The sequence below is a fragment of the Bombina bombina genome, chromosome 5 (genome assembly GCF_027579735.1).
Source record: "Bombina bombina isolate aBomBom1 chromosome 5, aBomBom1.pri, whole genome shotgun sequence".
NCBI lineage: Eukaryota > Metazoa > Chordata > Amphibia > Anura > Bombinatoridae > Bombina > Bombina bombina.
Genome location: NC_069503.1, coordinates 109,783,630 through 109,851,874, shown reverse-complemented (window position 1 = coordinate 109,851,874; position 68,245 = coordinate 109,783,630). Strand labels below are relative to the sequence as shown.

The window sequence follows — 68,245 nt, the reverse complement described above, 5'->3', positions numbered from 1 at the left end:
TTGTTCAGCAAGGGCATTATATGTCCACAATAGATTTACAGGATGCTTATCTGCATATTCCGATTCATCCAGATCATTATCAGTTCCTGAGATTCTCTTTTCTGGACAAGCATTACCAGTTTGTGGCTCTGCCGTTTGGCCTAGCTACAGCTCCAAGAATTTTTACAAAAGTTCTCGGTGCCCTTCTGTCTGTAATCAGAGAACAGGGTATTGTGGTATTTCCTTATTTGGACGATATCTTGGTACTTGCTCAGTCTTTACATTTAGCAGAATCTCATACGAATCGACTTGTGTTGTTTCTTCAAGATCATGGTTGGAGGATCAATTTACCAAAAAGTTCATTGATTCCTCAGACAAGGGTAACTTTTCTGGGTTTCCAGATAGATTCAGTGTCCATGACTCTGTCTTTAATAGACAAGAGACGTCTAAAATTGATTTCAGCTTGTCGAAACCTTCAGTCACAATCATTCCCTTCGGTAGCCTTATGCATGGAAATTCTAGGTCTTATGACTGCTGCATCGGACGCGATCCCCTTTGCTCGTTTTCACATGCGACCTCTTCAGCTCTGTATGCTGAATCAATGGTGCAGGGATTACACAAAGATATCTCAATTAATATCTTTAAAACCGATTGTACGACACTCTCTAACGTGGTGGACAGATCACCATCGTTTGATTCAGGGGGCTTCTTTTGTGCTTCCGACCTGGACTGTAATTTCAACAGATGCAAGTCTCACAGGTTGGGGAGCTGTGTGGGGATCTCTGACGGCACAAGGAGTTTGGGAATCTCAGGAGGTGAGATTACCGATCAATATTTTGGAACTCCGTGCAATTTTCAGAGCTCTTCAGTCTTGGCCTCTTCTGAAGAGAGAATCGTTCATTTGTTTTCAGACAGACAATGTCACAACTGTGGCATACATCAATCATCAAGGAGGGACTCACAGTCCTCTGGCTATGAAAGAAGTATCTCGAATTCTGGTTTGGGCGGAATCCAGCTCCTGTCTAATCTCTGCGGTTCATATCCCAGGTATAGACAATTGGGAAGCGGATTATCTCAGTCGCCAAATGTTACATCCGGGCGAATGGTCTCTTCACCCAGAGGTATTTCTTCAGATTGTTCAAATGTGGGGACTTCCAGAAATAGATCTGATGGCCTCTCATCTAAACAAGAAACTTCCCAGGTATCTGTCCAGATCCAGGGATCCTCAAGCGGAAGCAGTGGATGCATTGTCACTTCCTTGGAAGTATCATCCTGCCTATATCTTTCCGCCTCTAGTTCTTCTTCCAAGAGTAATCTCCAAGATTCTGAAGGAATGCTCGTTTGTTCTGTTGGTAGCTCCGGCATGGCCTCACAGGTTTTGGTATGCGGATCTTGTCCGGATGGCCTCTTGCCATCCGTGGACTCTTCCGCTACGACCAGACCTTCTGTCGCAAGGTCCTTTTTTCCATCAGGATCTCAAATCCTTAAATTTAAAGGTATGGAGATTGAACGCTTGATTCTTAGTCAAAGAGGTTTCTCTGACTCTGTGATTAATACTATGTTACAGGCTCGTAAATCTGTATCCAGAGAGATATATTATAGAGTCTGGAAGACTTATATTTCTTGGTGTCTTTCTCATCATTTTTCTTGGCATTCTTTTAGAATTCCAAGAATTTTACAGTTTCTTCAGGATGGTTTAGATAAAGGTTTGTCCGCAAGTTCCTTGAAAGGACAAATCTCTGCTCTTTCTGTTCTTTTTCACAGAAAGATTGCTAATCTTCCTGATATTCATTGATTTGTACAAGCTTTGGTTCGTATAAAACCTTTCATTAAGTCAATTTTTCCTCCTTGGTGTTTGAATTTGGTTCTAGGGGCTCTTCAAGCTCCTCCGTTTGAACCTATGCATTCATTGGACATTAAATTACTTTCTTGGAAAGTTTTGTTCCTTTTGGCAATCTCTTCTGCCAGAAGAGTTTCTGAATTATCTGCTCTTTCTTGTGAGTCTCCTTTTCTGATTTTTCATCAGGATAAGGCAGTGTTGCGAACTTCTTTTGAATTTTTACCTAAAGTTGTGAATTTCAACAACATTAGTAGAGAAATTGTGGTTCCTTCATTATGTCCTAATCCTAAGAATTCTAAGGAGAAATCGTTACATTCTTTGGATGTTGTTAGAGCTTTGAAATATTATGTTGAAGCTTCTAAGTCTTTCCGAAAGACTTCTAGTTTATTTGTTATCTTTTCCGGTTCTAGAAAAGGCCAGAAAGCTTCTGCCATTTCTTTGGCATCTTGGTTGAAATCTTTAATTCATCTTGCCTATGTTGAGTCGGGTGAAACTCCGCCTCAAAGGATTACAGCTCATTCTACTAGGTCAGTTTCTACTTCCTGGGCGTTTAGGAATGAAGCTTCGATTGATCAGATTTGCAAAGCAGCAACTTGGTCCTCTTTGCATACTTTTACTAAATTCTACCATTTTGATGTATTTTCTTCTTCTGAAGCAGTTTTTGGTAGAAAAGTACTTCAGGCAGCGGTTTCAGTTTGAATCTTCTGCTTATGTTTTTCATTAAACTTTATTTTGGGTGTGGATTATTTTCAGCAGGAATTGGCTGTCTTTATTTTATCCCTCCCTCTCTAGTGATTCTTGCGTGGAAAGATCCACATCTTGGGTAATCATTATCCCATACGTCACTAGCTCATGGACTCTTGCTAATTACATGAAAGAAAACATAATTTATGTAAGAACTTACCTGATAAATTCATTTCTTTCATATTAGCAAGAGTCCATGAGGCCCACCCTTTTTTGTGGTGGTTATGATTTTTGTATAAAGCACAATTATTCCAATTCCTTATTTTATATGCTTTCACACTTTTTTATCACCCCACTTCTTGGCTATTCGTTAAACTGAATTGTGGGTGTGGTGAGGGGTGTATTTATAGGCATTTTGAGGTTTGGGAAACTTTGCCCCTCCTGGTAGGAATGTATATCCCATACGTCACTAGCTCATGGACTCTTGCTAATATGAAAGAAATGAATTTATCAGGTAAGTTCTTACATAAATTATGTTTTTTCGTTAGATCTATCACGCAAGCGGCGGTATTAACAATCCTATTTTGTGTGCGGGGGAGGAGTGATCACTGGACTGGCCCCCCCTCAAATGAAATCTGGACCAAATTTGATTGTTTTTGATAGATATACGTTAGATCAGGTTAGATCAAATGTCTTTTTCTTTAGATCTATCATGCAAGCGGCGGTATTCACAATCCTAGTTTGTGTGCGGGGGAGGGTTGATCCCCCCTCAACTGAAATCCGGACCAAATTTTATTGAATTTGATAGATATATGTTAGATCAGGTTAAATCAAATGTTTTTTTTGTTAGATCTATCACGCAAGCAGCGGTATTCATAATCTTATTTTGTGTGCTGGGGAGGGGTAATCCCTGGGTTAGCCCCCCTCAACTGAAATCTGGACCAAATTGTATTGATTTTGATAGATATAAGTTAGATCAGCTATTTTTTTCGTTAGATCTTTCACGCAAGCGGCGGTATTCACAATCTTATTTTGTGTGCGGGGGAGGGGTGATCCCTGGGTTAGCCCCCCCCTCAACTGAAATCTGGACCAAATTTTATTGATTTTAATAGATATACGTTAGATCAGGTTAGAGCAACTGTTTTTTTTTTGTTAGATCTATCACGCAAGCGGCGGTATTCACAATCCTAGTTTGTGTGCGGGGGAGGGGTGATCACTGGGCTAGCCCCCCCTTAACTGAAATCTGGACCAAATTTTATTGATTTTGATAGATATGCGTTTGATCATGTTAAATCAGCTATTTTTTTCGTTAGATCTGTCACGCAAGTGGCCGTATTCACATTCCTATTTTGTGTGCGGGGGTGGGGTAATCACTGGACTAAGCCCCCCCCAAAACTAAAATCTGGACCAAATTTTATTGAATTTAATAGATATACGTTAGATCAGGTTAGATCAACAGTTTTTTTTGTTAGAGCTATCATGCAAGAGGCGTTATTCTGTAGCATGTCGAAGCGCATGTCCATGCACAGACCAGTCAGTGCTTTTGCACGCACTGTGCCTATTTGGCCTGTGAGGGGCGTTATTATAACCCCGCCCCAAAGCTCTGCACAAGACCAAGAGACATCCAGCAGTGACAAACTACGCCCCCCACATACCATTACCACCAGGGTGTAGGAAGCAGGGAATGGAAGATTATTCTACACTTTATGGGATTATTTTATAGTATACATTTGACTTATAACGGAAGAAATACATTTTTTAGTATTGTGTTCTATAAAATTACAAGTAATGCATCTCCTATTATCACATTTAATATTGCTGATTTTATTATAATAAGTATTAACTTTCATATCTCTTACATCTTGATGTAAGAGATATGGAAGTTAATACTTTATGAGATTAACCCTTCTTCATCTCCATGGATCACACTGGTGAACCTCTCCCAGGTATGGAACAAAGAAGAAGACTTGTTGAAGATGCTATGCAACACATTTCTTATGATAGGGTGACCAGACGTCCCCGATTTTAGAGGACAGTCCCCGGATTGAGGAGACTGTCCCTGGAAAATTTAGTCCCGGAAATGTCCCCGGCTCCTGTAATTTTGCACAAGAGGATTCTTGCGTAACGCCATCCCCTGCTGTGGTGCAAACAGTTGTACTATAGCACAGCATTTCAATCATCCTGGACAAGCGAGTGTTAAAGGGACAGTCAAGCCCCAAAAAACTTTTATGTTTCAAATAGGGCATGCAATTTTAAAAAACTTTCCAATTTACTTTTAGCACCAATTTTGCTTTGTTCTCTTGGTATTCTTAGTTAAAGCAAAACCTAGGAAGGCTCATATGATAATTTCTAAGCCCTTAAAGTCCGCCTCTTATCACATGCTTTTTTATTTGCTTTTCACAACAGGGGAGAGCTAGTTCATGTGAGCCATATAAATAACATTGTGATCACGCCCGTGGCTTGTGGCAGACACTGCACTAATTGGCTAAAATGAAAGTCAACACATAATAAATAAAATATCATGTGATCAGGGGGCTGTTAGAAGATGCTTAGATACAAGGTAATCACAGAGGTAAAAAGTATATTAATATAACTGAGATAAGGGGCAGTCTGCAGAGGCTTAGATACAGGGTAATCACAGAGGTAAAAAGTATATTAATATAACTGAGATAAGGGGGCAGTCTGCAGAGGCTTAGATACAAGGTTATCACAGAGGTAAAAAGTGTATTAATATAACTGAGATAAGGAGCAGTCTACAGAGGCTTAGATACAGGCTAATCACAGAGGTAAAAAGTATATTAATATAACTGAGATAAGGGGGCAGTCTGCAGAGGCTTAGATACAAGGTTATCACAGAGGTAAAAGGTATATTAATATAACTGAGATAAGGAACAGTCTGCAGAGGCTTAGATACAGGCTAATCACAGAGGTAAAAAGTATATTAATATAACTGAGATAAGGGGGCAGTCTGCAGAGGCTTAGATACAAGGTAATCACAGAGGTAAAAAAGTATATTAATATAACTGAGATAAGGGGGCAGTCTACAGAGGCTTAGATACAAGGTAATCACAGAGGTAAAAAGTATATTAATATAACTGAGATAAGGAGCAGTCTGCAGAGGCTTAGATACAAGGTAATCACAGAGGTAAAAAGTATATTAATATAACATTGTTGGTTGTGCAAAACTGGGGAATGGGTAATAAAGGGATTATCTATCTTTTTAAACAACAAAAATTCTGGTGTTGACAAGAAATTGGGATGGACTGCTTTGCCTTAAAATGTTTGGGCCTATTTTTGGTTCCACCCGACCCTGTCTATCACTTTGTCATACACACCCCCTTCACCCTGCCACACTCATCTGATCACATTAACCCACTAATCCTGTCACACTCACCTTCTTTCGCACTGTCACACTCACCCCCCAACCCTGTTACACTCCCCAGCACACAAACTAGGATTGTGAATACTGCCTCTTGCGTGATAGATATAACAAAAAAAACAACAGTTGATCTAACCTGATCTAACGTATATCTATCAAAATCAATCACATTTGGTCCAGATTTCAGTGTGGGGGGGGCTAACCTGCAGATCACCCCTCCCCCGCACACAAAATAGGATTGTTAATACTGCCACTTGCGTGATAGATCTAACAAAAAAACAGTTGATCTAACCTGATCTAACGTATATCTATCAAAATCAATAAAATTTGGTCCAGATTTCAGTAAAGGGGGGGGGGCTAACCCAGGGATCACCCCTCCCCCGCACACAAAATAGGATTGTTAATACCGTCGCTTGCGTGATAGATCTAATGAAAAAAAACAGTTGATCTAACCTGATCTAACGTATATCTATCAAAATCAATAACATTTGGTCCAGATTTCAGTTGTGGGGCTAGCCCCCCCTCATTAAAAATGCAATATCTCAGTAATTAGACTAGATCTAACAAAACTTTTGGCTGATCAAACCTGATCTAACGTGGAGCTATCATAATCAATAACATTTTGTCAACATTTTTGTTGAGGGGGGCTGGCTACGGGTTAGCCCCCCTGAAAAAGATTGTTAATATTTCATATTTTAGAGTAGATCTAACGAAAAAACAGTTGATCTAACTAACCTGATCTAACAAAGATCTAACAAATGGAATGATAATTTGTTAAAATTTTGAATATTGGGGGGCTAACCCGGGTGAGGTGCTGCTCTGTGTTAGTGAAGGGTTCATACACACTGTGCTACTTTCTGTGCTAGTGGAGGTTTAATACACACTGTGCTGATCTCTGTGCTAGTGGAGGGTTAATACACACTGTGCTGCTCTCTGTGCTAGTGAAGGGTTAATACACACTGTGCTGCTCTCTGTGCTACTGAAGGGTTAATACACACTGTGTAGCTCTCTGTGCTAGTGAAGGGTTAATACACACTGTGCTGATCTTTGTCTTAGTGGAGGCTTAATACACACTGTGCTGATATCTGTGCTAGTGAAGGGTTAATACACACTGTGCAGCTCTTTGTCTTAGTGGAGGCTTAATACACACTGTGCTGATATCTGTGCTATTGAAGGGTTAGTACACACTGTGCTGCTCTCTGTGCTAGTAAAGGGTTAATACACACTGTGCAGCTCTTTCTTAGGCTGCGTTCGGGCAGCGCTCAGGAACTAGTGGGGTGCTTCACTCCCAGCGATGACGTTGCGCTAGGTGACGTCACAAGCAAGGGAGCTTAGAAAAAACGTTTGCATGCGCAAAGGGATCTGCTGCACAATAATGGACTGCGCATGCGAACGTTTTCACTAGCTCCCTTGTAGCTGTTACACAACACCGGTGTTATGCCGATAATGATTTCCCCAGTCTCTTCGCAAACATCGGAACTCTGACCCACCTCCATTCAGCTGCTCTCAGCTCAGCCCCTGTAGCTTATCCTGCACTGAATAAAGGTGGGTCAGAGTTGCGATGTTTGCCAAGAGACTGGGGAAATCATTATCGGCATAAAACTGGTGTTCTCCCAACGTAGCTGTGTGGGATTTTGGAGGACTGGGGATGTATCTTGGGTGTAGTTTAGTAGAAGTGGGAGGTAGCCTGGGCGGACGTTAGACTAGTGTGTTAAGAAACCATTCTCGGCATAACACCGGATAAGTCTGACAACAGCATTTTGTACAGGGCAAAGTGGGGATAGGTTAAGTAGCCTATCTCCACTTTGCCCTGTTCTAAATGCTGCTGTCAGACTTATCCACCTCACCTGTCCATCCTCTGCAGCTTATAAAAACATGGTAGCCTCCACAGCAACACGTGTGTGGAGGCTGCCATGTTGCCAAGCATCGGAGCTTGCTCTGAAAAGTCCCAGCTTTTCCAGCACGCTGGAAGCGCTGGGACTTACGTCATCAGAGCACTCAAAAAACGCCAGGCATCTCACTTGCAAGTGTGAGAAAAACGCTCCAAGCGAGTCCCAGTTCGCTTGGAGCGCTGCCCGAAGCGCCCTTAGTGAAGGGTTAATACACACTGTGCAGATTTCTGTGCTGTTGAAGGGTTAATACAAAGTGCAGCTCTTCTCAGTGCTAGTGAAAGTGCTAATATATATTGTGTAGCTTTATGTATATAGTGTAGCTGTAATGCACCAGTAGAGGATATGACAGTGACAATCTGCTCAGTTACTAATTTTATGAATTTGCAACATTTAAACATGTTAAAGCATCCAATTTGTCTTTGAAATGGTTGCATATTTTCTTTTGTCTGATTGGCTGCTGCTTAACATGTGACTTCTCAGCGTGTATTGTGTATTCTGGGAGATTTAGTTCAGTATTCAACTGGCCTTTTTTCCCCTCCCATTTACTTCCTGTGCAGCTCTTGCTGGGAGAAGGGTGAGGGTCTAGCTGCAGACTGGAGCTCCACTGTAGACAGGAAACATGTGACCTCCACTCAAAACTTTTTTTTTTAAATCAACTTTAATGGAACAAACAACCTCTAGACAATCATTCTGAAAACGAAACATTTTGCAGCTTTCTTGTTCTTCTTAATGTGCACTCACAGTGGCTACCTTATAAATGACAATAAGCATAAAACACTGTGAGTGCACATTAAGAAGAACAAGAAAGCTGCAAAATGTTTCGTTCTCAGAATGATTGTCTAGGTTGTTTGTTACATTAAAGTTGATTAAAAAAAAAAGCTTTGAGTGTAGGTCACATGTTTCCTGTCTAGAGTCAGTGGAGGTCACATGTTTCCTGTCTAGAGTGGAGCTCCAGTCTGCAGCTAGACTGCTTGCTGGGTGAGTGAGTCAGGCTGTGTGTATTGTGTGATAAAACTTTTAGTGACTTTCTAGTCTTCTTAAATAGTTTATAATTGTTATAAATGTTGTTCTATTAGTGCATGTTATTCATCTGCTTGTGCCAGGCAATGGGATACTGAGTGCTGTTCAACTCTGTGCTAGTGAAGGGTTAATACACACTGTGTGTAGCTCTCTGTGCTACTGAAGGGTTAATACACACTGGTAGTGAAGGGTTAATACCCACTACAGATTTCTGTGCTGGTGAAGGGGTTAATACACACTGTGCTAGTGAAGGGGTTAATGTAAACTGTGCAGCTCTCTGCTAGTGAAGGGTTAATACATCAGCTCTCTGTGCTAGTGAAGGGTTAATACATCAGCTCTCTGTGCTAGTGAAGGGTTAATGCACACTGTGCAGCTCTTTGTCTTAGTGGAGGGTAAATACACACTGTGCTGCTCTCTGTGCTAGTGAAGGGTTAATACACACTGCGCTGCTCTCTGTGCTAGTGAAGGGTTAATACACAATGTAGCTCTTTGTGCTAGTGAAGGGTAAATACACAATGTAGCTCTTTGTGCTGGCTAAGGGAATTAATACACACTGTGCAGCTCTTTCTTAGTGAAGGGTTAATACACAGTGTGCTGGTGAAGATGTCTGTGCTGGTGAAGGGGTTAATACAAAGTGCAGCTCTATTCTCAATGCTAGTGAAAGTGCTAATATATATTGTATAGCTTTATGTATATAGTGTAGCTGTAATGCACTAGTAGAGGATATGACAGTGACTATTTGCTCAGTTACTAATTTTTTGAATTTGCAGAATTTAAACAAGTTAAAGCATCCAATTTGTCTTTGAAATGGTTGCATATTTTCTTTTGTCTGATTGGCTGCTGCTTAACATGTGACTTCTAAGCGTGTATTCTGGGAGATTTAGTTCAGTATTCAACTGGCCTTTGTTCCCCTCCCATTTACTTCCTGTGCAGCTGCTGCTGGGTGAGTGAGTCAGGCTGTGTGTATTGTGTGATAAAACGTTTTAGTCACTTTCTAGTCTTCTTAAAAAGTTTATAATTGTTATAAATGTTGTTCTTTTAGTGCATGTTATTCATCTGCTTGTGCCAGGCAATGGGATACTGAGTGCTGTTCAACTCTGTGCTAGTGAAGGGTTAATACACACTGTGTGTAGCTCTCTGTGCTAGTGAAGGGTTAATACCCACTACAGATTTCTGTGCTAGTGAAGGGGTTAATACACACTGTGCTAGTGAAGGGGTTAATGTACACTGTGCTGCTCTCTGTGCTAATGAAGGGTTAATACACACTGTTCTGCTTTGTGCTAGTGAAGGGTTAATACACACTGTAGTAGGGAAGGGTTAATACACTCTGTGCTGCTCTCTGTGCTAGTGAAGGGTTAATACACACTGTGCTGCTCTCTGTGCTAGTGAAGGGTTAATACACAATGTGCTGCTCTCTGTGCTAGTGAATGAGTTAATACACACTGTGTAGCTCTTTTTTAGTGAAGGGGTTATACACTGTGCAGCTCTCTGTGCTAGTGAGGGATTAATACACACTGTGCAGCTCTCTGCTAGTGAAGGGTTAATACAGCAGCTCTCTGTGCTAGTGAAGGGTTAATACACACTGTGCAGCTCTTTGTCTTAGTGAAGGGTTAATACACACTGTGCTGCTCTCTGTGCCAGTGAAGGGTTAATACACACTGTGCTGCTCTCTGTGCCAGTGAAGGGTTAATACATACTGTAGTAGGGAAGGGTTAATACACACTGTGCTGCTCTCTGTGCCAGTGAAGGGTTAATACATACTGTAGTAGGGAAGGGTTAATACACACTGTGCTGCTCTCTGTGCCAGTGAAGGGTTAATACACACTGTGCTGCTCTCTGTGCCAGTGAAGGGTTAATACACACTGTGCTGCTCTATGTGCCAGTGAAGGGTTAATACACACTGTGCTGCTCTCTGTGCCAGTGAAGGGTTAATACATACTGTAGTAGGGAAGGGTTAATACACACTGTGCTGCTCTCTGTGCTAGTGAAGGGTTAATACACACTGTGCTGCTCTCAGTGCTAGTGAAGGGTTAATACCCACTGCAGATTTATGTGCTAGTGAAGGAGTTAATACACACTGTGTAGCTCTTTCTTAGTGAAGGGGTTATGCACTGTGCAGCTCTCTGTGCTAGTAAGGGATTAATACACACTGTGCTGCTCTCTGCTAGTGAAGAGTTAATACAGCAGCTCTCTGTGCTAGTGAAGGGTTAATATACACTGTGCAGCTCTTTGTCTTAGTGAAGGATTAATACACACTGTGCTGCTCTCTGTGCCAGTGAAGGGTTAATACACACTGTGCTGCTCTCTGTGCCAGTGAAGGGTTAATACACACTGTGCTGCTCTCTGTGCCAGTGAAGGGTTAATACACACTGTGCTGCTCTCTGTGCCAGTGAAGGGTTAAAACACACTGTGCCCCCAAAGTGCACATTATCAGCCCTGCTTTATCTAGGGGCACACGGTAACTAGTGCCCAGTAACTGGCATAGAAGGGCGCCTGGTAGGTAGCGCAGAGGGGTGCACGGTAGCTAGCACAGAGGGGCGCCCCATAACTAACTTAGACTAACTAGGGACAGATGTGTAGCAGGGTCAGTTTTAATTGAAATAATTTTTTTTGGTTTTCATTATCAACATTTCAAATCATGAAAAGATATACAAAAAAGGCAAACATAAAAAATTTGACGAGGGAACCACAAAGTATATGAACAGTTGATGAGACAAATATTAATAAATCTCTGTACCTCTATCAACCATGTAACCTCTTTCTAAAATAGGCATATTAAATCACCCACTTCCTGTTCACCTATAACATATCCAGGATGAGAATCTCCCTCCCTCGTTAATACTACAACTCAGGAGATTGAAGTTTTCTCCATGACTCTCTTAACCTAGATACAGATTTCAGTTCCCTCCTTCATGCCCCTTATTATATATATATATATATATATATATATATATATATATATATATATATATATATATATATATATATATATACTATTAAACATCATTAACTATGAACCATAACCCCCCCCCCCCTCCCCCATCAGGTGTTTCCATAAACAGGGTCAGTTTTAAAGGGACATTAAACCTAATATATTAATTTCATTATTCAGTGTTACACTAGATTCAGAACTGCACAATGTTACTTATAGTATTATGTATGGGGACTGAGGCTGTGACAGAAATATCTCTGTGTAACATTACACTATAGTGGTTGGGCTGTGTGTGGTCTGACATTGTGCAGTTCTGTATCTAGTACTGCATTTTATTTTCTATTGATGTGCAAGGTGTTTGCATTTGGCGCTACCAGTGTGTGAATTCTGACGTTTGCATTAATTACTGGCAATATTATAAAGCTCCCCCCATGGTGTCTGGCTCATGCCATTTGTATAGCTGCAAGTATTGTGTGTTACGTGACATTGCTGTTTTGTAGGGAGGAACCGTATGGCAGAGTAATTGTGAGGGGGGGGGGGGGGATTATGCAGTGAAAGTCAGGTTAGAAGTCAAGGGAGGATTCAGAGGAGCTTGGATTTAGCTCTGTGAGACTAAACTCAAATACAATGCAAATGCGCAAAAGACGTACACGAGCTTGCTCGACACAGGTTATTTTCAACAGAGCATTCATTTAGGATGACATCAGGGAAAGGAGGGATCTGGTGGCCATTTCAAATCAGCTGGAGGATAAAAAGTAAGTGATTTTGAACAAATAACATATATGCATTAAACATGGGCTGCAGGGGGTTAAATTAACATTAACTACTACATAGGAATAAGTCATTATACATTTTGTGTTGACTGTCACTTTAATGATTCAGATAGGCTGTGTCATTTTAAACAAATTTCCAATTTGGTTTTATCATCAAATTTGCTTTGTTCCTTTGGTATTTATTGAAAGCTAAACCTAGGTAGGCTCATATGCTAATTTTTAAGCCATTGGAAGCAGCTTCTTATCTCAGTGCATTTGACAGTTTCAGACAGCTAGACAGTGCTAGGTCATGCATGCCATATAGATAACATTGTGTTCACTACAAAGAAGATATTTGAGTCAGCACTGATTGGCTAAAATGCAAGTCTGTGAAAAGAGCTGCGATAAGGGGGCCGTCTGCAGAGGCTTAGATACAAGGTAATCACAGAGGTAAAAAGTATATTAATAGATGTATACACAGTGGGAGAATAACTATTTTCAGTAAGATGATCTCTTTAGATAAAATTATCAGAAATGAAGCCCAACTTTGTAACCTAGTTTGTATTTTTTTAAATATCTCTCTGTAAATTAAAGGGACAGCCTAGCCAAAATTATCCTTTCATGATTCAGATAGGACATGCAGTTTTAAACATCTTTCCAATTTACTTTTATCATCAAATTTGCTTTGTTCTCTTGGTATTCTTTTTTCAAAAGCTAAACCTAGGTAGACTAATATGCTAATTTCTAATCTCTTGAAAGCTGCCTCTTAATTTAGTGCATGTTGATAGATTTTAAAAGCTAGACAGCGCTAGTTCATGTGGGCCATATTGATAACGTACTCACTTGCATGGAGTTATTTATGAGTTAGCAATGATTGGCTAAAATAAGTCTGTCAGAAGCACTGAGATAAGGGGACAGTCTGCAGAGGCTTGGATACAAGATACTCACAGAGGTAAAAAGTATATTACTATAACTGTTGGTTATGCAAAACTGGCAATGGGTAATAAAGGGATTATCTATCTTTTTTTTAAAATATAACAATTCTGGAGTAGACTATCCCTTTAAGCATAAATTTGTTCATTTTTTTCTATATGGTTCCAACAGATCATACTTTGGCTGTGTTTTCATTGTGGTGGTTAAGTTTGGAAACTGCTGGTATCATAAAAATTATCCATAGACTTTAATGGCAATAAATGTTTTTATCACTTAGTTTTCACAATTTACCACCTCAATGGAATTTAGGTCTTTGTGTTTTACAGCTGACAAAGCCCTTTATGACAATAACATTAGTTTGTATAAATCTATATAATGCACCATCATTTATATCAGGAAGATATAGAGGAATAAAATATCCACACACATTGAATACTTAAAGGGACAGTCTACACCAGAATTTATATTATTTTAAAAGATAGATAATCCCTTTATTACCTATTCCCCAGTTTTGCATAACCAACACAGTTATAATAATATACTTTTTACCTCTGTGATTATCTTGTATCTAAGCCTCTGCAAACTGCCCCTTTTTTCAGTTCTTTTGACAGACTTGCAGTCTAGCCAATCAGTGCCTGCTCCCAGATAACTTCACGAGCACATTATCTATATGAAATACGTGAACTAACACCCTCTAGTGGTGAACAACTGTTAAAATGCATTCTGAAAAGAGGTGGCCTTCAAGGTCTAAGAAATTAGCATATGAACCTCCTAGGTTAAGCTTTCAACTAAGAATAGAAAGCAAAATTGGTGATAAAAGTAAATTTGAAAATTGTTTAAAATGACATGCTCTATCTGAATCATGAAAGTTTATTTTGGCCTAGACTGTCCCTTTAATGCTAATAATTTATTATGTACAAATGTGTTACTATATTGTGTTTACAGCAGCATTCAGCCTGTTGTGTAGTGCCCTGTATATTGTGCAGCTTTACACCGTCCCTTTATTAGTATAAATGAGACAAGAGAAAGTGATGCTAATTTAGCCCATGCTCAGTATTTAGTGTCATTGGCTGTTATATGTGATCAGGTACAGACAATACATTGTGTCTAATAGCACCTTATGTCATTTACTGCCTCTGTGCTCTATACTCCCCTATACATTATCCTTCCTTATCTCCCTTCTTACCTTATCTACCCCACCTTCCCCAGCACCTATTCCTTCCAGTTACACAACACCTTGTGCTGATTCTCACATTCTCCCTTATCTATTTGTGTATTCTCAGATAATATTGTGTTTTGTTTTATATTCTGTCTGTTATTAATTTTTTTTTTTTTAGTAGATATACACACAGACCCTCACAACACCACACAAACAACACTCTACACACCCACACAAATAAACAGACCCACAAAATAGGGATAGACCGATATATCTGATCGGACGATTTTTAGGGCCAATATTTGGAATTTCTGAAATATCGGTATCGGCTAGAAACTTACAAATATTACCGATATGGAGCAAATCAAAAGAAATTTAGCTCTGTGTACTTCAGGGAAACTATGATTAACACAAATCATCACACAAATAATCTATAACACATATAAGCTGGACATAGCATCTAATAATAAATAGCACTGATAAGAGTCCAACCTCAGTTACCAACTACCATACCACCAATGGCAGCCTGTAGATGGACTTGCATAAACAAACATATGATTTGTGAACTGGAAAATGTGATCTTTAAGTGACACTTAAAGCTACATAGTATCCCTGAAGAACACAGTGCTAAATTACTTTTGATTCACTCATAGGGGTCAGCAATACATAAAATCAATCTGCTTGCTAATTGCTGTCAGAAATATAACATTATTTGTTGCATTCTGATACATTTTACACATTTGCAAAACATTTCACTAAAGCTGCTATATTTGATGATTTTTTTATTTAAATATTTTATTATTATTTTAAAAAAATGATTCGTTCAGGCAAATCAATTAAATGTCCACAACAGCAAACCTTGAGTAGAAAGCTATGCAGTATAGGAGACTAGTATCAATATTCTCTAGCAGTGGATAACAATGCTCTGACCATTAGGTGGCGCTGTCACACATGTATAAAACTACCCATAAGTGACATAATAAAGAAACTTATAGTTCACTCCTCACTACCAGGGAAGTTATTTGCAATCCAGTAAATATATGAGCATATTAAGCAAATAAATAAATAAATCTAGCACTGATAATCTAGCACTGATATTCCAGCATGTCAAGTGGCAGTGTATTTATGTGTGTGTGTATGTATATGTAACGGGGTTTGGCCTAGGCCCACAATTAAGAATGGGTTTCCCAGGCAGGAACATAATGAATAACTACAACACACACAGTAATAACAGTAAAACAGTATGAACATGTATTAAAGGATTATGGCAAATAAAAGTAAGGCAAGTAATACAGTGGCTAACTTAACACACCAACTCTCTCTAACCAGGCCCAACACCCTCCCAAACCACCTGCAAACCCACCCTCAGGCTTCACCCTAATGGCTGATGGGTACCAGTTGGTGCACAGAAATGTTGGGGCCCTTTAAGGTAATCCACATGCATTTAAACAGTTACAGCTCATAGGAAACTGCAATCCACAGGAAGAGCTCTTTATAAGTTTCTGTGATGGACAGAATACCCTGTCAGTATGACAAGGGGAGAGGATACTTCTTACCACTAAACAGGATTCAGCTGCACTGGCTGAAGGGAAACTCCAGGGTCTGCCAGTCATTTACTTTGTCTGCATTCTTCTCTACAGCTCTCTCACAGGGGCAGACTGCAACTGGCAGCATACACTAAATCAGCAGAGGAATGCTGTTACTTTACAAGATGAAGTCTCTATGCTGCTCTTTCACAGCCAGGCCTCACACACTTCTTCACTGCTCTGACATGTCTGCTTCCTCCTGTGTCTTACACTCTTCTCCTAAGTTTCAATTGATCACATGACCAACCAGTCTAATAGTTACCTAGGCAACTACTCCTGCAGACTATATACAGGTGCAAAAGTTCAACAGGAAAATGTTCAACAGGAGGGGCTACATTCTCCCCCTCGTACAATCCTTGCCTTCCACTGGCAAGGTTCCACCAAGAGGTTCATTGAAAAAACAAAACATATAAATAATAATAAATGCACTAACAGTCCTATAAACAAATGTTAACTATCTTACAGTTTACTCTAGTACAGAGGGGTTCCAACATTCATCATTTCCGCAACTGCATACAGAAAATCAACCATTTTAGACTGTTCTTGGGGCATATGTACATAACTAGGTTCTCCGACTTGATCGTAAGTAAGAACCCTGGGAAGCTGTAGTATTCTAGTACCCAATCTCTGTTCTCTCTGAGGAAGTCCAGAATGTGCCTGGGAATCTTCAGCTCTGGCCACTTGGGTGGGGAGGTCACCAGATGCTTGAGGCCCTGGCTTTCCCATGATACAAGAGTCTCTTTTTGGGGTCCCAGGCACAAAGTTGGGACTTTTGGGATTCAATGTAGAGGAGGCTATGGGAGGAGAGGAAGGAAAGTGCTGTGTTTCCTCAGCAGGAGGAGACCACCATTGATCATCAGCACTAAGAGCTTCTGGGGTCTCCACTGCCTCATTTTCAGGACTCTCCGTTGTGCTTTTCTCCCATTCACTACTACTCCCTTCCTCTTCATCGATATTGGCTAATGCTAGTAGATGGTTCCTATGCCAAGCCTTTTTCCGGCCTTCTAGGCCTTTTTATATTGTACACTGGCAGCCCCTTTAGCTTAGACACAACTTCAAATAGGGTATCCTTCCATCTGTCTGCTAATTTGTGTTTCCCAGGTACCACTAGATTCCGGAGGAGAACCTTATCTCCCACTTGGACTTCCCGATGCTTCACTTTGGTATTGTATCTTCTTTTGTTGCGTTCCTCCATTTTTGCCGCAGCTTGAGTGGTCAACTTGTAGGCACTGTGAAGGTTTTGTCTGAGGGTCCTCACATACTGGAAGTGAGAGTCTGACTTTGTCCCATCTGGGGACACCCCCAACCGGACATCTATCGGTAGTCTGGCTTCCCTTCCAAACATTAGGAAGTAGGGTGAGAATCCTGTAGACTCATGCCTTGCGCAATTATATGCGTGGACCATGGCTTCTACATGCTTACTCCAGGACTGCTTCTCCACTTGTTTCAGAGTCCCGAGCATGTCTAGGAGTGTCCTATTAAAACGCTCAGGCTGGGCATCACCCTCAGGGTGGTAGGGTGGTGTTCTGGACTTGTGAACCTGCAACATATCCAACAGTTCTTTGATCGGCTTACTCTCTACCTTGATCAGAATGTATTCGATTGGGCAGACCGTAGTGCACAAAATATTTCTGCCAGAGGACCTTGGCTACAGTCACAGCCTTCTGGTCTTTAGTGGGAAAAGACTGAGCATATCTGGTGAAATGGTCTGTTACTAACAAAACATTCCTGATTCAGGTAGTATCATTCTCAATACATAGTCCATACACACAAGATCCTGGGGTCCTGTACTTCTCAGTTGGCCCATAGGGACAGCTCTCACAGGCAGAGTCTTTCTATGAATACATCTTCTGCAGGTCTTCACATAATGTTCAACATGTTCTCTCATGCGAGGCCAATAGAACCGGTCTTGTACCAGGCCATAGGTCTTGTCTACTCCAAGATGCCCATGTTGATCATGGAGGGTTCTCAAGACCATTCCCCGATATCTATGAGGTAACACTAGCTGCTTTCGACCAGGGTGGTCATGGTATTTTATAATTCTATAAAGGATTCCATCTTCTAAATGTAGTTTACTCCATTCTCTCAAGTACAAATCTTTGTCCAATGGGGAGGGAGCTCAGTAATGTAGGGTTCTTGGCTCTCATTACTTTGAGGACTGTCCCTATATACCAGTCCTGTGACTGGGCTTTCTTCTTGTCTTCATGGGTTATGTGAGACCACTGTTGGAGCATTGCTGGAGCACAGAATACCTCTGGTACGGCTTCTGGGGATTGACATATGGAGTCTATTCCTCTGAGTTCAGAGAATTCATCCTGCCTCTCGACCACTACATATGTTTGGCACTGGGCTCCTACCCCAGGTACAGGGATTTCTTCCCATTCCTCCTTTTCTTCATGAGGAGGAAGTCCAGGTCTGCGGGACAGAGCGTCCGCACTGACATTCTTAGGGCCTGGCTTGTATTTAAGGCTGAAACTATAGTTCGACAGTGCTGCCAGCCACCTATGCCCTGTGGCATCCAGCTTAGCTGTTGTTTGAATATAATTAAGCGGATTGTTATCCATACTTACCTCGAATATTGCTCCATTTAAATAGTCATTTAACTTGTCCACAATTGCCCACTTGAGCACCAAGAATTCTAGCTTATGGACTGGATAGTTTTTCTATGCACCAGTTAGACTTCTACTTATGTAGGTCACTGGTCTTAACCCTTCTGGGTAGCTTTGATGCAGTACGCCCCCCAGGCATTCCATACTGGCATCAACATGGAGCACATATGGTTTCTCAGGATCTGCATACGCCAATACAGGAGCTTCTGTGAGTCTTTTCTTCAAGATTAAGAAGGCTTCTTCGCATCCTGAGGTCCATTTATTTCTAAAGGAGTCTTTAGGACTTGGCGCCTTAACACCCTCCTATATATCGGAGGTAGTCTTTAACAGGTTGTGTAGCTCTCGAGCAATCTTTGAATAATCTTTCACAAACCTCCGGTAGTAACTGCAGAATCCAAGAAATGAGCGCAGCTCACTGATGTTATCTGGCCTGGGCCACTTCATCACCGCTTTGATTTTGGTCGGGTCAGTTGTCACACCTTGTGCAGAAACAATGTGACCTATATATGTAACAGAGTTTTGGGCAAACCAACATTTGTCTATTGATAATTTCAGACCCTCTCCTTGGAGTCGATCCAACACCTTCAGCAATCGCTGTTCGTGCTCTTCTGGTGTCCTTCCGAACACTATGAGATCATCAAGATAGACTAGGCACTCTTTGGGATTCATATACCTCACAGTCTTCTCCATCAGCCTTTGAAAGGTGGCGGGAGCTCCAGTGACCCCTTGGGGCATCCTGGTAAACTCATAGAATCCCAAGGGACTGATGAAAGTTGTCTTTTCCTGATCCTCCTTCTTCATGGGTACCTGATAATACCCAGACCTCAAGTCCAGCACGCTGAACCACTGGCTTCCAGGAAGGGCATCTAGCAGATCTTCTATCCGATGCATGATTAAGGACTAAGTCCGAAACGTTGCTGTTTGTTGGTCTGGCTGTTCATTATGCATACTGCATGAATAAATCTGTTGGAAACTACTGGTTGGTGCTGCTTCTTCTTTGTGACTTTAGATCTTCTATCCGTCTATCCGTGGCAGCGTATATTGATCTGGCCCGGTCCTTTTGTTTAAAGTCCGATAGTCTATGCAGAGCCGGACTGTGCCATTCTTTTTCCTAACTACCACTATGGGTGAGGCATATGGACTTCTGGACTCTTTAATAATGCCAGATTCTTCCATCTGTTTGAGTATATCCCGGACATCTTCCACATCTCGAGGGGGCATTCTCCTTGATCTTTCTCTGAAAGGAGCTGGGTCAGAAAGTCTGATGGCATGTGTGGCACTCTTTGCATATCCCACATCCATTTCTTTCCTGGAGAAAACTTTCTCTCGAGTAGCTAATTTGGATCAGAGGCTATCTCTCCACTTTTGTGGTAGGGAGAATCTTCCAGTTCAAAAACTATAGGTCCTTCAAGATCACCCCCCTGTTCTGCCTTTACAGACATTACTGACGAGACTTGGTCTAACAAGTGAATCACACCAATCTTCTGGTGACGATCAATTCTGATCTCTGTGGGTGTTAAATTTCTTATCATTATGGGAAAATCTTTACACCAGTGATTCCGCCAGTCTTTCACCTCGGGTATGAGAGTCCACCTTTTTTTGCATCCTCCTCAGGCAAAGACTCAATGAGGTATTGCCGGGTTCCTCCTGATATTTCATGGTGCATAGATGCTATGGCTCGTAGAGTCTTAGTCTCTCCAGGCCTTACAAATAAAGGTTCTTTCCCTGAGTAGTGGCATGATCCTGGTCTAGCTTGTAGGGCTAGTCGATGGCACTCTTTCCCTAGAACAGGGCTGTCTTGCATCAGTCGGGTTAGAGATACATCTCCCACTTCAGTTAGGTAGGCCCTGAACATGTCCTGCACCATTCTTGCATTGGTACCCAAAATTCCATAGGGCAGATCATTCCTGTGTTTAACTGTGGGATGGTTATTGTCACTCTTATACATCCCTCTACAGGCTGGGCCTGAGATCCCACTCCCCACAACTGCAACTCTCCTGCTGGCTCCAGGGGAATATGTTTTAGGTGATGGTCATAGAAGTCTCTATTAATGATGGTGACCTGGGATCCAGTATCTAACAAGGCTGAGGCATGAATACCTTCTATTTGTAACTGTATCAGAGATTTGGGCCGATCTTGGCCCCCACAGATAACATGGGTGTGTCTTTTTCTCTCTCCCTTTTTTCCTGAAAAGACTGGTAACTTGGGCCTCCTCCAGCTCAATAGCTAGCACTTCCACCCCTGTCTCTGATGAATTAATAGGACACTCCCACTTGAAATGCCCTGATTTCCCGCACTTAAAACAGTGCCCTCTGGGGGACTGTTCCTCTGGGAATAACCTTCCTTTGATCTCCCTGCGGTGCTGCCTCCTGGTAGGAGAATAATCTATTCTTCTTGGCGATGGCTTAGACAATAATTCTAAATCGGCTACCTTCTTTTTAAGGATGGACAGTTCCATATCCTCTTTCTCTGGGGCTTTAAAATAATTTCAGGGGTAACCGGTAATCTCCTGGCGGGTTTCTCTGACAAAGGGGACAGAATCTGGGAATAACTTGATACATTAAAGTCTCTTAGGCCTATACTGGAAGGTTGCTGCAGTGTAACAGTAAGCAACATCCTTCAGGAGCTGTTTCAAGAAGGTATAGACATGTAGGCCTATGACAGCCTCTCAAATCTGCATGGGAATATACTAACATGTAAGTTTGACCGTATGAATCATGCAGGATATCTCTGAAGGTAGCCATCTCTCGTTTCAGTACAATCTCTACGCACTTGGTGACATGTTTTATCTCACTATAGGGAGGTACCTGGCATATCATCACTGCATGATGCAATGGTACCTTCTGTTGCTGGGCCCAATCTTTTGCAAATGGGAGCGTGGGCTGGGGAATTAACACATCCTTACTGGGTGTACCCCAATTTATCTCAGCAGTACCACCAAATGTAACAAGGTTTGGCCTAGGCCCACAATTACCCCTGTGGGTCTTTACCCCAGCTACCTCCATGTGCTCTGCAGGCTGATCCTGAGTCTCCGCTACCTGGGAGTTGGGGTACATGACTGTGGCAGTGCCTCCACCTGACTGGGCATCCAGGGCAAGAATGGGTTTCCCAGGCAGGAACATAATAAATAACTACAACACACAAAGTAATAACAGTAAAACAGTATGAACATGTATTAAAGGATTATGGCAAATAAAAGTAAGGCAAGAAATACAGTGGCTAACACACCAATTCTCTCTAACCAGGCCCAGCACCCTCCCAAACCACCTGCAAACCCACCTTCAGGCTTCACCCTAATGGCTGATGGGTACCAGTTGGTGCACAGAAATGTTGTGGCCCTTTAAGGTAATCCACATGCATTTAAACAGTTACAACTCATAGGAAGCTGCAATCCACAGGAAGAGCTCTTTATAAGTTTCTGTGATGGACAGAATTCCCTGTCAGTATGACACGGGGAGAGGATACTCCTTACCACTAAACAGGATTCAGCTGCACTGGCTGAAGGGAAACTCCAGGGTCTGCCAGTCATTTACTTTGTCTGCATTCTTCTCCACAGCCCTCTCACAGGGGCAGACTGCAACTGGCAGCATACACTAAATCAGCAGATCAGATGAATGCTGTTACTTTACACAAGATGAAGTCTCTATGCAGCTCCTCTCACAGCCAGGCCTCTCACACACCTTCACTGCTCTGGCATGTCTGCTTCCACATATATATATATATATATATATATATATATATATATATGTGTGTGTATGTATGTGTCTCTCTCTCTCTCTCATCTCTCTCTCTCTCTCTCTATCTATATCTATATCTATATATATATATACATCTATATCTATATCTCTCTCTCTATATCTCTCTTTCTATATCTCTCTCTCTATATCTCTCTCTATATATCTCTCTCTCTCTCTCTCTATATATCTCTCTCTATATATATCTCTCTCTATATATCTCTCTCTCTCTATATATATATCTCTCTCTATATATCTCTAAATCTATCTCAGAAATTCAGTAAACCAGCTCATAGAGCCACCTGATATAATGTTGTATCATGGGAAAGCCTAAGACCACTAATATCTGTGTCTAAGGGTGCAAGGAGGAATCAAGAAAATTAATGAATCTAAAAAGATTGAAATTATAGTAAAGAAAAGATCAAAAAGGATTCTTTAGCCAGCACTTTCCTATTTGTTAACAACATGTCTGTAAGAGATTTAACACCAAGGGAGTACCAAAAGCAAAGCAAGGAATCAAAGTGATCACTTGTAATACCAAAAAGTTATGCTTTATTAACTACTTTAGTCTAAAACACAAACATACTCTGTGTGCCCTAACTCAATTAAAATTGTACAAACCTATGGCCATAGGAGAGAAAAAACCCATATAGGTTTAGGACATCAATCTTATATATCTATATGTCAAAATCTAAAATATATCATAGGTAAAAAACAGACTAGAATCAGCACAAGGTTAACAGATATATATATCTAAAAGACCGATATCACAGCATAGGACAGTCCAACCATATCCAAAGATAAATATACATGCATATGTCACATTAGAAAATAACGTAGCAGTTGAGGTTCAATGTAGCCTGCAAATTAGTAACTTATTATGCAGTTCATGCAGATATAGTCACTTTGTAATAGAAGCAGTTCATGCATTGATTCACAGCAGTAGATGTATAGAATATTATCACATGTAGTAATAGCGTGGTCGTTGGTATTAACTGTAAGCTGCAGGTTAGTAATGCTGTTTAAAAAAGCAGTTCATGCAGATATAGGGGGGTAGTTATCAAGCCGTCAACCTCAAATACGCTGGAATTCCGCAGCGTATTTGTGGCGAGGCTGATTCGCCTTAGTTATCAAAGGCTAGATCCTGGCAAAAGTAGAATTTTGTGACGTAAACTTCGATCCGCCGGACTCAGTCCGACACAGATCGATTCTTACGTCACTCCAGATGTTCCGCACACAAGTGCGGCACAATCTGACTAGCAGGTACACTTGGTACCTGGTTTTCAAACCACCACCCTGGAGGCGGCGGATCCCATAGGAATCAATGGGAGTCTGACCATAGCGAAAGTACAAGTTCGCTGCTGCCAGACATCCCATTGATTCCTATGGGAGCTGTCTGCACCTAACACCCTAACATGTACTCCGAGTCTAAACACCACTAATCTGTCCCCCCTACACCGCCGCAACTAAATAAAGTTATTACCCCCTAAACCGCCACTCCTGGAGCCCACCGCAAGCTACTCTATACATATTAACCCCTAAACCGCCGCTCCCGGAGCCCACCGCAACCTATATTAAATTTATTAACCCCTAATCTGCCCCCCTACACCGTCGACACCTATAATACATTTATTAACCCCTATCCTGCCCCCCACTACACCGCCGCCACTGTAATAAAATTATTAACCCCTAAACCTAAGTCTAAACCTAACACCCCCCTAACTTAAATATTAATTAAATACATCTAAATAATATTTCTATTATGAACTAAATTAATCCTATTTAAAACTAAATACTTACCTGTAAAATAAACCCTAATATAGCTACAATATAAATAATAATTATATTGTAGCTATCTTAGGATTTATTTTTATTTTACAGGTAACTTTCAATTTATTTTAACTAGGTACAATAGCTATTAAATAGTTATTAACTATTTAATAGCTTACCTAGCTAAAATAAAGAGAAATTTACCTGTAAAATTAAAACTAACCTGTTACAATTATACCTAACACTACACTATACTTTAATAAATTATTCCTATTTAAACTAAATACTTACCTGTGAAATAAACCCTAAGATAGCTACAATATAATTAATAATTACATTGTAGCTATTTTAGGAATTATATTTATTTTACAGGTAACTTTGTATTTATTTTAGCTAGTTAGAATAGTTATTAAATAGTTATTAACTATTTAATAACTACCTAGCTAAAAGAAATACAAAATCACCTGTAAAATAAATCCTAACCTAAGTTACAATTAAACCTAACACTACACTATCATTAAATAAATTACCTACAAATAACTACAATTAAATACAATTACATAAACTAACTAAAGTACAAAAAATAAAAAAAGCTAAGTTACAAAAAATAAAAAAATAGGTTACAAACATTTTAAAAATATTACAACAATTTTAAGATACTTACACCTAATCTAAGCCCCCTAATAAAATAACAAACCCCCCCCCCCAAAATAAAAAAATGCCCTACCCTATTCTAAATTAAAAAAGTTCAAAGCTCTTTTACCTTACCAGCCCTTAAAAGGGCCATTTGTGGGGCATGCCCCAAAGAATTCAGCTCTTTTGCCTGTAAAAGAAAAAGACAAACCCCCCTTAAAATAACCTAACACTAATCCCCTGAAGATCATCCTACCTTTAGTCGTCTTCACTCAGCCGAGCCACCGATGGAACTGAAGAGGAGACCCGGACCGGCAGAAGTGATCCTCCAAGCGGCGCTGAAGAAATCTTCCATCCGATGAAGTGATCCTCCAAGCGGCGCTGAAAAAGTCTTCCATCCGGGCGATGTCATCTTCCAAGAGGCGCTGAAGAAGTCTTCTATCCGGGCGATGTCATCTTCCAAGCCGGGTCTTGAATCTTCATCCCGCCGACGCGGAACATCCTTCTTTACCGACGGACTACCGACGAATGAAGGCTCCTTTAAGGGACGTCATCCAAGATGGCGTCCCTTCAATTCCGATTGGCTGATAGGATTCTATCAGCCAATCGGAATTAAGGTAGGAAAAATCTGATTGGCTGATTGAATCAGCCAGATTGAAGTTCAATCCGATTAGCTGATCCAATCAGCCAATCAGATTGAGCTCGCATTCTATTGGCTGTTCCGATCAGCCAATAGAATGCGAGCTCAATCTGATTGGCTGATTGGATCAGCTAATCGGATTGAACTTCAATCTGGCTGATTCAATCAGCCAATCAGATTTTTCCTACCTTAATTCCGATTGGCTGATAGAATCCTATCAGCTAATCGGAATTGAAGGGACGCCATCTTGGATGACGTCCCTTAAAGGAGCCTTCATTCGTCGGTAGTCCGTCGGTAAAGAATGATGTTCCGCGTCGGCGGGATGAAGATTCAAGACCCGGCTTGGAAGATGACATCGCCCGGATAGAAGACTTCTTCAGCGCCTCTTGGAAGATGACATCGCCCGGATGGAAGACTTTTTCAGCGCCGCTTGGAGGATCACTTCATCGGATGGAAGATTTCTTCAGCGCCGCTTGGAGGATCACTTCTGCTGGTCCGGGTCTCCTCTTCAGTTCCATCGGTGGCTCGGCTGAGTGAAGACGCAAGGAGTCCATGTCTGGTTTCCCCCATCACCCATAGGGAGACTTCCCCAGGGACATAATAATTTGCATACAAAGAGAGAAGCGCTCTACCAGGAACGAACAACAGCTCAGTGGCTTGTTCTATGGCGATTTACCACCCGGAAGCAGCCTCTTTTAGACCAGTGTGCTTTTCACAGAAGAAAACTTTCCTGAAGTATATCAGTCTGATCCCGCCAAGTAAGGTCAGTCCAGCCCCGAAATACCAGTTAATTCTCCTCTGAACAAGAAACATGACAACCCCAGACGATCGTTTCGGCCTCCTATGGGCCTCGTCAATGAGGTGCAGCCACATTCCTCTAAGCACACTGGGCAAGGAGTCCACGTCTGGTTTCCCCCATCACCCATAGGGAGACTTCCCCAGGGTCATAATAATTTGCATACAAAGAGAGAAGCGCTCTACATTAACAAATACTTTTACTATAAAAGGCTCACAGTGACCAGTGTCACAATCACACAGCAGATGATCAGCACCACATTACCTACCTTGTCCATACACAGACTGACCCTGTACTCTTCACACTCTAACCTGACCTCCTACAGACTGCAGCTGAATCTCGGCAGTGCAATATTTTATGAGACAAGTCTGATAAGACCACAACATAAATAATTTGTTCATCCACATGTGTTAGACAACAGACACAGTCAACTTTACCGATTATGTTCTTTTATTTTTTTAAACTTTAAGTCCCCCCCACTCCTGTAGGACCTGTACCATAAACCAACTATTTCTCTTGTTAAGTGTGTTCAGTCCACGGGTCATCCATTACTTATGGGATATATTCTCCTTCCCAACAGGAAGTTGCAAGAGGATCACCCAAGCAGAGCTGCTATATAGCTCCTCCCCTCACATGTCATATCCAGTCATTCTCTTGCAAGTCTCAACGAAGGAGGTTGTGAGAGGAGATAGGAGTTTTTTACTTAATTATTCTTCAATCAAAAGTTTATTATTTTAAAATGGCACCGGAGTGTGCTGTTTTTTCTCTCAGGCAGTATTTAGAAGAAGAAAATCTGCCTGCGTTTTCTATGATCTTAGCAGACGTAACTAAGATCCACTGGCTGTTCTCGCACATTCTGAGGAGTGGGGTAACTTCAGAAAAGGGAATAGCATGCGGGGTCCCCCGCAAATGAGGTATGTGCAGTATAATATTTTCTAGGAATGGAATTGACTAAGAAAACACTGCTGTTACCCATATGATGTAAGTACAGCCTTTAATGCAGTAGTAGCGACTGGTATCAGGCTGATAAATGTATGCGCAGTTGAGTTATTTTCTAGGGACTAGAATTTGACTGAGAAAATACTGTTAATACTGAAATAAATGTATGAGCCTTAACTGCAGTAGAAGCGACTGGTAGCAGGCTTAGTGATAACTTTGCATAACACTGGAAAAGTTGTTTTTAAAACGTTTACTGGCATGTTATTCGTTTTGTGAGGTACTTTGGTGATAAATCTTTTTGGGCATGATTTTTTTCCATATGGCTAACGTTTATTTCTGCATAGAAACCGTTGTAACAGGTCTCCCACTTTTGTAATATGAGTGGGAGGGGCCTTTTTTTAGCGCCTTGTTGCGCAGTTAAAATTCTAGCACAGTCTTCCTGCTTCTTCCTCCTTGATCCAGGACGTCTCCAGAGAGCTCAGGGGTCTTCAAAATTCATTTTTGAGGGAGGTAATCAGTCACAGCAGACCTGTGACAGTGTGTTTGACTGTGATAAAAGCGTTAAATCTGAAATTGATTATCCGTTTTTTGGGTATTGAGGGGTTAATCATCCGTTTGCTAGTGGGTGCAATCCTCTGCTAAATTCATACATTTACTGTTAAATTTGTTGGCTATAACTGAATTAGTTCATTGTTATTTCAACTCTGACAGTTTTTTTGTGTTTTTGAAAGCGCTGAAGCGTTTTTTCTATTGCTTGTAAATGTATTGAAAGTTTTTTCCAAGCTTGCTAGCCTTCATTGCTAGTCTGTTTAAACATGTCTGATACAGATGTATCTACTTGTTCAGTATGTTTAAAAGCTAATGTGGAGCCCAATAGAAATATGTGTACCAATTGTATTGATGTTACTTTAAATAAAAGTCAGTCTTTACCGGTAAAGAAATTATCACCAGACAACGAGGGGGAAGTTATGCCGCCTAACTCTCCTCACGTGTCAGTACCTCCGCCTCCCGCTCAGGAGGTGCGTGAGATTGTGGCGCCAAGTACATCAAGGCCCTTACAAATCACTTTGCATGATATGGCTAATGTTATGAAAGAGGTATTATCTAATTTGCCTGAGTTAAGAGGCAAGCGCGATAGCTCTGGGTTAAGGACAGAGCACGCCGATGATACGAGAGCCATGTCCGATACTGCGTCACAATTTGCAGAACATGAGGACGGAGAGCTTCATTCTGTGGGTGACGGATCTGATCCGGGGAGACCGGATTCAGAAATTTCAAATTTTAAATTTAAGCTTGAGAACCTCCGTGTATTGCTAGGGGAGGTGTTAGCGGCTCTGAATGATTGCGACACGGTGGCAATCCCAGAGAAATTATGTAGGCTGGATAAATACTATGCGGTGCCGGTGTGTACTGACGTTTTTCCTATACCTAAAAGGCTTACAGAGATTATTAGCAAGGAGTGGGATAGACCCGGTGTGCCCTTTTCCCCTCCTCCGATATTTAGAAAAATGTTTCCAATAGACGCCACCACACGAGACTTATGGCAGACGGTCCCTAAGGTGGAGGGAGCAGTTTCTACTTTAGCCAAGCGTACCACTATCCCGGTGGAGGATAGCTGTGCTTTCTCAGATCCAATGGATAAAAAATTAGAAGGTTACCTTAAGAAAATGTTTGTTCAACAAGGTTTTATATTACAGCCCCTTGCATGCATTGCGCCCGTCACTGCTGCAGCGGCATTCTGGTTTGAGTCTCTGAGTCTCTGGAAGAGGCTATTCGCACAGCACCATTGGATGAGATTATGAGCAATCTTAGAGCCCTTAAGATAGCTAATGCATTTAACCAAACTAACGGCTAAGAACTCCGGATTCGCCATCCAGGCACGCAGAGCGCTATGGCTTAAATCCTGGTCAGCAGATGTCACTTCTAAATCTAAATTGCTTAATATTCCTTTCAAAGGGCAAACCTTATTCGGGCCCGGCTTGAAAGAAATTATTGCTGACATTACTGGAGGTAAGGGTCACACCCTTCCTCAGGACAGGGCCAAATCAAAGGCCAAACAGTCTAATTTTCGTGCCTTTCGTAATTTCAAGGCAGGAGCAGCATCAACTTCCTCCGCTCCAAAACAGGAAGGGACTGCTAATGGTTACAGACAGGGTTGGAAAGGCAACCAGTCCTGGAACAAGAGCAAGCAGGCCAGAAAACCTACTTCTGCCCCTAAGACAGCATGAAGAAAGGGCCCCCTATCCGGAAACGGATCTAGTGGGGGGCAGACTTTCTCTCTTCGCCCAGGCTTGGGCAAGAGATGTCCAGGATCCCTGGGCGTTGGATATCATATCTCAGGGATACCTTCTGGACTTCAAAACTTCTCCTCCACAAGGGAGATTTCATCTGTCAAGGTTATCAACAAACCTAATAAAGAAAGAGGCATTTCTACGATGTGTACAAGACCTCTTAGTAATGGGAGTGATCCACCCGGTTCCCCGGACGGAACAAGGGCAAGGTTTTTACTCAAATCTGTTTGTGGTTCCCAAAAAAAGAGGGAACCTTCAGGCCAATCTTGGACCTGAAGATCTTAAACAAATTCCTAAGGGTTCCATCGTTCAAAATGGAAACTATGCGAACCATCCTACCCATGATCCAAGAGGGTCAGTATATGACCACAGTGGACTTAAAGGATGCCTACCTTCACATACCGATTCACAAAGATCATTATCGGTACCTAAGGTTTGCCTTTCTAGACAGGCATTACCAGTTTGTAGCTCTTCCCTTCGGGTTGGCTACGGCCCCGAGAATTTTTACAAAGGTTCTGGGCTCGCTTCTGGCAGTACTAAGATCGCGAGGCATAGCGGTGGCTCCGTACCTAGACGACATTCTGATTCAAGCGTCAAGTTTTCAAAATGCAAAGTCTCATACAGAGATAGTTCTAGCATTTCTGAGGTCGCATGGGTGGAAAGTGAACATGGAAAAGAGTTCTCTGTTACCACTCACAAGGGTTCCCTTTCTAGGGACTCTTATAGATTCTGTAGAGATGAAGATTTACCTGACGGAGTCCAGGTTATCAAAAATCCTAAATGCTTGCCGTGTCCTTCATTCCATTCCAAGCCCATCAGTAGCTCAGTGCATGGAAGTAATCGGCTTAATGGTCGCGGCAATGGACATAGTGCCATTTGCGCGCCTGCATCTCAGACCGCTGCAACTATGCATGCTAAGTCAGTGGAATGGGGATTACTCAGATCTGTCCCCTTTACTAAATCTGGACCAGGAGGCCAGAGATTCTCTTCTCTGGTGGTTGTCGCGGGTTCATCTGTCCAAAGGAATGACTTTTCGCAGACCAGATTGGACGATTGTAACAACAGATGCCAGCCTAATAGGCTGGGGTGCAGTCTGGAACTCCCTGAAGGCTCAGGGATCGTGGACTCAGGAGGAGAAACTCCTCCCAATAAACATTCTGGAATTAAGAGCAATATTCAATGCTCTTCTAGCTTGGCCTCAGTTAGCAACACTGAGGTTCATCAGATTTCAGTCGGACAACATCACGACTGTGGCTTACATCAATCATCAAGGGGGAACCAGGAGTTCCCTAGCGATGTTGGAAGTCTCGAAGATAATTCGCTGGGCAGAGTCTCACTCTTGTCACCTGTCAACGATCTACATCCCAGGCGTGGAGAACTGGGAGGCGGACTTTCTAAGTCGCCAGACCTTTCATCCGGGGGAGTGGGAACTTCACCAGGAGGTGTTTGCTCAACTGATTCTTCGTTGGGGCGAACCGGAGCTGGATCTCATGGCATCTCGCCAGAACGCCAAGCTTCCTTGTTACGGATCCAGGTCCAGGGACCCGGGAGCGGTGCTGGTAGATGCACTAGCAGCCCCTTGGGTTTTCAACATGGCTTATGTGTTTCCACCATTTCCGTTGCTACCTCGACTGATTGCCAGGATCAAACAGGAGAGAGCATCGGTGATTCTGATAGCGCCTGCGTGGCCACGCAGGACCTGGTATGCAGACCTAGTGGACATGTCGTCCTGTCCACCATGGTCTCTGCCTCTGAGGCAGGACCTTCTAATTCAGGGTCCTTTCAACCATCCAAGCCTAATTTCTCTGAGGCTGACTGCATGGAGATTGAACGCTTGATTCTATCAAAGCGTGGTTTTTCGGAGTCGGTTATTGATACATTAATACAGGCTCGGAAACCTGTTACCAGAAAAATTTACCATAAGATATGGCGTAAATATTTATATTGGTGTGAATCCAAGAGTTACTCATGGAGTAAGGTTAGGATTCCTAGGATATTGGCTTTTCTACAAGAAGGTTTAGAAAAGGGTTTATCCGCTAGTTCGTTAAAGGGACAGATTTCTGCTCTGTCTATTCTTTTACACAAACGTCTGGCAGAGAATCCAGACGTCCAGGTTTTTTGTCAGGCTTTGGCTAGGATTAAGCCTGTGTTTAAAACTGTTGCTCGTCCGTGGAGCTTAAACTTGGTTCTTAAAGTTCTTCAAGGTATTCTGTTTGAACCCTTTCATTCCATTGATATTAAGCTTTTATCTTGGAAAGTTCTGTTTTTGATGGCTATTTCCTCGGCTCGAAGAGTCTCTGAGTTATCTGCCTTACATTGCGATTCTCCTTATCTGATTTTTCATTCAGACAAGGTAGTTCTGCGTACTAAACTTGGGTTTTTACCTAAGGTTGTTTCTAACAGGAATATCAATCAAGAGATTGTTGTTCCATCATTATGTCCTAATCCTTCTTCAAAGAAGGAACGTCTTTTGCATAATCTGGACGTAGTCCGTGCCCTGAAGTTCTACTTACAGGCAACTAAAGATTTTCTGCAAACTTCTTCTCTGTTTGTCGTTTATTCCGGTCAGAGGAGAGGTCAATAGGCTTCGGCCACCTCTCTCTCTCTTTTTGGCTTCGTAGCATAATACGTTTAGCCTATGAGACTGCTGGACAGCAGCCTCCTGAAAGAATTACAGCTCATTCCACTAGAGCTGTGGCTTCCACCTGGGCCTTTAAGAATGAGGCCTCTGTTGAACAGATTTGCAAGGCTGCAACTTGGTCTTCACTTCATACCTTTTCAAAATTTTACAAATTTGACACTTTTGCTTCTTCGGAGGCTGTTTTGGGGAGAAAGGTTCTACAGGCAGTGGTTCCTTCTGTTTAATGTTCCTGCCTTGTCCCTCCCATCATCCGTGTACTTTAGCTTTGGTATTGGTATCCCATAAGTAATGGATGACCCGTGGACTGAACACACTTAACAAGAGAAAACATAATTTATGCTTACCTGATAAATTTATTTCTCTTGTAGTGTGTTCAGTCCACGGCCCGCCCTGTCTTTTTTTGAGGCAGTTCTAAATTTTAATTAAAGCTCCAGTCACCACTGCACCCTATAGTTTCTCCTTTCTCGTCTTGTTTCGGTCGAATGACTGGATATGACATGTGAGGGGAGGAGCTATATAGCAGCTCTGCTTGGGTGATCCTCTTGCAACTTCCTGTTGGGAAGGAGAATATATCCCATAAGTAATGGATGACCCGTGGACTGAACACACTACAAGAGAAATAAATTTATCAGGTAAGCATAAATTATCTTTTTCCATGCAGTCATAATAGCCACACCCCTGTAACCATTTCTTAAACCTGCACCACCTCCCTCAGATACGGAGCACATCCATATGTGTGCTCACAAAGAGGCTGCCTCTGCTCACATTTGCATGGAGATGATGTACCGTGCAGTAGTCTGTGAGATCAGTAAAATCAAGAGTTTAGTAGCAAGGCACTCTTTGTCTGCCTGAATGCTGCTCCCTCAGATGCAGTCTCTCCCTTGCTCCATTGCCCCTCTCTGGATCCGCCACTACACACCCTTCTCCAATACATTCTCTTTGAGGCTTATTAGTCTGTTCACCATACTCCTACCTGCAGTAGTGGGGGAGCTTGAGTCTTAGTGCAATCCACTACAATATGCGGCACAGCTTATTTTATGGGAAGCAAATGGAGAAATTGAGCGCTTTAATAGGAAATGAGACTGCAGTCCTGCCTGCTTGCTGTCAGACTGTTTAATAAAATACATCCCTGTGTATATATATTTTATTATATGTATATTAAATACACAGGGATGTATTTTATTAAACAGCCTGGTAACATGTAATACCCTAAGCAAAGGGACTCAGCTGATCTGTATTACATGAATTGTTATGCGTGCCTTTATTGTAACATAAGTACACTTTGGGGCATATTTATCAAATCTTCAACTGACAATACGATTGAATCCGTTAGAATTTTGCATAATTTCCGGCACAAATTGAATGCGTCATAATTATCAAAGTGTCAAGATTGGCAAATGTTGAAATTTGTGACATAATATATGATCCCACAATCTCAATCCAACGCAGATCGATGCTTCCGTCATTACAGATGTTCCGAATACACATTCGACTCTATTTGACCCTTTTCCAAATTTATCAAACATTTGACAGGTATGCTCGTGTCTATTCCGACAAAACGTACCTAGTTTTCAATCCGCCACCCTTGAGGAGTCTGAAAGCACAGAAAGTTTATGTTTGATGCTGCATATTGCATTGATTTCTATGGTAGAAAAAAAAGTTAAGTTTACACCTAACATAAACCCAGAGTCTAAACACCCTTAATATGCTGCCCCTGACACCGCTGACACAAATAAAATGTATTGACCCCAATTCCGCCGCTCCCCGGCACCGCTAAACCTCTGGCCTCCCACATCACCACCACTAACTAAACCTATTAACCTCTAAACCATCAGCCCACCACATCGCAAAAAAATAAATTAAGTTATTAACCCTTAAACCTAACAACCTCCTAACTTTTTAAATTAAAATTACAAGATCCCTATCTTCAAAAAAATTAACTTACCTGTAGAATTAAAATAAACTAATTTTAAAACTATTAATTAACCTCCCCTAGCTATTCTACTAAAATTAAATTAAACTACCAATGTAATAAACTAAATTACATATAAAAAAACCTAACCCTACTAAACTTATTTAAATATACAATTAAACATTATTACAAAGTACTATATTACAAAAAAAATAAACACTAAGTTACAAAAGAACAAACGAAATTATCAAAAATATTTTTTTAAACCTAATCTAATAGCCCTATCAAAATAAAAAAGCCCACCTAAAATAAAAAAAAAACCCTAGCCTACAATAAACTACTAATGGCCCTTAAAATGGCCTTTTTGTGGGGCATTGCCCCAAAGATAATAGCTCTTTTACCTGTAAAATAAAATACAAAGACCCCAACAGTAAAACCCACCACCCACCCATCCCCCAAAAAATAATAAACCTAACTCTAACAAAAACATAGGCTGAAAAGGGCATTTAGCTCTTTTGCTGCCCAAATTCCTAAACTAAAAATTAAACCCTCCCAAAAAAAGTTTTAAAAAGCCCAACGCAAACCCCTAATGATCCACTTACAGTTCTGAAGTCCCGACATCCAGGCGGAGAAGTCTTCATTCATCCATCCATTCATCCATCCGACGAAGTCTTCATCCATCCAGGTGGTCCATCCTGAAGACTTCCGACGCGGAGATCCTCTTCAATACAGTCGCCGCCGTAAACTGAGCTTGAATGCAAGAGATGCGATTCAAGATGGCGTCTCTTGCATTCCTATTGGCTGATTTGAGTGTTAAATTCAAATTAGCCAATAGAAGGCAACCTTCTGAAATCCTATTGGCTGTTCAAATCAGCCAATAGGATAAGAGCTACTGATATTCTTTTGGCTATTCAAATCAGCCAATACAATTTTAGTAGGTCTAATCCTATTGGCTGATTGGCTAATAATATGGATTGTATCATCATCAAACTAAGTTTAATGAACAAAAACGTTTTTTTACTTGCATTTTTCTGCAAAAAATTCTCTGCATTGTTAGCATGTTAGATAATAATTTGGTCTGCAACTATTCTATGCATTTCAATCTGAAGTGATTAATAGGCAGTTAGGCACCCTCACCTCAAGCAGCTGGACAGGAAGATAAAAGGGAAGTGGCTGCTAGATCTAGTTGCTCGATAGGTCTGGTCTGCTCTGTGTACACAGATCAATTTCAGTCTGCTAAGCTTGCATAACTTTGCTGCAACACAAGCGGACAGCTTCACCTACTGGCTATTTTAATTAGTGCACTGCTTTCCAATGCTTTTCAATAGCAGACACATGACTGAAAAAAATGGTTATTATTCTGAAACGGCGCAAATTGAACCGGTATAAACTGAAGGCCACCTGTACACATATACATGTGTGTGATATATATATATATTGTTACGGTACCAACTGTGTACCAAGGGTTAATACCAGAGAACAATGTCCTGCATAGGGAATCAGCAATACACAACCCCGCCAGTTTCAGGTTTAAAACAGAATGTCTACTTTATTTGAAGGCAGCACACAGATTTATACACCCTGGCTTCAGGTTACAAAGGGCATTGGTTTAACAGTAAAGCAGACATATGAACAATGCATCAAACCTCTAACAATTGTCTATTGACAGGTAAAACAGATTAACATATTAAGTTAATTAACTGGGGAAGAACGTTTACTCAGACAATCTGATGTTGGGCAGTCTAGTTAACATAATCACACAAGGACACAATCAGTTTACCCAGACAGACTCCTGAGACACAATCAGATCTGAAACATACATAGAATACATCTTATTACTGAATATAGGAACAGTTCTTATTAGCTATAAAGTCTTTTATGCCCACTTGGCTTATAGAGTCACAATTGCTCCCACAAGGGGCACTCACACCCTGTACCCATCCTGTATTTATGGATACAGGGTGACATAGACATAAGACAGAGTTATGAAAGTACATGGGGTGTCCAGCATATAACATTCCATATTTCCATGCAGTCTCTGGGTATCCTTAAGCCCATGTACCTCCAGCCCAAAGAATGTTCCATAACAGGCCCTCCAATGTACAATGGCGAGATTGGTTTTGTCACATCTCTCCCCTTTTCCAAACAGACTAACAGGGTATCTGACCTCCTGCCGGTCAGTGCCCTGGTTAGTCCAGCAACCCACCCATAAAACACAATTAGTAGTACAGCCCACCCACAATAAATGGTTACTACACCTGAGTACGGGGAAAACTTGTCCATGTCCAGGTACCTCACCACAGCTGTGTGGGGGACTGGTACGCTGAATTGGTGGGTTGCGAGGTGGGCAGAGACCAGCTGTACTCTGCCCGGGTGCCAACACTACCATGGAAGTAGCCTGGTGGGAGCCTGGTTGCTGGAGGGGGAGACCGACTGTCTCCCCTTTGGATACATAGCTGTGCTGCTGGAGGGGGAGACCAATCGTCTTCCCTTAGGCTAAACAGCCGTGTTGCTGGGGGACAGGACCAACTGTCCCTACCCCTTTTAACGCAGCCTGCTGCTGGGGAATGGAGTCTGGGCTCCCAAAGTCAGGCTCTGCAAAGGACTCCCATAACAAGCCAGGACCATCAAACTCCTCTCCCTCTGGTTTGTTATGCTCGGCTGTCCAGGGTATATACTGTGCCATATACCACCAGAGCGCCTGGTAGGCATGTCAGTTTGCTGGGACAATCCATCTGTATTCCCGTTATGAGAGAGAATTCCTGTCCATACAAACAAGGGTTCAAATTCCTCAGTGCCCAGACCAGGGCCAAACAGTCCTTCAAAATCCCATCAGCTTCTTTACGAGTTTTCTGTACCTGCTCTTTATAGGTATCCACAATCACTTCATACTGACATAGGGTGCCCTTGAGTTGCTGCACCTCACTATGAGCCAGCGTCAGCTTCTCCTCAAGTGTCGCTAAGTTTGTCTTTAATGTTTCATGTTCCACTCTCAAGCTGGTGTTTTCTGCAGTCTGTCGGTGCAGCTTGTCTAGCAGAGATTCACGTTCTAAACGTGCCTTTTCCTCTGCGCTCCTCTTCTCCTTCATCAGCGCATTGTAACGGGACTTCCACGTATCAATAGCGGATAGAGATTTGCTGAGCTCAGCGTTCTGGGGCTTAGCAGCAGGGGGGTCAGTCTCTGCTGCACGGATCTGAGCACGGGTAGTCACAGGGTTAACATCAGCGGGACCCATGGGAGCATAGGCAGAAACAAGGGGGGCCAAGTCATTTCCAAGAAGAACATCAGCAGGTAAGTCCTTCTTGACCCCCACATTCACAGGTCTAGTGCCCACTCCCCAATCCAAATGTACCCTGGCAACAGGTAGGCTGAACACATCGCCCCCTGCTACCCTCACAGCCACAGTGTCTCCAGTGTACTGTTTCTCAGACACCAAGTTCTTTTGAAGCAAGGTCATGGTAGCACCAGTATCCCGTAGACCACTGACCTTCTTCCCATTCACTTTAACCAGTTGCCGGTTATTGCGGTGGGCAGCTTGCACAAGGTCTGCCTCATGTAGGATGCTCCAGCATTCTTGCGCCTCTACGTAGCGGGCCGCAGGCTGAGGATTACGTGGGATTCCGCCGGCGGGTCTTCTCCAGGACTGCGCTTGGTTCGCTGCGTTTAGGGGACACTCTGGTCTTTTGTGCCCTAGTTGCTTACATCCAAAGCACCGAATAGGTTGTGAGTAGCCCCGCGAATTGAACCGGGCACTCTGAGGGTAGTTCGTGGCCGGAGGCCGTGTGGTATAGCGGTGCGCCGGGGTTTGGTAACTGGCAGCTGCTGGGGTGACTGGGGGTCTGTACTCCACTCTAGCAGGGGGCTTAAAGGTAGCAGTGTCCAGTTTGCGGGCATCCGTATACTCATCTGCCAAGCGAGCCGCTTCCTGCAGGGTGGAGGGTTTACGGTCCCGAACCCACTCTCGAACTCCTGCGGGTAACTTGTCGAAGCAATGTTCCAACAGGAATAGCTGCAGCACCTCTTCCCCAGATATGGCTTGGCACCCCGCTATCCAGTGAGCTGCTGTGCGGTGCACCTTACATGCCCACTCAAGGTAGGAATCTCCAGCTAATTTAACAGTGTCTCTGAACCGCCTCCGGTATGCCTCCGGTGTAACCGCATACCTGGAGAGCAGAGCCTCTTTTACAGTATTATAATCCCTGACTTCCTCATCTGGAATGGCCCGAAAAGCCTCTCTGGCCCGGCCGGATAATTTTCCAGATAATATCGTGACCCAGTCCTCTGCGGGTACCTTGTGTAGTGCACATTGCCTCTCAAAATCCGCAAGGTACCCATCAATCTCTCCTTCTGTTTCCAGGAAGTTTTTAAAAGCTGCAAAATTTACTTTTCTCTTTTCCATCTTAGTCAGTATTGTAATAATCCCCCTCTTCCTGAGGTTACTGGCTTGTGTAGTTGCTTTTCTGGGCGATAAGGTTCATTCCGTCGCTGCCACCAATGTTACGGTACCAACTGTGTACCAAGGGTTAATACCAGAGAACAATGTCCTGCATAGGGAATCAGCAATACACAACCCCGCCAGTTTCAGGTTTAAAACAGAATGTCTACTTTATTTGAAGGCAGCACACAGATTTATACACCCTGGCTTCAGGTTACAAAGGGCATTGGTTTAACAGTAAAGCAGACATATGAACAATGCATCAAACCTCTAACAATTGTCTATTGACAGGTAAAACAGATTAACATATTAAGTTAATTAACTGGGGAAGAACGTTTACTCAGACAATCTGATGTTGGGCAGTCTAGTTAACATAATCACACAAGGACACAATCAGTTTACCCAGACAGACTCCTGAGACACAATCAGATCTGAAACATACATAGAATACATCTTATTACTGAATATAGGAACAGTTCTTATTAGCTATAAAGTCTTTTATGCCCACTTGGCTTATAGAGTCACAATTGCTCCCACAAGGGGCACTCACACCCTGTACCCATCCTGTATTTATGGATACAGGGTGACATAGACATAAGACAGAGTTATGAAAGTACATGGGGTGTCCAGCATATAACATTCCATATTTCCATGCATTCTCTGGGTATCCTTAAGCCCATGTACCTCCAGCCCAAAGAATGTTCCATAACAGGCCCTCCAATGTACAATGGCGAGATTGGTTTTGTCACATATATATATATATATATATATATATATATACACACACACACACACACACACACACACACACACACACACACACACACACTTCTGCTTAAGCATGCTACACTAGGAGCACCCCCTGTGCGCTTGTACCACTTTCTGTTTTATATATATATATATATATATTTTGTCAGTATGTGGCCGGGTTATAATACAATATATTTAATAATTATTCTTTAAAATAAACCCCCAATAAAAATGCATATACAAAACAATAAAATAAATGTAAATTCCTAAATTCTTTATATTAGTTAAAATTTTTAGACACATTGAAATATATTTATAGAAAACCAGATATGAATCAAGCTATACACGTTTATACTGTTATAATATGCTATGCAAAGATCATAAAAATTACCTTATTCACAATAATCTCTCAAACCAGAGTTGAATTTAAATATCACAATGAAATACCAATAACTCAAGTTCAATGCTCAATATGGATTACCCACTTACTATGCCTAATTAATAACTACCAGGGATATAATCACAATAACCAGTTTATGTACAGTTCTGAAAGAGTTCACTATAATAACAGACTTATAAATCTGGAGTATAAAACCCTGTCTAATAAATACATTATTTAACAATAATGACTAGTTAAGATTACACAGGACTATGAAACACAAGCTTAAAATTCTATGCGCCCTTTTAAATCTTTTAACTGCAATTTGACTATAGCAATAATGAATGTATTTGCTTTAAAATATCAAGTTATAGAATTCGTACATTACCAACATGAGTCAATTTAGTATTCCAATATTCCTTGTTTCACCTCATATGAAAATAAGGGTATTTGCAATGTGGATAAGAAAAAGTAGCCCAATTTGCTTAAAAGTGACTCTTTCCCAACGCAGCCATTTATCAGTCCAGAGTTCAGCAAAGTCAGTCAGTCTTTTCCTTTTGCATTCAGCTTATATATCTTAATCATTGGTGAAATGATATGATAGGCCCTTCGGATGCTTGTCTGTTATTGGCTCCTGGAGTTTGTCCCTGGTCTGCCCTGAAATATTTGATTGGCTATTTGGATTTACATGTGTTCTAATAGATAATTCATTTAGTTGTCATACCAGTTTTAATCCCCTAGGGGGCAGCAGACAACCACAAATATCCTCACCATCAATATTGCTAACAATTTAATACATCCTTAAAAAGTGATTATTTAAACTATACTTCCTTGTATTAATCATTTACAATATTAATTATAGATGGGGTAATATGTCATTCTTCTGATTACTCCAATACCAAATACAGTATATTTCTAGTGACCATATTAATAAACAATTATACAATCAATCATTTGCTCTCCCCCAGAATCACATCATTCAACATCCTGGCACTGCATTGCATCTCAATAGAAATGCAATATATTTCATACTTCTAATACATTTTGAATGCATGGAGTACTAGATGCAGGTCTGAAATGAAAATAATAGTGTTATTATTTCTCCTGTTAAGTGTAGTCAGTCCACGGGTCATCATTACTTATGGGATATTAACTCCTCCCCAACAGGAAGTGCAAGAGGATCACCCAAGCAGAGCTGCTATATAGCTCCTCCCCTCTACATCACACCCAGTCATTCTCTTGCACCCAACTAATATATAGGATGTGTGAGAGGACTGTGGTGATTAAACTTAGTTTTTTATATCTTCAATCAAAAGTTTGTTATTTTAAACGGCACCGGAGTGTGTTGTTTTCTTCTCAGGCAGAATTTGAAGAAGAATCTACCTGAGTTTTTGTATATGATCTTAGCGGACGTAACTAAGATCCATTTGCTGTTCTCGGCCATTCTGAGGAGTAAGGTAACTTCAGATCAGGGGACAGCGGGCAGGTTCACCTGCAAAGAGGTATGTTGCAGTATATTATTTTCTAAGGAATGGAATTGACTGAGAAAATACTGCTAATACCGATATAATGTAAGTACAGCCTTAAATGCAGTAGTAGCAACTGGTATCAGGCTGATATGTATATATGTTTACACTTAAGTATTTCTGGGGAATGGCATTCACTGGGAAAATACTGTATGCATATAACTTTTAGCCTAACTTGCAGTGTGAGCGACTAGCAGCAGGCTTTTAATGACATTTCATAAATTAGATTTTAAACGTTTGCTGGCATGTTAAATCGTTTAATTATCTGAGGTACTTGGTGAAAAATTGTTTTGGGCGTTATTTTCCACATGGCTGTCGTTTGTTTTAAATTAAAACAGTTTACTGAGCTTCCCTCACTGTTGTAGTGTGAGTGGGAGGGGCCTATTTTGGCGCTTTTACTACGCATCAGAAATTCAGTCACAGTCTGCCTTTTTCTCCCTGCATGATCCAGGACGTCTCCACAGAGCTCAGGGGTCTTCAAAACTAGTTTTGAGGGAGGTAATCACTCACAGCAGACCTGTGAGACTGTGCTTTGACTGTGATAAAAACGCTTATATTTTCAATTGTTATCCGTTTTTTTCTGATATTAAGGGTTAATCATCCATTGCTAATGAGTGCAATCCTTTGCTAAATTTGGTTTCTATAACTAATCCGGTTCATTGTTATTCAACTGTGACAGTTTTTGTGTGCTTCTTAAAGGCACAGTAACGTTTTTTCATATTGCTTGTAAATTTAGTTGAAAAGTATTTCCAAGCTTGCTAGTCTAATTGCTAGTTTGTTTAAACATGTCTGACACAGAGGAATCTCTTTGTGCAATATGTTCAAAAGCCAAGGTGGAGCCCAATAGAAATTTATGTACTAATTGCATTGATGCTACTTTAAATAAAAGTCAATCTGTACATGTTAAGCAACATTCACCAGACAACGAGGGGGAAGTTATGCCGACTAACTTGCCTCACGTGTCAGTACCTGCATCTCCCGCTCAGGAGGTGCGTGATATTGTAACGCCAAGTACATCAGGGCGGCCATTACAAATCACTCTACAAGACATGGCTAATGTTATGACTGAAGTTTTGTGTAAATTGCCAGAACTTAGGGGTAAACGAGATCACTCTGGGATGAGAACAGAGTACGCTGATAATGCTAGGGCCATGTCTGATACTGCGTCACAATTTGCAGAGCATGAGGACGGAGAGCTTCATTCTGCGGGTGACGGATCTGATCCAAATAAACTGGATTCAGACATTTCAAATTTTAAGTTTAAGCTGGAAAACCTCAGTGTATTACTAGGGGAGGTGTTAGCGGCTCTGAATGATTGTAACACAGTTGCAATCCCAGAGAAAATGTGTAGGTTGGATAAATATTTTGCGGTACCGACGAGTACTGACGTTTTTCCTATACCTAAGAGACTTACTGAAATTGTTACTAAGGAGTGGGATAGACCCGGTGTGCCTTTCTCACCCCCTCCTATATTCAGAATTTTTTTTCCAATAGACGCCACCACACGGGACTTATGGCAAACGGTCCCTAAGGTGGAGGGAGCAGTTTCTACTTTAGCTAAGCGTACCACTATCCCGGTGGAGGATAGTTGTGCCTTTTCAGATCCAATGGATAAAAAGTTAGAGGGTTACCTTAAGAAAATGTTTGTTCAACAAGGTTTTATATTACAACCCCTTGCATGCATTGCGAATGTCACGGCTGCGGCAGCATTTTGGTTTGAGTCTCTGGAAGAGACCCTTGACTCAGCAACATTAGATGAGATTTCACACAAGCTTGAAACCCTTAAGCTAGCTAATTCATTTATTTCTGATGCCGTAGTACATCTAACTAAACTTACGGCTAAGAATTCCGGATTCGCCATTCAGGCACGCAGAGCGCTGTGGCTAAAATCCTGGTCAGCTGATGTAACTTCTAAATCGAAATTACTTAACATACCTTTCAAGGGGCAGACTTTATTCGGGCCCGGTTTGAAAGAAATTATCGCTGATATTACGGGAGGTAAAGGCCATGCCCTGCCTCAAGACAGAGCCAAACCTAGGGCTAGACAGTCTAATTTTCGTGCCTTTCGTAACTTCAAGGCAGGAGCAGCATCAACTTCCTCTGCTCCAAAACAGGAAGGAGCTGTTGCTCGCTACAGACAAGGCTGGAAACCTAACCAGACCTGGAACAAGGGCAAGCAGGCCTGAAAACCTGCTGCTGCCCCTAAGACAGCATGAAGTGAGGGCCCCCGATCCGGAAACGGATCTAGTGGGGGCAGACTCTCTCTCTTCGCCCAGGCTTGGGCAAGAGATGTCCAGGATCCCTGGGCGTTGGAGATCATATCTCAGGGATATCTTCTGGACTTCAAAGCTTCTCCTCCACAAGGGAGATTTCACCTTTCAAGGTTGTCAACAAACCAGATAAAGAAAGAGGCGTTTCTACGCTGTGTACAAGACCTTTTACTAATGGGAGTGATCCACCCAGTTCCGCGGTCGGAACACGGACAAGGGTTTTACTCAAATCTGTTTGTGGTTCCCAAAAAAGAGGGAACCTTCAGACCAATATTGGATTTAAAGATCCTAAACAAATTCCTAAGAGTTCCATCGTTCAAGATGGAAACTATTCGGACAATCTTACCCATGATCCAAAGAGGTCAGTACATGACCACAGTGGATTTAAAGGATGCTTACCTTCACATACCGATTCACAAGGATCATTACCGGTATCTAAGGTTTGCCTTCCTAGACAGGCATTACCAGTTTGTAGCTCTTCCCTTCGGGTTGGCTACGGCTCCAAGAATCTTTACAAAGGTTCTGGGCTCTCTTCTGGCGGTACTAAGACCGCGAGGAATTTCGGTAGCTCCGTACCTAGACAACATTCTGATACAAGCGTCAAGTTTTCAAACTGCCAAGTCTCATACAGAGTTAGTACTGGCATTTCTAAGGTCGCATGGGTGGAAAGTGAACGAGGAGAAGAGTTCTCTCTTACCACTCACAAGAGTTCCCTTCTTGGGGACTCTTATAGATTCTGTAGAAATGAAAATTTACCTGACAGAGGACAGGTTAACAAAACTTCTAAATGCTTGCCATGCCCTTCATTCCATTCAACACCCGTCAGTGGCTCAATGCATGGAGGTAATCGGCTTAATGGTAGCGGCAATGGACATAGTTCCTTTTGCACACCTGCACCTCAGACCGCTGCAATTGTGCATGCTAAGTCAGTGGAATGGGGATTACTCAGATTTGTCCCCTACGCTGAATCTGGATCAAGAGACCAGAGATTCTCTCCTATGGTGGCTTTCTCGGCCACATCTGTCCAGGGGGATGCCCTTCAGCAGGCCAGACTGGACAATTGTAACTACAGATGCCAGCCTACTAGGTTGGGGCGCTGTCTGGAATTCCCTGAAGGCTCAGGGATCATGGACTCAAGAGGAGAGTCTCCTTCCAATAAACATTCTGGAATTAAGAGCAGTTCTCAATGCCCTTCTGGCTTGGCCTCAGTTAGCAACTCTGAGGTTCATCAGGTTTCAGTCGGACAACATCACGACTGTGGCTTACATCAACCATCAGGGAGGGACAAGGAGTTCCCTAGCGATGATGGAAGTATCAAAGATAATTCGCTGGGCTGAGTCTCACTCTTGCCACCTGTCAGCGATCCACATCCCAGGAGTGGAGAACTGGGAGGCGGATTTCCTAAGTCGCCAGACTTTTCATCCGGGGGAGTGGGAACTTCATCCGGAGGTCTTTGCCCAAATACTTCGACGTTGGGGCAAACCAGATATGGATCTCATGGCGTCTCGCCAGAACGCCAAGCTTCCTCGTTACGGGTCCAGGGACCCGGGAGCGGTCCTGATAGATGCCTTGACAGCACCTTGGACCTTCAGGATGGCTTATGTGTTTCCACCCTTCCCGATGCTTCCTCGTTTGATTGCCAGAATCAAACAGGAGAAAGCATTGGTGATTCTAATAGCGCCTGCGTGGCCACGCAGGACCTGGTATGCAGATCTAGTGGACATGTCATCCTGTCCACCTTGGTCTCTGCCTCTGAGACAGGACCTTCTAATTCAGGGTCCTTTCAAACATCAAAATCTAATTTCTCTGAAGCTGACTGCATGGAAATTGAACGCTTGATTTTATCAAAGCGTGGATTTTCGGAGTCAGTAATTGATACCTTAATACAGGCTAGGAAACCTGTTACCAGGAAAATTTACCATAAGATATGGCGTAAATATTTACACTGGTGCGAATCCAAGAGTTACTCATGGAGTAAGGTTAGGATTCCTAGGATATTGTCTTTTCTACAAGAAGGTTTAGAAAAGGGTTTATCTGCAAGTTCTTTAAAGGGACAGATCTCAGCTCTGTCCATCCTTTTACACAAACGTCTGTCAGAAGTTCCAGACGTTCAGGCTTTTTGTCAGGCTTTGGCCAGGATTAAGCCTGTGTTCAAGACTGTAGCTCCACCGTGGAGCTTAAACTTAGTTCTTAACGTTTTACAGGGTGTTCCGTTTGAACCCCTTCATTCCATTGATATCAAGCTATTATCTTGGAAGGTTCTGTTTTTAATGGCTATTTCCTCGGCTCGTAGAGTCTGAGTTATCAGCCTTACATTGTAATTCTCCTTATCTGATTTTTCATTCAGATAAGGTAGTTCTGCGTACTAAACCTGGGTTCTTACCTAAGGTAGTCACTAACAAGAATATCAATCAAGAGATTGTTGTTCCATCATTGTGCCCTAACCCTTCTTCAAAGAAGGAAAGACTTCTGCACAATCTAGATGTAGTCCGTGCCCTGAAATTTTATTTACAGGCAACTAAAGATTTTCGCCAAACTTCTTCCCTGTTTGTCGTTTATTCTGGACAGAGGAGAGGTCAAAAAGCATCTGCTACCTCTCTATCTTTTTGGCTTCGTAGCATAATACGTTTAGCCTATGAGACTGCTGGACAGCAACCTCCTGAAAGGATTACAGCTCATTCTACTAGAGCTGTGGCTTCCACTTGGGCCTTTAAGAATGAGGCCTCTGTTGAACAGATTTGCAAGGCTGCAACTTGGTCTTCTCTTCATACTTTTTCCAAATTTTACAAATTTGACACTTTTGCTTCTTCGGAGGCTGTTTTTGGGAGAAAGGTTCTTCAGGCAGTGGTTCCTTCAGTATAGAGATCCTGCCTGTCCCTCCCGTCATCCGTGTACTTTAGCTTTGGTATTGGTATCCCATAAGTAATGATGACCCGTGGACTGACTACACTTAACAGGAGAAAACATAATTTATGCTTACCTGATAAATTCCTTTCTCCTGTAGTGTAGTCAGTCCACGGCCCGCCCTGTTTTTATGGCAGGTCTAAATTTTTAAATTATACTCCAGTCACCACTGCACCCTATAGTTTCTCCTTTCTCGTTTGGTTCTCGGTCGAATGACTGGGTGTGACGTAGAGGGGAGGAGCTATATAGCAGCTCTGCTTGGGTGATCCTCTTGCACTTCCTGTTGGGGAGGAGTTAATATCCCATAAGTAATGATGACCCGTGGACTGACTACACTACAGGAGAAAGGAATTTATCAGGTAAGCATAAATTATGTTTTTTCAGATATTTTGAATCCTTAAGACATTGTATGCTTTTTAAAAAAATACCTAGGTTAAGACATGTTAAAATCTTAACTCTCATGTTTCCAGCTTTCTAGGCCTAGATAATCTCCCAGATTTTTATATTCATATTTAATATGTTGTCTTAATATATATACATATATTCATTTGAGTATCTTTACTACATGAAGATTATATATAATCATTTCTTTATCTGAGATTTAGTTTTCTCATGTCTGTAGGTAACTGGAGTTCAAGCATCCTATGTGTATTTAGATCTCAGCAGGAATAATTTATCATGTAGGTGGTAAAACTACAATTCTTTGAGCATGTTTGTATATTCAATAACTCCCACAGATGGACTGTCTATAGCTCACAGGGGCCTGTGAGTTCATTACTCATCTTGGGCAGGAAGCCCATATATGGGCATACACTTCTGAGGCTCCATCATGCTAATATTACTTTGAAGTAATCTGTCTTTCTTTGAAGTGACTGCCTGAGCTGATTAGGCCAAATGTTCCATTCCTTTGTTCTCACCTGGATGCATTGTAATTTTGCATATTGAGTGGGGGAGGTCAGCCAAACATCTAATATCTTACAAATAAATGAATAATTTGGTGCTGACAGCCATATATATATATATATAAAATAATATATATACATATATTATTTTTTTTTTTTTAAATTTATTTATAAACCAACATGAGTACAAAACACAAAATCCGCCACGCAGGGCTTAGTGTGATAGCCTATTACAAAATAAATTGATGCATTTATCTTAACTAAATAGTAATGATAGTACATATCTTTTGTTAACAAATTGATACATATTATACTCAATGAAGGTATTTTCTATTTATTTTATGCATTTAATTAAGAGAGAAAAAAAAAAAAAAGGAAAAAAGAAAAAAGAAAAACAACTATATTCATTCAATTAGTAAACAGTTTGCTTCAGAGTCAGTTTCATATTCCTCAACTAAATTATTGAGGAAAGGGAGATATGTATAACTACAATATGGGGAGAGGAGGAGGGGAAAGGGAGGGCGGGAAAAGAGAGAAGGAAAAAGAAGAGAGAAGAAAAGAGAGAAAAAAAAAAAAAAAAACACCCAGGGGGGATTTTGAGTGTTACCATCGATCTAGTATCACTACTTCAGAGTGCCTAAAGGGGTAAATTAATTGATCTATTTCTTCTGGTGGAAAAATCCTAATAAATGTCGACCACTTTTTAAAAAAGAGCATTATCTCTCTTTCAGATGTTAGAGTTGTGTCCATTTGCTCGATGATGCATTGTTTTTTCATGTAATTTTTAATTTCCAAAATACTAGGTATCTTGGGGGCACGCCAGTTCTTAAGAATTAAGTTTCTTGTTGCCAAAATAGTCACGTTTCTAGCCTTCATGTGTTCAATAACCATGGGTGATTCTTTAAGAAACACAACTTCCGCCAGAGAGATTGAGAGAGGATATATCTTCAATGTTTTTTTGAGCTAAAATTCTACTCTTTGCCATAGCTGTTTTATCTTCGGGCATACATATATTATTTAATAAACTTCACAGATACCTTGACATAATTCCCCCTTCCAATTTTCAATGGATCTAGGACACATGTATTGGAATTGGCTTAAAGTCAGTGGTACTTCATGAGGATGTTGACGGTATGCATTATAGACAGTCTTCTATGTAGAGAGTCCATTATTTTTGAGCCCCTATGCTCATAAGCTAGGCATCTTTAAACTACAGTATGTCAAATGTATTTGGGGATATGATACTTCATTCTCCCTCTATGACTTGTAGTTGTAATCTAGGATGGCACGCTCGCAACTGATTAATTTGGAGCCATTTATCCATAAAAGTATCATTTTTAGGTATCCTAATTTTATAGGTGACTGGAGATATTTTGTCACTAACGACAAAAGGACCCTTCCATGATGGAAGAAACTTCTTCTCCTTAACCTGATCTCTTCCAAAGTTATAAAGATAAACTTTATTATTTATTTCATATTCCTTTTTGGACATTTTGAGATCATAATAGGTTTTAGTGGCAGTTGCGGACTTCTCTAAGTTCCTTTGAGCAAAGGCATATTGCAGGTTCTTTCTTAGGTTCTCCACATATTGATGCGTATTGGCAGCATTTATCAAGTTCTGGGCTGATGGACGGTACAGTAGATGCTGAGGTAGAACCATTCTTCTACCAGTCATCAATTCAAAAGGTGACATTTTGATAGCACTACTTGGAGTTGCTCTTAATGCCATTAGGACTAGAGGTAGTTTTACATCCCAGCCTTTACCCGTTTTCACTCACAAACTTTTTGAGGATTTTCACAATGGATTGGTTTTAACGCTCTACACCACCACTTGAGGCAGCTCTATAAGCGATATGGAGCTTTCTTTTGTCCTCTAGTATTTTCCACTTTTTGGTCATCACTTTGCTAATGAAGTGGGTTCCCCGATCGGATACGATTCTCTGGGGTAAACCAAATCTGGAAAACACGTGGTTGATGAGCAATGCTGCGCATGTTTCAGCACTATTGTTAGATGCACTGATGTACTCTACCCATTTAGTAAACAGGCATGTCACTGTTAACATGTATTTGTTACCTTTTGATGACCTAGTTACTGGACTAATAAAATCAATTTGTATATCTGACCATGGCATTACCATCCCCCTTTTCTGCAATGGTGCTCTATGTGTTGGTGCAGTGGGTTGGAACTGTGGACAGATTAAACAACCTTGACAGTAGGTTTGAACATCTTTCAACATGTGCGGCCAAAAGGCGTAATTGCGCAATATTTTATACGTTAATTTGGCACCATGATGGCCAGATGTGGGAGCATCATGGGCATGTTGAAGCATGAGACCTCTGAACTTGGTGGGTACCACCCATTGTTGTATGCCAGTTTTGGAGGTTCTAATTAACAAACCATCCTGTAACTTGAATTATGATCTGAACTTCATTAAGATTCTAAGATCTTCCTTGCCAATACAATCATCTTTTGAGATGGGGTTGTTTTCATGATCTTCTATGTGTTTATAGAAGATGCCTACAATGGGGTCTTCTTTTTGACTGGTGATCAGATCCTCACTAGGAGATTCCAGACTCCATTGTACCAGGTTAGGGTCACTCTATTGTTTAGCCTGGTTTCTGGTGATGGCTTCTACCTGAATTGAACCTATTAAGTGGTCGATATTAAGGAGTTCTCCAGTTATGGCTCCTTGTTTGGCTAATGAATCCGCAAGATCATTGCCTTCCTTATTAGGACGTATAACCCTGGAATGATTCTTGGTCTTCTTCCAGTGTATGGTTAACCTATTGGTCACCACTAGGTTATCAATCTTGCAGAACAACTTGCCATGCTTGACTGGTTTGTTGTTAGTTTTCTGCATGCCATTCCTTTCCCAAGTTGGCAGGTATTCAACAAAACTGTCAAGCACGTCATTTTTAGTCAGTAATGATCACAAATCTATGAATACCTTGTTCAATAGCCATCTCAATGGTTTTTAGAACAGCAGTTAGTTCTGCAACCTGGCTGGATCTTGGTCCAATGTTGAAACCTACAGAAATATTTGGGAATCCATTTGCCCAGGTTATACCAATGCCGGCGACCAATCTGCACTCAATATCAGTGGCATGGTAAGAACAACCATCAACATATACCCAAGGTAATGTTTGACAATGGTCCTCATTGTATGTCTTATACGGAGAAAGCAATTGTTTCTCCAGAAAATCATCTTCTGATAATTCTTCCCCAGAATCCTTAGCAGTACAGTCGTGGAGCTCAGAAAGCCCCTCTGCGATTGGATTCTTTTTATTCTGCTTGTAGCAAATTTCTAAAGGCCAGCCTTGTAAGGAAAGAGTCCAAGCTGTTATGTGGCTATTAGACAAGTTCCCATCTCTTATTCTCTCACTTTGCAGATATAGTAAAGGCTGGTGGGCCCTTTCTACAATAATTTTCTTGCCTTGTATATAGCTGCTGAAATTTTGTAGAGCCCATACAGTATATAAGAGGGCTTTTTAGCAATCGCTAAATTTAATTTCTACTGGGGATAGAGGTTTGCTCGCATAAGCAATGACTTTGCTTAAATTATCATGCTTTTGGTATAAAACAGCACTCATGCTTATATCGGTGTAACCTTTCTCTAAGAAGAAAGGTTTACCACCTTCAGGGTATGCTAAGCAAGGTGCTTGAGTGAGTTTTCCCTTCAGCTCTCTGATGGCTGTTTCTTGAGTCTGGCTCCAGTGCCATTTCACATCCTTCTTTAGAAGAAGTAGCAGTGGTTTAGCTAATTCTGCATAATTATCAATAAATTTGTGAGAATAATTTGTCATACCCAGGAATGATCTCAATTCCTTTAAGTTAGTTGGGGTTTTAGAATTTACTATAGCTTCCACATTTTTTCTTCTGAGGATTTATCCCTTCAGAAGTAACTTCATGTCCCAAGTAGTTTACACGAGTGCGGCACCATTGAGCTTTTTGTAGGGATAATTTGACACCTGCCCTTTTAAGTTGTCTGAAGACGTGTTTAAGCTCTGCGATGTTTTTCGAAGACTGTGCTTTTGATTAAAACATCATCAACATAAGATGAGGTCTCCCTTTCCAGCGCATCAGGCATAGCCTTATGCATGAATACAGAAAATTCATGTCCAGAATTTATGTATCCATATGGAAGTCTGGAATGCATACTGGACCTTTTGGAATGAGAATGCAAGCTTATACTGGTCCTCCTCATGTATCTTTATGGTCCAATATCCCTGTTCACAATCAATGGCAGTGAATATTTTGGATCCCTGCATCTGCGCTAGGCACTGGTCAATATATGGCGCGGGCCAGCCAGACATGTACACTTGTTTATTTAGCTGTCTTAAGTCAGCACACAAATGCCATTGTCCATTGGGCTTAAGAACACCTAGAATAGGATTGTTATAAGTGCTGTGCACCTGTCTGATAATACCTCTTGCTTCCAGGTTCCTTGTAATTTCTGCAAGAGAATCATTTGAGGCTAAAGGAAGTCTGTATTGTTTATCAAAGACAGGTGGTGCATTGGGATCTTTTTGGATTCTTGCAATATGCAAGTCTGTAGTCCCACAGTCATAAGAATCCCTAGCGAAAATATCCTTGTACTCCATCAGGAGTTCTCATAGCGGTCTGCGTTCATCATCACTGGAACAGCCATTAGCTAAAGATATTTGCTCTTCGACTATTTGCTGAAATCCTGGAAAGATTTCAGGCTGTCCTTCCTCAGAGCCTTCTTCCAACCTAGATGTGAGGTCCCCTTGATTATAATTTATATTGCCCCCATGACTCTGGGTATTGGGGTATTCTTGATCTTTTATCAGCTGATCAAATACTAGAGAGGCTTCTTCAATTTTACAGATGCCTTCCTCTGAGCTAAAGGGATAAATAGACTGAATTGTAAATAGTCCCTCTGTCATAGATGCAAAGGATTGTTCTATTAATTGTTCTTCAGTTAAATATTCTTCAGGTATTAGCCGAATTATATTATTCTGGAATCCAAAAGTATGTCATTGTTATACCCAGATTTTGCATTCTATGGGAGAGCAAATTAGTGTTTCAGAAGTTTTTTAATTTCTGACCTCTTTACCTGTAAGAGTAAGAGGAATCTGTCAGCCCCAGCAGGGATTATAACATCGTTAGACACCTGCATATTCACAGCATATGGCATTTGCTGGTTTGATTTCAGGGCTGCGTTTTCATCCTGAAATACTTCAGGGTCCTTCTTTAACCTGCTCCAGAGGCAAGTGTTAATCATATCTATGTAGGAGATCATTGCCAATGTATATTTGATTATGGGGAGTATTTAAAACTAAAAACAGGTGATTCGCTGATTTATTACCTATAGAGATAGATAATAAACATTCAGCTGTGATATTATAGCTTTCAGAACTGTCATCCAGGCCGTGGGCACAAATCACTTTAGGTTCAGCTATCTGTGCTAATAGGCCTTCGCTTATACTGTATAGGTAGCTTCCTGTTTTAAGTTCAATTTAGCATATTTGGTTTTACCAAGGTCATGCACTTGCATAGAGATAAATAGATCATCCTTAACTCTCTCAATTCCTGTGAGGTATTGAGTGTGGCCTGCTCCCTTAGGGATTTTATGGTCCCCCTTGTGGAGAGATATGGTTAATACATTGACTTCTAAGGAAATATTCACTATCTTTCCAGGCGACATTTTAAAAGTATTACCATCAGAGCTGCTTAAAGGAGTCTGATCATCTATTTGTAAGACGGTGATTTCAGGTACAGAGTTATTCCTGAAATGAATCTCCACAGCATCTGGCTTCTCTTCCACCACGTGACAGGTATGCCGGGTGCGAGATATACCGGATTTCTCATAATTAATAGGCCTTTTTACTTGTGACCAAATTACATTATTTATGCAATCAATTATGGTGCTTAATCGCTTCAGGAGATCACTACCAATAATTAATTTTATTTTAGGTTTGTGGGGTGTTAGCTCATTTAGCTATGTGTAGTACCTGTGGGATAAAATAGTTGCCTAAGACCCCAGTATCAATTATTCCCATGATAGGGTTGGAAACTGAATCCTGGAGCTCAGCTAATACATATCATCTCCCTGTAGTTTCTACCATTTCACACATAAAATTGGCATGATTACACAATTGTGGGCTTTGCCACGTGTTACCTGAATCTGCCACTTTATCTGATGCAGAAGAAACTTCATTCTTACCGGTCCCCTCTATAACAGGGTCGACTGGGTTCTTCTGTACTGCATCTGTGGAAATAAGGTTAAGAAATTGCTGCCAAGGAAGAGATTTGTTAGAGCTTCCCGGCTGAGGTTGCTCGTCATAACAGCTAAATCGTCCGTGTCCGGTCTGTAGTGAGAGAATATGATTAGTACCATTATTGACATTTATCGTTTTATTTGGTATATCTCTCCCCTCTCCCTCAGGTAATACTGCAGTATTTAAGACTGTGCCTGTGGCCCACTGCTGGCCACTGGCTGTACCCCTAAAAAAGGATTGTTAGGTTGCTGATTCGTAAAAGCTTGACTCGTAGTAAATAGTGTACATAATTGACTAACTTGTGTGCTGAGTTGGCCCACTTGAATGGACAAGCTATCATTACCCATGGACCCATTGATGTCCCAGGGTATTGATTCCTGGATCCTTGGGATCCCTCAGAATCAGAGCTATTTCTCCTATTTTAACGTGGTTGTCTTTGGGGTTCAACTTGTTCAGCGTTAGTATCTTGGGGAGCACTATTTACTTGGAGTGTCTTGTTACCCTGAGAGTATTTTTGCCACTTTTGGTGTTTATTTTTATGGGGATACCAATTATTTTGTGGGCGTTCATCTCTTTTGGAATAATTATTTACCTGGGTATGCCCCCCATTTTGGGTATAGTCTCTCTGCGCCTCAGCCCGTGTTGGGGGAGGGGCAGAGTTAAAACTTTGTGGGAATGGCCTGTTTTCTCGGGCCACATCCGCATAGGTTTTCTTTTTAGACTCCAAATTGAGGGGGATAGGTGACACCTTAGTTTCTGCCACAAATTTTGGACTGGGTTTTGGTTCCCTTTTTAACCCCCTGTTCACCGGACTGCTGGATAGAGTATAACTTTGTACTCTCTTTGATCAGCAAGTCCAATGAGCAGTGCTCATCAAAATCTCTAGCTAAATTAAGTTTGTTGGGCGCGGGCAATGTTTCGAAAAATAAATTCACAAATTCTGAGCATTCAAATATGGGATTATCTTCAGCCATACTGTATGCACTTTTCAGTACAGAAAGGAATTCTATAGGGCTTTGATTTGCACTACATCTTAAACCGTATACAGCTATTTTCGCTGCAGTTTTAGTGCGATATTGCCTGAATTCCTTTCTGCACTGTCATTTTGTCTCATTCCAGGAATGAATATTCATATCCTTTAGTGAAGCAAAGAATTTGTGATATTTACCTTCAAATACCCAGTGCAGAAATTCAATTTTTGACTTCTCACTTGTAACATTCATAATGGATAAAGCATTTTCATAAGTCGCTAAGTGGTCAATTATAGAATTGGTTCCCTTGTTGGAGAATTTAGGTATTGCATGACTTAAAAATTATATTATTTTAGCGGTGTCATATACCATATTAGACGTATCTCAATCTTTCCTAGGAGCCTTATTTTTGGGGTTGGAGCATTCCCTATCTTCCCTATATTCACTATGGTGAGACCCCCTACTTACCTTAGTCCTACGTGGGCTATTTGGATAGCTAGCTCCACCCTCTGACTCGCTATAATCACTATCCTCCCCCTCTGAAGTGTAGCAGTTCTCTGAATTGATAACATGAGGTGACTGTCTATTTGGGGGGTTTATTTCTGACCCAATAGGGGTCCTCTGTTTAAATTCTTCAATAAATTTCTGCAGTTCAGTCCTGATGTAATCTTTAAGAGATTCAGAATTATCCTGCATTATCCTCATTGCTAAAAGAGGGGTTTTCATTATGACGATACAGCCTTTTTAAACCACTTAATTCTCTCTGGCTTTGTGCTAGTTCCTTATGCAAATCTTCTATCTTGGCAACTAAATTTTGATTATATTTTTGTAAGGTGGCCATGTTTTGGACAAACTCATCAATTTTATTTTTGGCTATATTTAAATTCCGCCTTCCATCATTAATAGCAATATTTTTAGCCTTAATTTCAAGTATATCCATATAATCCTTTAAATCACCCGCAATATTACACCTCTTTTTAATGTGGCCTATAATGTCCATCCCCAAGGCAGAACATAGTGCGATCTGCGATAATATCGCAGAAAGAATGGCCAGTTCTGTTAAGCACAGAATTTTCTTCAACAGGAATTTTTTTTTCTTTGTGCAGTGCAACCAGCACATTTTTACTTTGAAATTATTGGCTAATGGCTGCTCTGCTCATAAAATTGATACTTTTTTTAGATGCTATATCTTAATTGTTACTTTTAGCCGCCAGAACGGCTTCTGCTTCTGCGACTGAGAGGTAAGTGCAGCCAGGGATGTGCAATTCATATCCGCAGGGCATGTTTTTCTTTTTACATTTAGGGCAAGCAGAAAGGGTAAAAGCTTTCATGGTAGTGTGAGAAGAGAGCATGAAAATAAGCTAGCGCTGCGCGCACATTCACAACAAATGTTTACAGCCTAGGCGCGGGCTTCAGTAGAGAGGGGGGGACCGCCTCAGTTTAAGCACTGCTTTGAATAATTTGCTACCTGAGAGACCGACGGTTACTAGTCTGTGCTATAAGCTTACTACCAGTGCACTGTTTGACCAGACTAGCATTGCATTTTACCAGTCAGTCTGCCATGTGCCCCCCAAATATTATTCCTTCTCTGGATCCCTGTCTTGCCAATAATCTTGCAGGAGGAGGTGGTGGCCACTAATCCATTATTTTAATATCACCCCGCTGCAGCCGTTATGTTTGCAAAGGAGTCTATGTGCACTGTGCCTCCCTTTCATCCCTGTAACATCACAGCTCTTTCTGACATCGTAATTAGGAAGGGAAGTAGCTATGTCCACAGTTCAGGTTTAGTATTAAATACATGGGCAGCTTTCACTTTCACCGGTAAGTTAATTGTAAAAGGTATTTGCCTGCTCTATGAGCACTTTCAATTAGTTTCATCAGAGAAATCACTAGGCAATCACAATATATAGTTTTAAAATAGCCTTACATATGCCTGTTATTGCATGAAATTCTCAACGGCAGAGAGTCCCTGTTATTGATAGTCTGTTTGTTCTGGGGTAGAATATACAATTACTGTGGTGGCAGGGGCTATTCTCAAACTTTATTACGTGTTATTGCTCACAGGAGGGTACTGACAGGCTACCTACTGCAACACCGACAGCTAGCAGAGAAACTGATATTGTACAGCAAACTGCATACCAGCTCTGCCCTGTTTTATTGCAATTCCAGCACACTTTTTATGCTCCTTCTATACAGATCGTTATCTGCTCTGAGAGGACGCTTTCAGAGTTCCGATCACTCACAACTACAGTGATTTATAGCTGACTACTGTGACTCAGTAAGGAGACGCAGACGCAGTGTTTTCTTTTTGTTGTGAGTGATCGGAACTCTGAAAGCCTAAACTTTGCAATGGGGGTCAAGTAGATGTCTGACCCATAAAATACAGAGTATAACCATCTATATACTAGAAGATGGGTGCTGTAGGAATTTACTTTATGATCTATGTTGCTATAGCAAACACTGACACTGATCTGTTAATCGGCATAAAGGGGCGGCACAATGCATTGAGTGACAGCTAACTCTGCTGCCTGCGCGTCTTCAGAGAGGATGAAGCTGCAGATTCACTGATGTGCATACGATCAGAAATACAGGTCGGTTGTGGACTCGGTGAATTACTGGAGCTCCAGCTCTGCAACTTAAATTTTCGTGCGCAGTGGAACTTATATATATTTTTAAAATTAAAATATCTCAAAATGCCTAAAAAATATGTAACAGATGCATATTGAGAAAAAAGATAACTTTAGATGTACAATGAGAATGTTGCAAGATGAAAAACGACTATAATGTCCCTTTAAAAAACTTTCTTGATATATTGCAATTGTCTTTTATTGTCCAAACAAACCCTATATATATATATATATATATATATATATATATATATATATATATATATATATATATATATATATATATTGCTTCTACACACTCCATACGTATCACCTGCCATTTATATTCTAAAAATAAAACACTGCAGCTGGGTTTAAGTCAACAGCAATGCACTGCACTGGTGAGCCAATGGCAAGAGACAGCGTGTGTAGCCACCAGTCCCCTGCTAGCCCAGAGAAGTGCATTTCTGCTGAAAATATGTGCTTGATTTTCAGCAAAGGATGTAAAAAGAACAAAGTATATTTGATCATAAAAGTGGATTTAAGTGTCTTAAAGGAACAGTAAAGTCAAAATTAAACTGTCATTAATTCAGATAAGGCATGAAAATTTTAAACAACTTTCCAATTTACTTTTGTCATCAAATTTTTTTTTGTTCTGTTGGTATTCTTTGCTAAACCTAGGTAGACTAATAGGCTGATTTCTTAGCCTCTTCAGGTATGAACAATTTGTGATGCTACATGTGAAAGTTTACCATGTTTTAACCTCTTAAGGACATATGACGGAATTTTTCCGTCATAAAACAATTGAGCAAACTGAAAGCTGTGTCCTAAAAGGGTTAAAGAAATGTTTTATTTGTTTATTTTGTTCTAAATAAATGCATGTTAAAACTGAATTTCATTTAAAAATGACCTGCAGAAAAATTTTCACTACAAAAAAATCTCATCGCAGAAAGTGAAAAAAAGTTCTGCCTCTGGGATGTCCATCTTAAGAACATCACCCTGAGATAGGGGTAATTTCAGGGAACAAATTTCAACACTATGTACAGATTCCAATGACTTCTGGTTACAGACATTATTATATTGGCTTAGTATTTAGTTAAATTAAAACGCTAATACAATTTTGACCAATAATAAGAAAAAAAATACTTTAAAAAAATATTAATTTTGAAATATGAAAAATCAATTTTATAAATTTTTCAAAAAAATATTTTTTTAATAATATTTCAAGATATTATTAATTTTTAAATATTAATCATAACAAAAATTTTTTTTATTTTTTTTATTTTTAATAATTTCTATTTACTACAAATATATCATATCAATGTGATAAATATTAATAATATCTCAAGTAGTGTGCCTCCAAATAATATGTCGGCATATGGACGGGTTATAATACAATATATTTAATAATTATTCTTTAAAATAAAACCCCAATAAAAATGCATATACAAAACAATAAAATTAATGTAAATTCCTAAATTCTTTATATTAGTTAAAATTTAGACACATTGAAATATATTTATAGAAAACCAGATATGAATCAAGCTATACACGTTTATACTGTTATAATATGCTATGCAAAGATCATAAAAATTACCAGAGTTGAATTTAAATATCACAATGAAATACCAGAATCTTCTGTTAGTAAACAATAACTCTAGTTCAATGCTCAATATGGATTACCCACTTACTATGCTTAATTAATAACTACCAGGGATATAATCACAATAACCAGTTTATGTACAGTTCTGAAAGAGTTCACTATAATAACAGACTTATAAATCTGGAGTATAAAACCCTGTCTAATAAATACATTATTTAACAATAATGACTAGTTAAGATTACACAGGACTATGAAACACAAGCTTAAAATACTATGTGCCCTTTTAAATCTTTTAACTGCAATTTGACTATAGCAATAATGAATGTATTTGCTTTAAAATATCAAGTTATAGAATTCATACATTACCAACATGAGCCAATTTAGTATTCCAATATTCCTTGTTTCACCTCATATGAAAATAAGGGTGTTTGCAATGTGGATAAGAAAAAGTAGCCCAATTTGCTTAAAAGTGACTGTCTCCCGGGGGGTGGAGCCAAGCCGCGCTGGAGAATGGCCGCATTTGAATAGAGCTCCTGAGCCTAAAGCTGGCCTAACATCACAAAGCCCACATGAAAGACGGAACTCAACAAAGATTTGAGCAGGGGAAACGAGGGGGGTATACCAGCACATCGAAACTGCCCTTAACGCACTATAGTGCATTATATACTTTGCCACAAAGGTTTGACTTTGCTGTCCCCTTAATGCGTTTCTAATGACTTGTTTTACCGGTGTATAAAATAGTATAAAGTGTATGGGAAATTTCAACTTTAGTTTTTATGTAAAATAACTGTTTGCTGTTTGTAATTTATTTTAATTATTAAATTGTACACAGCCTTTTAAATTACATGAGGCAGCGGCTCCTACTTAGCATATGCAGGAGTTCACATTATATTAAAATATGAGTCTGTTATTGGCTGATAGCTGTCACATGGTACAGATGCAGAACTACATTTATCAGAAAACAATCTATTGCTCTTTTAAATTTCATGGTACGTTTTATTGCATTGTATTTTTATTATGCATCTGTGGTTTTTGTAATTCTATATTTTATTATCCTTTTAAATGGACTGAATTTGCCAAAATAACATCTCATTATATAACCACTCTATGTAAACACAAATTCTTCCTTTTCTTCACTCTATCCAAGAAAACTATTTAAATTAACATTTTAGTTCCTATCTCTCCCACACACCCTTGCAGTGTGATTTAAGACAACTCGGTATTGACCAAGAGAAGTTAAAGGACTGGGGGTAGAGCACATGACAAAATGTCTGAATGTGTGAATTAGTAGGAAGTACGATACCAATACTGCAGTATCCAATTTAACTAATATTTAAACCAATAATATTTTACATTTCTTGCAGGAGAAAATATTGTTTCATATAAATTAACTTCCTGAGGCTTTTTTGACATCCGCTAAATGAAATATTAGCTGAAAGAGAACACCCGGGTAAAACTGCGAGGGTATCAAGGGGTCTCTCAAACAGTTACTCAAAGACTGTGCTTCTATTGACAGTTACTCAAAGACTGTGCTTCTATTGACTATATACATCATACTCTGAGGTAAATTTAACCACACATCACATATATGGATTGTATAAAGACATTCAAAAGAGATTTCTGCAGACTAAAAACTGTTGCATTGACGTTTACTAATTTTGGTTAACTAAATTTCCTTAAAATTGTTCATAGTATTTTTTTTTTTAGCTATTTTAGAGATACTGTACATTTAATAAATATTTATATTCTTATTGTAGCAATTTTTAGAGACTCATTGACTCACAAATCTGTGCAATTATTATTAAGTTACCAATAGTGATTTAACGCTACATATCACGTAAGCACTTTATGTGCTACATATTACAAAAGCACTTTATGAGCACATTTCCAGCACCTTACCAGCACTAATCACTTTTTTATATTTCTTGTCTTCTGGATTTAATCTAGTAAATATATCCTTCACTGTAGAGTTCATTGTTTTTCTTAATCATTCTAATTAATTTATTTAATACTATATAAGTGTATTTATAATTCTAGGGTACTATTTCCAAGTGAAAAGTTGCTTATTTATGTTGTGGTAACTATCGAGATCACGATTATGTTAACCAAGTATATACCGTAGGAATAATTGAGGATACTAATAGGTTCAATATTTTCTGATATGAAGATTTAGAGTACTGTACTCACTTGAATTTTTTAATGTTTCAATTTTTTAAGAGGAGAGGTCCCAATTCTGTCTATATTTTTAATTAGTCCTTAATTTTCTGTTTGATATCCTTTTAAGAAATAAATTGTTGTTATATATTTCAATATTAATTGGCTTTGTATAAAACTCTCCAGTCCTTTATTGCTTCTTTGTGGAGCGCTCGTTATTTATATATGTCTTTTGGATTTTTCATTTAGATACACGTCTTCCTAAGGGATTGAACTCAGAGTGGGATGTGAAATTGTATGTAGATCAATAGTGCAATAGCATCCATCATTTATTTTACTATGGGTTTATATATTTCTGTCACTAATAACTTACATTGCAAATTCTATATATTTATTTATTTTTCACATATAGTAACTAAATTACAAAGATTTACTTTGTTTATGTAATAAGTGTGAACTGTTATAGCATGCTTCATATGACAGTTATTTTTCTTTGTATTATATTAACTGTTGCTTTTTAAGTTGTTCTTAGTTTTGCAAAACTAGTTCCCTTTCACACACACCCACTATTTTGGTCATGAAAGAGTCAGTTTTTGGACCATCAATTAAGTGGGAGGATTTCCTGTACACATAAAATGACCAAAGTGGTGGGAGTGGTGCAGGGTCACTGAGGAGTTTGTGCTTTGTGCAATAGGAAACGCGTCTGACCTGTTTATTCCCTGACTGGTGCTGCCAGCCATTACACGTTGATAATCTTTGTAATGTGGATTTAACATACATTGCAATAAATTACATTTCTATATGTTCCTGCTGCCTGAGTCTCCCTTTTGTGCTGGGTGCGCTGACTTTCTGTGTTGCTCCTTATTTATATACTCTGACTTCATATAAATGATAGAAAACAAAGATTATAAAATATTTGTAAAGTTGTGATATGGGATATGAAACCCAAACTTTTTCTGTTATGATTCAGATAGAGAATACAATTTTAAACAACTTTCCAATTTACTTCTATTATTTAATTTGCTTCCTTCTCTTGTTATCCTTTGCTGAAAGCTTTATCTAGGAAAGCTCAGGAGCAGCAGAGAGCCTAGGTTATAGCTGTTGATTGGTAGCTGTATGTATTGTGATTGGCTTACCCATAAGTTTAGTTAGAAACCATTAGTGCATTGCTGCTACTTCAACAAATGATACCAAGAGAATGAAACAAATTAGATAATAGAAGTAAATTAAAAAGTTGTTTAAAATTGTATTCTCTATCTGAATCATGAAATAAAAAAAATTGGGTTTCATGTCCCTTTAAACAGAACCATTATTTATTATTATTTGTCTAAACCATTTAATATACTTTTTATAGACATGGCCAGAGCACTGAGAGATATCAGGTATTGATGTAACTGGAGTGAATAAGGGAACCTTCTTCCTGAGCACAGACATTGGAGCCTGTTATCAGCATGAACGCATATGTGTTAGGTGAGTAAAATAGATATTATGCTGACTTTAATTACTGGGAAAATAGACTAGATCACTCATTAAACAAATATAAACTATTATATTTATATATGCATTTTTAAGAACATTTGTGTTCAGTGGAGTAGGGTAAAAAATACTACCCCCCCTGTCCTTTTAGACAGACTATGTCTAACTGCCTAATCTCATCCCAAGACCTGGTTCATTACTCAGAACACCTGCTCCTTCCCCTGCTCTGACCTCGCTCATGGAACACCTACAACTCCCCCAGTGTTCCCCACCCCAGAACCACCACTGATTTTTAATTTTACAGTGAGTATTATGAAACTAATAAAGTTTTTGGCTGTTTATATAAATAGAAGAACCACAGCCGAAAGCTAAAGATTATCATAAGGTCACTGCTTCTTACCCTCTCAAAACATCTCGCACTGATTATTAGTCTGTGATGATTAAGACATCATGTTCTCACCCAGTTGGTTGAGCATAAGCCAGGCAGCACTGTATGTGCATTTGCTTGTGCAATGTTAAATGAGGATGGTGGATGCCACCTCTTTTGCCCAGAATATAGATGTACTTGTTCCCTGTCTGAGAACATTATCCACATTCACCTTGTTTAATGCGGCCCTATAACTTGTTTTCATCAGTAATTTTAGGTTACTGTTATGTAGTAATGTTTACATTCTATGTCATCCTTTTTAATTTGTGATTTACAGGTAAATAAATTTAAAAATACAAAACGGAAGACATTTTTGAGTATAACATTTTTTTTATTGAGATGGATTATATTATAAATGAATAAAGTCTTATTTTCTTTATTCTATTTCTTTTTATGTAGACAAACACGTCAATAGTTCATATCTATCCTTCACTACAGGAAGCATAAGAATGATACCGCAAACTCCAATAGTCTTAGACACTAATGACTATTCACAAACATTGGGGATATCACAGCAGATATTTAAAGGAGATGGTCAATTGGCAGGAACTGGGAAGCAATCATTATGTACAGAGAGTAATTTAGTCATCAAACAAGAGGACAACATTTATGACTTATCTAGTGAAATTATTATCCCCGAGGATAAACCACACATTTTTACTGAGTATTCAAAACCTATTAAAGAAGGGAAAAGTCTACAGTCTAGCCAAATGATTCATGCAATGGAGCAACCTTTTGAATGTACAGAGTGTGAGAAAAGCTTTAGATGGGAGTCTCATCTACTTGAACACTACAAAATTCACACAGGTGAGAAACCTCACACATGTACTCAAATGGATCATCTGAAAAGTCATGAAATGATTCACACAGGAGAAAAGCCTTTCACATGTACAGAGTGTGGAAAAGGTTTTGCACAAATGAGTAGTCTGAAAAGTCATGAAAGGATTCACAAAGTAGAAAAGCCTTTCACATGTACAGAGTGTGGAAAAAGTTTTACAGAAAAGAGTCGTCTGAAAATTCATGAAAGGATTCACACAGGAGAAAAACCTTTCACATGTACAGAGTGTGGAAAAAGTTTTACACAAATGGATCATCTAAAAAATCATGAAAGGATTCACACAGGAGAAAAGCCTTTCACATGTACAGAGTGTGGAAAAAGTTTTACACAAATGGATCATCTGAAAAATCATGAAAGGATTCACACAGGAGAAAAACCTTTCACATGTTCAGAGTGTGGAAAAAGTTTTACAGAAAAGAGTCGTCTGAAAAGTCATGAAAGGATTCACACAGGAGAAAAGCCTTTCACATGTACTGAGTGTGGAAAAAGTTTTGCAGAAATGAGTAGTCTGAAAAAACATGAAAGGATTCACACAGGGGAAAAGCCTTTCACATGTACAGAGTGTGGAAAAAGTTTTATAGAAAAGAGTCGTCTGAAAAGTCATGAAAGGATTCACACAGGAGAAAAACCTTTCACATGTACTGAGTGTGGAAAAAGTTTTGCAGAAATGAGTAGTCTGAAAAAACATGAAAGGATTCACACAGGGGAAAAGCCTTTCACATGTACAGAGTGTGGAAAAAGTTTTATAGAAAATAGTCGTCTGAAAAGTCATGAAAGAATTCACACAGGAGAAAAACCTTTCACATGTACAGAGTGTGGAAAAAGTTTTACAGAAAAGAGTCGTCTGAAAAGTCATGAAAGGATTCACACAGGAGAAAAGCCTTTTACATGTAAAGAGTGTGGAAAAAGTTTTATACAAAAGAGTCGTCTGAAAAGTCATGAATGGATTCACACAGGAGAAAAACCTTTCACATGTACTGAGTGTGGAAAAAGTTTTGCAGAAATGAGTAGTTTGAAAATACATGAAAGGATTCACACAGGGGAAAAGCCTTTCACATGTAAAGAGTGTGGAAAAAGTTTTATACAAAAGAGTGATCTGAAAAATCATGAAAGGATTCACACAGGAGAAAAGCCTTTCACATGTACAGAGTGTGGAAAAAGTTTTGCACAAATGGTTAGTCTGAAATATCATCAAGAAATGAATCACACAAGAGAAAAGCCTTTCACATGTACAAAGTGTGGAAAAAGTTTTACACAAATGGTTAGTCTGAAATATCATGAAATGAATCACACAGGAGAAAAGCCTTTTACATGTATAGTGTGGAAAAAGTTTTGCACAAATAAGTCATCTGGAAAAACATGAAAGGATTCACACAGGAGAAAAGCCGTTCACATGTACAGAGTGTGGAAAATGTTTTACAGAAAAGAGAGCTCTGAAAACTCATGAAATGATTCACAAGGGAAGAAACCTTTCACATGTTTAGAAAGTGCAAAAAACATAATTTATGTAAGAACTTACCTGATAAATTCATTTCTTTCATATTGACAAGAGTCCATGAGCTAGTGACGTATGCAATATACAATCCTACCAGGAGGGGCAAAGTTTTCCAAACCTCAAAACGCCTATAAATACACCCCTCAACACACACAATTCAGTTTAACGAATAGCCAAGTAATGGATGATAAAGAAAAGAGTAAAAAGCATCAACAAAGGAATTTGGAAATAATTGTGCTTTTATACAAAAAATCATAACTACCATAAAAAAGGGTGGGTCTCATGGACTCTTGCCAATATGAAAGAAATTAATTTATCAGGTAAATTCTTACATAAATTATGTTTTCTTTCATGTAATTGGCAAGAGTCCCTGAGCTAGTGACATATGGGATAGTAATACCCAAGATGTAGAACTCCACAGAAGAGTCACTAGAGAGGGAGGGATAAAATAATAACAGCCATTTTCAGCAGTAAAAAATTAATCCACAAACCAAAATATAAGTTTATTTTCATAATGAAAAGAAAAAACTTAAACATAAGCAGAGGAATCAAACTGAAACAGCTGCCTGAAAAACGTTTCTACCAAAAACTGCTTCAGATGAAGCAAATACATCAAAACGGTAGAATTTAGTAAATGTATGCAAAGAGGACCAAGTTGCTGCTTTGTAAATCTGATCAACTGAAGCTTCATTCTTAAAAACCCACAAAGTGGAGACTGATCTAGTAGAATGAGCTGTAATTCTCTGAGGCGGGGCCTGACCCGACTCCAAGTAAGTCGGGTGAATCAAAAGCTTTAACCAAGATGCCAAGGAAATGACAGAAGCCTTCTGACCTTTCCTAGAACCAAAAAAGATAACAAATAGACTAGAAGTCTTCCTGAAATCTTTAGTAGCTTCAACATATTTCAAAGCTCTTACCACATACAAAGAATGTAAGGATCTCTCCAAAGAATTCTTAGGATTAGGATACAAAGAAGGGATAACAATTTCTCTATTAATGTTGTTGGAATTCACAACCTTAGGTAGAAATTTAAATTAAGTTTGCAAAACTGCCTTATCCTGATGGAAAATCAGAAAAGAAGATTCACAAGAAAGAGCAGATAATTCGGAAACTCGTCTCGAAGAAGAGATGGCCAAAAGGAACAACGCTTTTCTAGAAAGTAGTTTGTCCAAAGAATGCATAGGCTCAAACGGAGGAGCCTGTAAAGCCTTCAAAACCAAATTAAGACTCAGAGGAGAGATTGATTTAATGACAGGCTTTATATGGACCAAAGCCTGTACAAAACAGTTAATATCAGGAAGCTTAGCAATCTTTCTGTGAAATAAAACAGAGCAGAGATTTGTCCCTTCAAGGAACTTGCAGACAAATCCTTATCCAAACCATCCTGAAGAAACTGTAAAATTCAAGGAATTCTAAAAGAATGCCAGGAGAATTTATGAGAACGTCATGAAATATGTCTTCCAAACTTGATAATAAATCTCCCTAGAAACAGATTTATGAGCCTGTAACATGGTATTAATCACTGAGTCAGAGAAACCTCTATTACTAAGCACTAGGCGTTCAATTTCCATACCTTCAAATTTAATGATTTTAGATCCTGATGGAAAAAACGGACCTTGAGACAGAAGCACAACACAGTTCTCTCCCTGCATTTTTACGGTGTCCTGGACAGTGAGTAAAAAAATTACAAACAAGCAGGTAATCAAGGGTTATGTCAGTACACGCTTACCCTCCTTTCTATGGCCGTCTGCTTGAATAGCGTAGTGTACCTGGCTTGTTGGGGCTCACTCAGACCATTTGCTAATCGATTTCACCAGCTCTGAATGCCCTCGGGAACCGGTAGTCCGTTACTCTGTTACGCCTGGAACACCTGCTCAGACCCACGAGAAGCTCCAATCACCTACTCGGAATTGACCCGGAAGTGTTCACTCGGTCCGTTGTCCGCTTCTGATAGGGTGTATGGTCTGTTCCTCTGCTTCACCAGGGGTGTGTGTGTGTTCTCCACCAATCGGTCTGTGTATCTGCAATACAGCTCCTGTAGTCCTCAGAGTGGGGAAAGTTCACTCTCCTGCTGGCTGTGCTGCACTTTAATAGGTCAAAGTAAGCATATCGCACAAGAATAGGAGTGCCAGCCAGGGGTGAAATAAAAGAACAAAAAATTTATTAAGTCACTTAAAAAAACCTGAGGCACAGACTCATAATGTTAATACAACATAAAGTCAGCATATAAAGCAATGGCTGACGCGTTTCGGCAGATGCCGTAATCATAGCTGCTTGCTTCACATCCTAAAACTTACTATTTAAAACATAAAGCTGCTTCTGATTGGTTAACACTAAATTGATTATTTAATTACACCTGTTCCTATACATTAACTATTTCATCTCTGTTTTAGACCTACATAAAAACTTAATGCTTAACCTGTTTCCCTGTTGTCTCATTTGAACTGACCTGCCATATACTCATTTAACCTATAAAGGCAAACAGTGATGTATTGGGATGCTCAAAATTTCTATACATTTTTGCACAAGAGTAAGACTGGATTAGTAGTGGCTGAATATCAAGCCAAATATGAAGTTACATAGAGTGTACAGTGGACATGTAGTGATAATGGTATGTAGTGGTATGTTTCCAAACCCTTTCTCCTCTTTTATTTGTTTACATTATCTATGTCCCAATCCATGTCTTCCATAAATACTTGTATCACAATTATTAATATTAATAACCAAAATGCTGCTAGGGGAAGAAAGTATATAAGTTTTAATTGAAGGTGTAAATTATAGTTTGTGTATACAAATCCCCTGCTGGAAAACAGAATAAAGGAACTCACTTGACCTATTCAATCCTTAGTTCGGGAGGGGGCAGTATCATTATTGCCAGAAATTTATCAGATCATAATCTGAATTTAACCCATTCACCCTGATGATTGACATATGCCACAGTTGTGATATTGTCTGACTGAAAACAAATGAACGGTTCTCTCTTCAACAGAGGCCAAACCTGAAGAGCCCTGAAAATAGCATGGAATTCTAAAATATTGATTGGTAACCTTGCCTTTTGATATTTCCAAACCCCTTGTGCTGTGCTTGTGATCCCCAGACAGCTCCCCAAACTGAAAGACTTGCATCTGTTGTGATCACAGTCCT

The 68,245-nt window shown here is 40.2% G+C and overlaps 1 pseudogene; it reads left to right on the top strand.

The window, feature by feature from the left end:
• The first annotated feature begins 8,718 nt into the window (after positions 1 to 8,718).
• On the top strand, positions 8,719 to 65,235 carry LOC128660024 (gastrula zinc finger protein XlCGF26.1-like; annotated as a pseudogene).
• Positions 65,236 to 68,245: the final 3,010 nt, after the last annotated feature.